Source organism: Lissotriton helveticus, chromosome 9, assembly GCF_964261635.1.
Source record: "Lissotriton helveticus chromosome 9, aLisHel1.1, whole genome shotgun sequence".
NCBI lineage: Eukaryota > Metazoa > Chordata > Amphibia > Caudata > Salamandridae > Lissotriton > Lissotriton helveticus.
This window is the reverse complement of record NC_136070.1, coordinates 77181317-77253405: the sequence shown is the minus strand read 5'-3', so window position 1 is coordinate 77253405 and position 72089 is coordinate 77181317. Positions and strand designations below refer to the sequence as shown.

The 72089-nt window shown below is 43.7% G+C and overlaps 1 protein-coding gene across 1 annotated transcript; it reads left to right on the top strand.

Annotated features, from left to right (window-relative positions):
• The first annotated feature begins 16686 nt into the window (after positions 1 to 16686).
• Positions 16687 to 70993, top strand: LOC144783133 (t-SNARE domain-containing protein 1-like). Its single transcript, XM_078662269.1, has 3 exons — positions 16687 to 17154; positions 17430 to 17552; positions 70920 to 70993. Exons 1-3 carry the CDS (start codon positions 16734 to 16736, stop codon positions 70991 to 70993), a joined length of 618 nt encoding a protein of 205 aa, XP_078518395.1. The 5' UTR covers positions 16687 to 16733.
• Positions 70994 to 72089: the final 1096 nt, after the last annotated feature.

The window sequence follows — 72089 nt, the reverse complement described above, 5'->3', positions numbered from 1 at the left end:
GATCTTTGGACATTCCCCGGGAGCTTGAATATTGTAGCGGCTGTCCTGCCGCTTGAGAGCACCACTCCAGAAGCAGGCGATCACGGAGTCACTATGCAAGTGGCTTCATTTGTGGGGCAACAAGGCAGGATAGCAGCACGTCGCTCTCGCTGGGGCTCATTCGAGCTTTCTGATTATGGAGCATCAAATCACACGGACTTCAGCCCCCATAAAGCAATGCACAGCATCATACAGAGCAGCCAATCATGGGTGTGCAATCTTGCTGAAATTGGAGGTGGGGCCACATGGTGCTCTACGGACTGTATGCCGCAGAGGAAGGGAGATGCCCGAAACCCGTCCGGATTCACAGTCCAATGCAAACTGGCAAGAGCGTGTGTCTGACCTTAATAAAGCTTTGGGGAGAAGCTTCCTTGCTGCCCGAGTGCTTTCTGATCTTTGGACATTCCCCGGGAGCTTGAATATTGTAGCGGCTGTCCTGCCGCTTGAGAGCACCACTCCAGAAGCAGGCGATCACGGAGTCACTATGCAAGTGGCTTCATTTGTGGGGCAACAAGGCAGGATAGCAGCACGTCGCTCTCGCTGGGGCTCATTCGAGCTTTCTAATTATGGAGCATCAAATCACACGGACTTCAGCCCCCATAAAGCAATGCACAGCATCATACAGAGCAGCCAATCATGGGCGTGCAATCTTGCTGAAATTGGAGGTGGGGCCACATGGTGCTCTACGGACTGTATGCCGCAGAGGAAGGGAGATGCCCGAAACGCGTCCGGATTCACAGTCCAATGCAAACTGGCAAGAGCGTGTGTCTGACCTTAATAAAGCTTTGGGGAGAAGCTTCCTTGCTGCCCGAGTGCTTTCTGATCTTTGGACATTCCCCGGGAGCTTGAATATTGTAGCGGCTGTCCTGCCGCTTGAGAGCACCACTCCAGAAGCAGGCAATCACGGAGTCACTATGCAAGTGGCTTCATTTGTGGGGCAACAAGGCAGGATAGCAGCACGTCGCTCTCGCTGGGGCTCATTCAAGCTTTCTAATTCTGGAGCATCAAATCACACGGACTTCAGCCCCCATAAAGCAATGCACAGCATCATACAGAGCAGCCAATCATGGGCGTGCAATCTTGCTGAAATTGGAGGTGGGGACACATGGTGCTCTACGGACTGTATGCCGCAGAGGAAGGGAGATGCCCGAAACGCGTCCGGATTCACAGTCCAATGCAAACTGGCAAGAGCGTGTGTCTGACCTTAATAAAGCTTTGGGGAGAAGCTTCCTTGCTGCCCGAGTGCTTTCTGATCTTTGGACATTCCCCGGGAGCTTGAATATTGTAGCGGCTGTCCTGCCGCTTGAGAGCACCACTCCAGAAGCAGGCGGTCACGGAGTCACTATGCAAGTGGCTTCATTTGTGGGGCAACAAGGCAGGATAGCAGCACGTCGCTCTCGCTGGGGCTCATTCGAGCTTTCTAATTATGGAGCATCAAATCACATGGACTTCAGCCCCCATAAAGCAATGCACAGCATCATACAGAGCAGCCAATCATGGGCGTGCAATCTTGCTGAAATTGGAGGTGGGGCCACATGGTGCTCCATACGGACTGTATGCCGCAGAGGAAGGGAGATGCCCGAAACGCGTCCGGATTCACAGTCCAATGCAAACTGGCAAGAGCGTGTGTCTGACCTTAATAAAGCTTTGGGGAGAAGCTTCCTTGCTGCCCGAGTGCTTTCTGATCTTTGGACATTCCCCGGGAGCTTGAATATTGTAGCGGCTGTCCTGCCGCTTGAGAGCACCACTCCAGAAGCAGGCGATCACGGAGTCACTATGCAAGTGGCTTCATTTGTGGGGCAACAAGGCAGGATAGCAGCACGTCGCTCTCGCTGGGGCTCATTCGAGCTTTCTAATTATGGAGCATCAAATCACACGGACTTCAGCCCCCATAAACCAATGCACAGCATCATACAGAGCAGCCAATCATGGGCGTGCAATCTTGCTGAAATTGGAGGTGGGGCCACATGGTGCTCTACGGACTGTATGCCGCAGAGGAAGGGAGATGCCCGAAACGCGTCCGGATTCACAGTCCAATGCAAACTGGCAAGAGCGTGTGTCTGACCTTAATAAAGCTTTGGGGAGAAGCTTCCTTGCTGCCCGAGTGCTTTCTGATCTTTGGACATTCCCCGGGAGCTTGAATATTGTAGCGGCTGTCCTGCCTCTTGAGAGCACCACTCCAGAAGCAGGCGATCACGGAGTCACTATGCAAGTGGCTTCATTTGTGGGGCAACAAGGCAGGATAGCAGCACGTCGCTCTCGCTGGGGCTCATTCGAGCTTTCTAATTATGGAGCATCAAATCACACGGACTTCAGCCCCCATAAAGCAATGCACAGCATCATACAGAGCAACCAATCATGGGCGTGCAATCTTGCTGAAATTGGAGGTGGGGCCACATGGTGCACTACGGACTGTATGCCGCAGAGGAAGGGAGATGCCCAAAACGCGTCCGGATTCACAGTCCAATGCAAACTGGCAAGAGCGTGTGTCTGACCTTAATAAAGCTTTGGGGAGAAGCTTCCTTGCTGCCCGAGTGCTTTCTGATCTTTGGACATTCCCCGGGAGCTTGAATATTGTAGCGGCTGTCCTGCCGCTTGAGAGCACCACTCCAGAAGCAGGCGATCACGGAGTCACTATGCAAGTGGCTTCATTTGTGGGGCAACAAGGCAGGATAGCAGCACGTCGCTCTCGCTGGGGCTCATTCGAGCTTTCTAATTATGGAGCATCAAATCACACGGACTTCAGCCCCCATAAAGCAATGCACAGCATCATACAGAGCAGCCAATCATGGGCGTGCAATCTTGCTGAAATTGGAGGTGGGGCCACATGGTGCTCTACGGACTGTATGCCGCAGAGGAAGGGAGATGCCCGAAACGCGTCCGGATTCACAGTCCAATGCAAACTGGCAAGAGCGTGTGTCTGACCTTAATAAAGCTTTGGGGAGAAGCTTCCTTGCTGCCCGAGTGCTTTCTGATCTTTGGACATACCCCGGGAGCTTGAATATTGTAGCGGCTGTCCTGCCGCTTGAGAGCACCACTCCAGAAGCAGGCGATCACGGAGTCACTATGCAAGTGGCTTCATTTGTGGGGCAACAAGGCAGGATAGCAGCACGTCGCTCTCGCTGGGGCTCATTCGAGCTTTCTAATTATGGAGCATCAAATCACACGGACTTCAGCCCCCATAAAGCAATGCACAGCATCATACAGAGCAGCCAATCATGGGCGTGCAATCTTGCTGAAATTGGAGGTGGGGCCACATGGTGCTCTACGGACTGTATGCCGCAGAGGAAGGGAGATGCCCGAAACGCGTCCGGATTCACAGTCCAATGCAAACTGGCAAGAGCGTGTGTCTGACCTTAATAAAGCTTTGGGGAGAAGCTTCCTTGCTGCCCGAGTGCTTTCTGATCTTTGGACATTCCCCGGGAGCTTGAATATTGTAGCGGCTGTCCTGCCGCTTGAGAGCACCACTCCAGAAGCAGGCGATCACGGAGTCACTATGCAAGTGGCTTCATTTGTGGGGCAACAAGGCAGGATAGCAGCACGTCGCTCTCGCTGGGGCTCATTCGAGCTTTCTGATTATGGAGCATCAAATCACACGGACTTCAGCCCCCATAAAGCAATGCACAGCATCATACAGAGCAGCCAATCATGGGCGTGCAATCTTGCTGAAATTGGAGGTGGGGCCACATGGTGCTCTACGGACTGTATGCCGCAGAGGAAGGGAGATGCCCGAAACCCGTCCGGATTCACAGTCCAATGCAAACTGGCAAGAGCGTGTGTCTGACCTTAATAAAGCTTTGGGGAGAAGCTTCCTTGCTGCCCGAGTGCTTTCTGATCTTTGGACATTCCCCGGGAGCTTGAATATTGTAGCGGCTGTCCTGCCGCTTGAGAGCACCACTCCAGAAGCAGGCGATCACGGAGTCACTATGCAAGTGGCTTCATTTGTGGGGCAACAAGGCAGGATAGCAGCACGTCGCTCTCGCTGGGGCTCATTCGAGCTTTCTAATTATGGAGCATCAAATCACACGGACTTCAGCCCCCATAAAGCAATGCACAGCATCATACAGAGCAGCCAATCATGGGCGTGCAATCTTGCTGAAATTGGAGGTGGGGCCACATGGTGCTCTACGGACTGTATGCCGCAGAGGAAGGGAGATGCCCGAAACGCGTCCGGATTCACAGTCCAATGCAAACTGGCAAGAGCGTGTGTCTGACCTTAATAAAGCTTTGGGGAGAAGCTTCCTTGCTGCCCGAGTGCTTTCTGATCTTTGGACATTCCCCGGGAGCTTGAATATTGTAGCGGCTGTCCTGCCGCTTGAGAGCACCACTCCAGAAGCAGGCGGTCACGGAGTCACTATGCAAGTGGCTTCATTTGTGGGGCAACAAGGCAGGATAGCAGCACGTCGCTCTCGCTGGGGCTCATTCGAGCTTTCTAATTATGGAGCATCAAATCACATGGACTTCAGCCCCCTTAAAGCAATGCACAGCATCATACAGAGCAGCCAATCATGGGCGTGCAATCTTGCTGAAATTGGAGGTGGGGCCACATGGTGCTCCATACGGACTGTATGCCGCAGAGGAAGGGAGATGCCCGAAACGCGTCCGGATTCACAGTCCAATGCAAACTGGCAAGAGCGTGTGTCTGACCTTAATAAAGCTTTGGGGAGAAGCTTCCTTGCTGCCCGAGTGCTTTCTGATCTTTGGACATTCCCCGGGAGCTTGAATATTGTAGCGGCTGTCCTGCCGCTTGAGAGCACCACTCCAGAAGCAGGCGATCACGGAGTCACTATGCAAGTGGCTTCATTTGTGGGGCAACAAGGCAGGATAGCAGCACGTCGCTCTCGCTGGGGCTCATTCGAGCTTTCTAATTATGGAGCATCAAATCACACGGACTTCAGCCCCCATAAACCAATGCACAGCATCATACAGAGCAGCCAATCATGGGCGTGCAATCTTGCTGAAATTGGAGGTGGGGCCACATGGTGCTCTACGGACTGTATGCCGCAGAGGAAGGGAGATGCCCGAAACGCGTCCGGATTCACAGTCCAATGCAAACTGGCAAGAGCGTGTGTCTGACCTTAATAAAGCTTTGGGGAGAAGCTTCCTTGCTGCCCGAGTGCTTTCTGATCTTTGGACATTCCCCGGGAGCTTGAATATTGTAGCGGCTGTCCTGCCTCTTGAAAGCACCACTCCAGAAGCAGGCGATCACGGAGTCACTATGCAAGTGGCTTCATTTGTGGGGCAACAAGGCAGGATAGCAGCACGTCGCTCTCGCTGGGGCTCATTCGAGCTTTCTAATTATGGAGCATCAAATCACACGGACTTCAGCCCCCATAAAGCAATGCACAGCATCATACAGAGCAGCCAATCATGGGCGTGCAATCTTGCTAAAATTGGAGGTGGGGCCACATGGTGCTCTACGGACTGTATGCCGCAGAGGAAGGGAGATGCCCGAAACGCGTCCGGATTCACAGTCCAATGCAAACTGGCAAGAGCGTGTGTCTGACCTTAATAAAGCTTTGGGGAGAAGCTTCCTTGCTGTCCGAGTGCTTTCTGATCTTTGGACATTCCCCGGGAGCTTGAATATTGTAGCGGCTGTCCTGCCGCTTGAGAGCACCACTCCAGAAGCAGGCGATCACGGAGTCACTATGCAAGTGTCTTCATTTGTGGGGCAACAAGGCAGGATAGCAGCACGTCGCTCTCGCTGGGGCTCATTCGAGCTTTCTAATTATGGAGCATCAAATCACACGGACTTCAGCCCCCATAAAGCAATGCACAGCATCATACAGAGCAGCCAATCATGGGCGTGCAATCTTGCTGAAATTGGAGGTGGGGCCACATGGTGCTCTACGGACTGTATGCCGCAGAGGAAGGGAGATGCCCGAAACGCGGCCGGATTCACAGTCCAATGCAAACTGGCAAGAGCGTGTGTCTGACCTTAATAAAGCTTTGGGGAGAAGCTTCCTTGCTGCCCGAGTGCTTTCTGATCTTTGGACATTCCCCGGGAGCTTGAATATTGTAGCGGCTGTCCTGCCGCTTGAGAGCACCACTCCAGAAGCAGGCAATCACGGAGTCACTATGCAAGTGGCTTCATTTGTGGGGCAACAAGGCAGGATAGCAGCACGTCGCTCTCGCTGGGGCTCATTCAAGCTTTCTAATTCTGGAGCATCAAATCACACGGACTTCAGCCCCCATAAAGCAATGCACAGCATCATACAGAGCAGCCAATCATGGGTGTGCAATCTTGCTGAAATTGGAGGTGGGGCCACATGGTGCTCTACGGACTGTATGCCGCAGAGGAAGGGAGATGCCCGAAACGCGTCCGGATTCACAGTCCAATGCAAACTGGCAAGAGCGTGTGTCTGACCTTAATAAAGCTTTGGGGAGAAGCTTCCTTGCTGCCCGAGTGCTTTCTGATCTTTGGACATTCCCCGGGAGCTTGAATATTGTAGCGGCTGTCCTGCCGCTTGAGAGCACCACTCCAGAAGCAGGCGATCACGGAGTCACTATGCAAGTGGCTTCATTTGTGGGGCAACAAGGCAGGATAGCAGCACGTCGCTCTCGCTGGGGCTCATTCGAGCTTTCTAATTATGGAGCATCAAATCACGCGGACTTCAGCCCCCATAAAGCAATGCACAGCATCATACAGAGCAGCCAATCATGGGCGTGCAATCTTGCTGAAATTGGAGGTGGGGCCACATGGTGCTCTACGGACTGTATGCCGCAGAGGAAGGGAGATGCCCAAAACGCGTCCGGATTCACAGTCCAATGCAAACTGGCAAGAGCGTGTGTCTGACCTTAATAAAGCTTTGGGGAGAAGCTTCCTTGCTGCCCGAGTGCTTTCTGATCTTTGGACATTCCCCGGGAGCTTGAATATTGTAGCGGCTGTCCTGCCGCTTGAGAGCACCACTCCAGAAGCAGGCGATCACGGAGTCACTATGCAAGTGGCTTCATTTGTGGGGCAACAAGGCAGGATAGCAGCACGTCGCTCTCGCTGGGGCTCATTCGAGCTTTCTAATTATGGAGCATCAAATCACACGGACTTCAGCCCCCATAAAGCAATGCACAGCATCATACAGAGCAGCCAATCATGGGCGTGCAATCTTGCTGAAATTGGAGGTGGGGCCACATGGTGCTCTACGGACTGTATGCCGCAGAGGAAGGGAGATGCCCGAAACGCGTCCGGATTCACAGTCCAATGCAAACTGGCAAGAGCGTGTGTCTGACCTTAATAAAGCTTTGGGGAGAAGCTTCCTTGCTGCCCGAGTGCTTTCTGATCTTTGGACATTCCCCGGGAGCTTGAATATTGTAGCGGCTGTCCTGCCGCTTGAGAGCACCACTCCAGAAGCAGGCGATCACGGAGTCACTATGCAAGTGGCTTCATTTGTGGGGCAACAAGGCAGGATAGCAGCACGTCGCTCTCGCTGGGGCTCATTCGAGCTTTCTAATTATGGAGCATCAAATCACACGGACTTCAGCCCCCATAAAGCAATGCACAGCATCATACAGAGCAGCCAATCATGGCCGTGCAATCTTGCTGAAATTGGAGGTGGGGCCACATGGTGCTCTACGGACTGTATGCCGCAGAGGAAGGGAGATGCCCGAAACGCGTCCGGATTCACAGTCCAATGCAAACTGGCAAGAGCGTGTGTCTGACCATAATAAAGCTTTGGGGAGAAGCTTCCTTGCTGCCCGAGTGCTTTCTGATCTTTGGACATTCCCCGGGAGCTTGAATATATATATATATATATATATATATATATATATATATATATATATATATATATATATATATATATATATATATATATATATATATATATATATATATATATATATATATATATATATATATATATATATTGCAACAAGATATCTCCGAGGGGAGAAAATCAATTCACCACAATTTTGCCTTGCGTTTAAGTTGTGCGTACCTCTTCAGGTAATTCACGCCGATGTTTTGTGCAACAGGGTGTCTCCCACGGGAGAAGGATGAGTCGCCACAACCTTGCCTTTGACCATTTATTCGTGCAGGGTGAACAGGACACAGCGTTTTGTCGACATGTTTCGTTTCTGCTGGAAACTTTTTCAAGAAGTTACGCCTGCCACATATTCAGTTCGCTGGTTGACTGCAGGTGATTTTTAACAATTTTAACGTAGCTCAACATAGCTCCGCCCCTTAAGAATCACTTCCGTTTGTAACTGGCATTCTGGTACCTGTAGTATGGTCAGCGTCCGATTTGTAAAATGTTTTTTTCAGTGGGTGGTGGATAATTGTCCTGTTGTGGTGCCAGCCACTTTTAAAACCTCTGCTCCGATGTCATGATGCTGGTTCCCCCTTATATATAATCATATATCAATATAACCAAAGCAGAGTTCGTGCGCTCTCAGGAAAAAGAGTCAGGAAACGCCAATTATAAGGAACACAGGTTTAATCCACACAACGCGTTTCGCCTTGCAGCTTGTTCACGTGTAGACGAGACAGAGACCAAACCATATTAATGAAGTTACACATGAACATCAAAGAAGGACTAGTGCAAACACAATTTAGGGTGGCCATCTTGGAGTGGTGTTGAACATACTAGAATAATATGTTAAAACAACAGAAAGCAAACGAGGAAAAACATCTGAATCCTGTACACATTGATATGCTAGATCAAATTAAAGTTAGTCATCTCATGATCAATAAATTCCCGTAAACTAATACTTGGCAAGTGCCCAAACAATGAGAATGGTAAATAGTCACAAATCAGACTTGATGTGGGAACAGCAAATCACTGGCTAGTGCCAAAGAAACCCCACGGCCATGAAGTGGATAAGATGCCTAATGCACCAGAGCAGCCCTTATGATGTTCAAAAAGACAGTGATGTATGGTGGTGACATACGTGATCTCTAACGGAGGAGTGCAAAGGTTAGGTAAGCCCGTGCAGTGAAAGTTCGTGAGTGGGCCCCTTCCTTTCCTCCTGTGAAAAAAGAGAAAGAGAGAAAAAGAAGAATGAAAATTATGGAAAATACTTAAAACATGTGTAGATACACAAAATGTAAACAAGGGATAACAGTTTCAGCATATAAACAATTACTATATACTTATCGTTACACTTATGGAGAGTCATAATACGCTAAACATATTAGCAAAAAAAACTCAGAAACAAACAGGCATACTAGTCAGTTAGAATATTGCTAACACATAGCATCAGTATGGACAGATCATTCTTTCAGGTGTATTGCTAATTCCTCGTCCATATTGAGACCCCTTGGAGTCTTGGTCTGAAAGTCAATTATATATCTGGACTCCTTTTTCCTTAATGCAAGGGCCCTATCCCCACCTCTGGGTTTCATCGGAACATGTTCCAAAATCAGGTAGCTACAGTCGGCAGTATTAAAATAGTGATACTGCTCAAAATGTCTGGCAACAGGATATTTGGGGTCATGATTGACGATGGCTCTCAAATGTTCCAAGATGCGTTTTTTGGCAGGACAGGTAGTGCTGCCAATGTACCACAGTCCACAAGTGCATATTATCACATAAATTACATAGTTCATGCCACATGTTAGAAATTGAGTGAGTTTCTTGGTCACCCCATTATAGACCACCGTTTCTTTATATTTGCTGTTTTTACAAGCCTTGCAGTGGCCACACGGGTAAAAACCAATAAGCCCATGCTGTGTTTTGGGGGGGCACAGGGTCACATCATTTCTAACCACCAGATCACGTATGTTCTTGTTACGTCTGTATGTGATAATAAGTCTATTGGGCATAGTACTACCCAGAGTGCTGTCGGATTTCAGGATGTCCCAGTTCTTGGTTATGAATGATCTTTTTGATTTTTTGAGAATCAGAGTTGTAGGTAAGAATCATGCGTGTGACATCATTGTCACTCGATGCAGGAATATCAGGTTTGTCCTTGAGAGTTTCATTTCTTTCTACACCTGCAACTCTTTTCAAAGCTTTAGTTAAAACCCACTGTGGATATCCACGCTTAAGAAATCTTTCCACGATGTTAGCACTTTCTTCCTGGAAGGTAAGATCAGTGTTGCAATTGCGTTTGGCCCTCAGCAGCTCACCATAGGGAATGCTCCATTTGAGGGATTCAGGGTGACTACTGAGGGCATGCAATACACTGTTGCCCGCTGTTGCCTTGCGGAATAATGTGGTACAAACGGTATTGTTCTCGATTTTCAGTTTGACATCAAGGTATTCAGTTTCGGTGTCACTAATGTTGCCAGTCAGAGAGATATTATAACTGTTACAATTAAGTTTCTCAATGAAAGCTGCTGCATCGTCTCTGGTACCATTCCACACAATAAATAAATCGTCAATGTAGCGGAGCCACATGACAATTTTAGAGAAATCATCCGAGAGGGTCGTGCTTGCGGTAATGTCCTGTTCCCAATACCCCATGAAGAGGTTGGCAAAACTGGGTGCAAAGCACGAACCCATCGCAGTACCCCTGATCTGCCTATAGAGGGCGCCATTGAAAGAAAAAATATTATTTTGGAGACAAAACAAAATCATTTCAATGATCATTTTCGTATGTTCCCGAAATCTCATGGCACGATTGCATAGGAAATGTTCACACGCTTCAATGCCCTGTTGATGGTCAATAATGGTATAAAGCGATTGAACATCAAGAACAACAAAAAGGTAATTCGGTTTCCAGACAAGATTTTCTATTCTGCACAAGAAGTCTTTAGTGTCTCTAATGTAGCTGGGTAATTGGCTGACAAATTCGCGTAAGAAAAAGTCGGCATATTTAGAGACATGTTCACTTACGCTGCCTATTGAAGACACAATAGGGCGTCCAGGAGGTTTAGTGTCATGTTTGTGTAGCTTCGGTAGAAGATACAAGATCGGAAGTTTGGGATAGTCACATTTGAGGTAGCAGTATTCTTCCCAGGTGAGCAGACCTTTATCTTTCCACATCACCAATTTGTCCCAGATGGAAGTGAGGCTCTGGTTGTACATCAACGGGGTAACTGGTATATAGAAAGTGTTATCACTAAGCTGGCGCATAGCCTCGTTGATATAGTCCTCCCTATCCTGGATAACAATATTCCCTCCCTTATCAGCTGGGCGAATAATTATGGTGTTGTCTTCGTAGAGGGTTTTAAGGAATTTACGTTGGTCAAATGATAAGTTATTTTCAGTCTTGTTCGTTTTACTTACTTGTTTGTGTCTGAGGTCAAGCAGATCATTAATCACACACTCATGAAAAGTATCAATACTGTCATGGGGGAGTATGGGCATGAAGGTAGACTTTATTCTAAAGTCAGTTCTGGCCGCCGCGTTTTGTTCGATTTGCATACTGTTCAGAACTTGGGTTGTACTAATTTGTGTATCAAAGTTCTCATCTGTATTGTCAAGTTCGGCTATGGTAAGCAGAGCATCAACATCCCCAATTTCAAAATTATTCATATGGTTATCATTCCTGGATGTGTTTCTGGCAGTGTGTCCCAGTCTTTTGAGTTTATGCCATTTATTCAGTTTCAGTTTGCGCACAAACTTAAATGTATCTATTCTAGTATCAGTGTAATTAAAGCGTGTAGAGGGACAAAAAGACAGTCCTAAACACAGAGTTCTCTTTTCATTCACACTCAAATCTCTCTTACATAAGTTCACAACTGTTTTGTTTTCCATTTCAGCATCCATTAATATTTCCTGTTTGAGCGCGTTGTGCGGTTTCCCATGGCGCCCTTTGTTTTGTCGGTGTTCCCACCGCTGTTGGAGTCGTTTCTTGCGGTTCCGGCGTTTCCCCTTGTCTTGCCTTGTCCGCGCCCTCTTCCTCGTGGTGTCGGTGATGCATGGTCTCTCACATTTTGTCGATCTTTCTGCATCACCCGGAACTCGTCTAAAAAATTAACTTGTTTTTTAGTTGTAGATTCCTCTCCAGACATGCTTCCTCCCGTGATGTTGGATTCTGTGTCACTTTGCAAGTTACTCTCATTAAGGACGCTACTCGTAGTGTCGTGGGCAGTTTCTTGTGATTGAGTTCTGTACAGATGGTCATATTTTTTGCTGAATGTTAGAATTCTTCCACACTCGTAATCAGCATAGTCTCTATTCATTTTCCGTTGTTTCCTAGCTTTAATTTCTTCTTCGTATTTATTGAGACGTTCCTTCATGGTGTCCTGTATTTTTTTCAGAGCATCTTTGTCTATTAGTTGGATCAATTCCTCTGTAATTTCTTGTATCTGTTTGAGTAATTCATCTCTATCAATCCAGGCGAATTTAATCAGAATTTCCATCATAATCTTGGAACTAGAGGCTGAATGTTCTGACCATGCTTTGAGCATTAATGGGTTGGGGCCTCCAGCATTCTGACTGAGCATCTTGTTGAAATATATATATATATATATACTATTGAATCTCTTCAATCAATCTTTCTTTGTGTATCTTTAATTGATTGACATGATCTTGTATTTGGAAACTAGAAACTTTCAAGTCCAGGATCTGCGATGACGGTGGAGAGGCAACAGCATTCACTGGTGTGGCAGAATCATTCTCTCCTGCAACATGTAGATCTGATGAGCAAGAATTAAACTCTATAAGTGTTTAATTAAACTCTATAAGTGAGAAGAGTCTCTGGTAAAATGTTAATATATTTCCCAGGGCCTGGGCAATCACCATGTGTCCTTTGGTAGACACCACTTGGAAAGGTTCTGCATCAAATGGAGCATCAGATTTTCGATTCCACATCTGGTGTGCAAGCACATGATCACCTCTTCTGGAGACAATGTTTTTCAGAAGTCATCTTTTGTCAGCCTAAGCTTTGATCTTTTGTTTATGAACCAAGTCCTTCTCATGAGTTGCTCTCTCATCTTTCTTTCTCTGATTGGTCCACTGAGGGATCTTGATTGTTATTGCTCTCCTTCAATGTTGCAGGACTTTCACTTGTGGTTGAGTGGGGTGTGAACGATAAGCTCTTAAGGTAGAATTTAATACAGTTTTTAAATCGAGCTTTTCAAAAGTAGTGTGCTGCACTGCTTTCTTTAGCATACCCATAAAACGCTTAACAAGTCAGTTGGCCTGAGGACTCAGAGGTGTGATGTTCTTATGTTTTATATTCATATGCTCTTAGAAATCTTTGAATTGACGACAGAGATGCCATCCAGTCTCTAAATGAATCTTGAATGGTAGTTAAGAGATCCTCAATTAAAGAAAATCACAAGTATTTGTCCACAATCACATCAGGTGATGACCATTGTTAAGTGGACCAAAAAAGTAAATGGCTACTCTCTCTCAAGCATGCTTCGAGAGTTCTGACATGTTTACGGTGTGTTGAGTAACTTTAGTAGAAAGGCAGTTGCACACATGAGAGGTTTTGCTTCCTTTTCAACCTGCTCATCAAGAAGAGGAAATCAGGCTCGGTCTCGGAGAGCTCGTTTTGTGGCAGCGATTCCACGATGTCCTTCATGGACCACTTTAATCATTTCTGCTGCAGACTCTCCGAAATCAAGATTCTTGACCCTCACTACATAACTCCTTCTTGAGTTATGGGCAGTTCATCTTTGATATTTTTGTATTTTTAATATTCATGACCACTGGTGAGAAGTTGAGGGTGTTGGTTCCATGACTGATATGTGATTATATCTTCCAACTTTAGCATATCATTACAATGGGTCACGGCAGTGATAATCTGGGCTAATGAAATGGCAGCTGGTATGTTGGAATTTACACTGAAATTGATATAGGCTTCAGCCTTCTTGGATGGAGTACCATGGCTCGCTGGAAAAGTAGTCAGCAGGGTTCTAATCCTTCCCTGGACAATGCACAATGTTATAATTGTTCTCTTGTAGTCATAGTCCCCATTGTTTGATGTAAGTAGGCATCTTGGGCTTTGGATTTCCAAATATAGTTAGTAAAGCTTGATGATCAGTGAACAGCATAAAAGGATTTTCATACAGGAATACTTGGAAATGTTCCCAAGACCATTCCATGGCCAATTTTTCTTTTTCAGGTTGTGATTAAGCACATTCTGTGTTGGACAAACTCCTACTTGCATATGCCACAATATGCCTTTGAGTAGTAGGGTGTCCGCTGTGCTGTGCAAGGATGGCCATTTACCCGACTAGGCTAGCGTTGACAAAAACCTCTGTATGAAACTTCGGATTGAAATATGCCATTTCTGCAGCATTCTCAATGGCTTTCTTACTTCATGTGACCAATGAAAAGGATTTTTTTTTTACATCATCTCTCTCAATGGAGCAGTTACAGTGGCAACGTCTTGCATATATATCTGGAACAGTAGCTGGCCATGCCAAGAAATGAACGCACCATGAAACATCTTGTGGGGGACAGTGCTTCTACTTTAGCAGGATTCAGTGTCATACTCCTATCAGAAAAGATATGGCCAAATCATTTTAACTTTGTCTTGTGTAACTCACATTTATCTGCATTCAAAGTCAAACCTGCATCTGCAAGTAAAGCACATACTTGTGTGAGATCTTTATCATGCTCTTTTCGTGTAGCTCCGAAAACGAATATGTCATTGCAATAACTGAACGCATTCATGACAGGCTGTATGATTTGTAGAATGACTTCTTGAAAATGTTCTGCAGATGATAACACACCAAAAAGTATTATTTTTATCGAAACAAACCAACATTTGTAGATAAGATTGTAATGTACCTGCAATTTTCAAGTTCCAACTGATAATAACCTTTATTCAAATCAAGGCGAGAGAACACTTTGGCATGATTTCATTGTGTTGTTAAGTCAACAATGTGTGGTCTGGATGTCATTCTCGTTCAATTGCCTTATTTGCCTGACACATGTTAACGCATATATGCACATCTCCTTCAATGTCCGTTCTTTGCACTACCACTATGGGAGAATCTTATGGCATGGCACCAGTAGACCAATAAATGATAAATGATGATAAATGATGAAGTAGCGATTCAGGTACTTTCTCAACAGCATCTTGTAAATAAAAAGAAATGTGTCTATGCCTTTGAGCAACAGGATATACATCCTTATTAACATGCAGCTTTACTTTGATAGTCTTAAACTTTCCTAATCCATGAAATAATGAAGGGAATTGACTTACTATTTCATTGTGTGCATTGATGTTGTAGTGTACAGAAATCATTTCCTTATCAGCAGCTATGCTGAACCTGAGTAGACAGGCACTTGAAGCTGTACCTTGAAGCATATGGATGGGTCTTTGCACATTTATTTTCTTGTGGCTCATCGTCACTATAAATTAACCTTGTCTTTTTAAGGGCGTCAATGTAGCCCTTGTATACACTTTGGTTTTCAATAGCGTAAGTTGCAGTAATGGATACAATTCATTATATTTATCCTCTGACATAATGTATATCGAAGCACCACTGTCGATGGTGAAAGGTACTGAGCAACCATTTACTTTCAGTGTAATCTATGATAAGGTTTGAATGACTTTGGTGCTTGGGCATGTCAACTTTTCTTTGACTGACATATTTCTTCACATGCGGTCAGTCCAGCGTGTACAAGCTTTTCTGAGATAAACATCAACAGGGCACAATCACCTTCTTCACTTTCACTTGACACATATCTAGACAAACTGTTTGATGATGATTTAGATGGCAATCAACTTCGTTCAATGTCAATTTGTCTTAACTGATGTCGCCGCTTGACCCTGTGGGTGCACATCGAACGTTACTTCTGGAACAATCCGTTGGCCATTTTGCCTTTGCGCCGTGATGCACTTGCTTTTCCCTTCACTTTGCAAACCATCACAAAATAGTTCTCCTTCCCACAACCTTTACATATCTTTCCAATGGTAGGACATTTGCCTTTGTGTTGAAATGAAAATCCACATCTAAAACACAACGTCTTTTTACCTGTAGACATCACCTTGTGTCCTTTAGACTTTGGTTTACTTTTCACACTCATGACTGATTCATTCTGGGCACCTCCGGCCTCCACGTCAGCAGCTTGTCTATCAGCACACTCTTCAGCTCTAGCGCCATTTACACTCACTCCAGACTAAGAGTTTCTCTCAGCATTCGTCATCTGAATGAATCTGACGAGCATCCATCATTAACTCTTAGACATATAGCTTCTTCGTCATTAAATACATTAAACTTACAGTGTTTTATGAGTGTGTCGAGTCTTTCCACAAATTCATCAATGGTTCACTAACTTTCTGTTGTCTGACAGGAAAATGTATCTTTCAGAATCTACATTCTCCATTACATTGAATTTAAGATTCAAAGGGGCCCGATGTAGGTAAAACACATTTACCGATTTTTAAATACCGAATCGTACCGAATCGGTATTTCCAAATCGGTAAATGATATGTAGATAAAAAAAATCGGAATTTTACCGAATCGGTACAATTCGGTATCGTGAGTCGATACGCACCGATTCGGCAAGTACCGATTCGGTATAGACAGAATCTGCCAATACCGAATCGGTAACTACCGAATCGGAAATAGCAATACACCCCATGGGCCAAAGGACCAATAGGAACGCGGCATTAATACCGAATCGGTAGTTTCCGAATCGGTAAAATCCGATTCGGCAATTACCGATTCGGTAAATGACGATTCGTCGATCAAGGAAACTGAAACTATTGACATCAGCCAATGAGGTGGAAGCACCCTCCCCCACAGGGTGTGGCAAGCCAGGTGCAACTCATCAGAACTTTCTGGAGAGGCAGCCTGAGCTGAGCAGCCACAGTGAGCAGCAGTATCCAGATCCCTGTGAAACATGGCAAGCAGCTCTGAGAGCCAGAAGGCTGAGCGCAAGCGGAAGAGCAAATTCAGCACCATGGAGCTGCAAGTGTTGGTGGAGGAGGTGGTGAGGGTACACAGGCAGCTGTATGGAAGGCTGTCCCTCACTGTTCCAGAGAGCACTAAGAGGAAGCTGTGGATAGAAATTGGGGAAAGAGTAAACGCTGTTGGTGTCACCCACAGGAGCCTGGACGACCTCAAAAAGAGGTTCTACGACATCCGCGGCGTCACAAAGAGGAAACTGGCCGAGCTGCACAAGCAGGCTGGACTAACTGGTGGAGGCAAGAACCGGGCGCCACCCCTCACTGACCTGGAGGAACTTGTGGCCACTACCATTGAGAGCGCGAGTGTTGTGGGAATTGGGGACCTGGATAGCTCATCCCGAGCTACAGCTACAGGTAAGAAGCATGCGCAACTTGACACACCATACGGGACACCTCCCCTTTAGACCCAATGCACAGCCAAACCCCAGCCCAGTACTGCTAGCAACAGACATGAGCAATGCATCATGCTAAATGTAGTCAGCAAAAGTACCCAAAAAATGCCACTGCAGAAGCATATTAAAAATAACTTTAATACTGCATCAAAGTATTTGTAATGAGATGTGCAATGCTTTAATGGTAGTGACTGTAATACATTAGCACTGAGTTGACAAATGCCTCTTTATACCTAGGGGCACCATCAGGCGGGGGAGCAGCAGCTACTCAAGCACCAGCTCCAGCACCATCAGCCAGTGCGGTGGCAGTGCCAAGCACCAGTGTACATACACAGGAGGAGGACAACAGCAGTGCCCTGGGCAATGAGGAAGACACTGGACATTCCCTCACATTTCCACACTCCCCCCGACTGTCTCTGTTTCAGACGCCCCCATTGCAGTTCTCCCCGGAGAACTCACCACCACAGAGCCACCCTGCACCTGCCACATCTCCTGCCAGGAGGATAATTGTTGCTCCATTAAACATCATGGAGGGAGCAGCGGGTCAGGCTCCAGCACAAAACCCTGTAACACCTGTGTCACCCCAGCACACACAGCAGGGCAGCAGAAATCCCCGGAGGCCACGTGCATCCAGCAGTCCACTTCCAGCACAGGAGGGCCGCGTGTTCCTAGGGCTGGAGGGCAGTATGGTCAGAATCCAGAGAATGCAGGCAAAATCAATCTTGGCCTGCCATCGCCAGTTGCGGCAGCACAACCTGCAGATGGGGGAGATGGCACAGGGATTCAAAGCATTTGTTGATAGCAACAAGGACATTGCAACAGGTATTGGGCGAATGACCACTGCCATCACCCAGCTCTGCAATAAAATGGATGAACATGAACACTGTCGCCGCAGGGATGCCCGCATGCAGAATAGGTCTATGAACCGCCTTGCTGCTGCAACCGCCCAGCTATGCCAACGTGGGGCAAACATGGAGGCCAGCCTCACCCAGAACATGTCAGAGGTGACTAGGGGCATGGGCCGCATTACCACCGCCATGGAGACACTACTGATATCTAACACAGTTGTCAATCCCGCCCTGGGCCTGGGCGAGGCTGGGGACAGCAGCAGCCGCAGCAGCCCGGCCAGCGCAGTGTCTGAGCCGCTGAGGCTGCTGGTCATACAGAAGGGGGTGAGCCACATCCTAGTGGGGCTGCTAAGCGCAGCAAGAAATAAGACTGCCAGGGCGGGTGAGGCAACCCGCACAATTGACATTTAACCACATCTTGTTTACCTTTTGTTTTGTTGCACATCAGTGCAGTAACGTTGTTGCAACATTATTAAATTTCCTTTTGGAAAACATACATTGACCTGTTTGTGCATCTGTACTCACTCAGAAATAGTTGTCTGTTATCTCCTGACGCCTGTATCTGCCGTCACTTGGTGCAGAGACTCCAGCAGGTTGTGGTAGTGGCACAGCATTGTCATCGTCAGGGTCCTCGAAGTCGGACAACTCAACCTCAGTGCCTTTCCTGACTGCAAGGTTGTGCAACATTGCACAGACAGCAATAATCTTGCAGCAGGTGATGGGGGTATATTGCCTTGCACCTCCGCTCTTGTGCAGACATCTGAACCTGCTCTTCCAGATGCCAAAGGTCCTTTCCACTACATTCCTCGTGCTTTTGTGGGCACGGTTGTACCTCCTTTGGCTGGGTGTTGAGGTGTTGAGGTAGGGGGTGAGAATGAACGAGCGGAGGGCATATGCACTGTCGCCTAGAAGGAAAAGGGGTGACATTACTCACATGCACACATGTACTTCACACTGCTATTTAGGTTATGGGGGTCTGACACTGTGTCTTACCTAGGAGGTATCCTTCACCAAATTCCCCTGCCATCAGCCGTGCATAAATTCCGCTATTCTGGAAGATATAGGAGTCGTGGGTACTCCCCGGAAACTTCGCAACCAGGTCAGTGATGACACACTTGGCATTGCAAATGACCTGGACATTTATGGTGTGCCGTGACTTCCGATTGCGGTATACGTATTCCGTGTCAGCAGGGGGGCAAATCGGAATGTGTGTGCCGTCTATGCAGCCAATGATGTGGGGGAATCCTGACATCTGGTAGAAGTCTGCTTTAGTCTGTACCAGTTCTGCATGGGTTGCAGGGAAGGAAATGTACTGGTCCATCCTCTGGATCATGGCGTCAAGGAACTTGTGGAAGAACCTTGACAGGCTGCTCTGGGTCACCCCTCCTGCCACAGCAACTACACTTTGATAGCTGCCAGACGCCAGCAGGTGTAGGCAGCATAGCACCTGCACATGCACAGGGATTGCGTGTGCCCTTGGGGTGGGGTGCTGCAACAGGGGTTGGAGGTCCCTAATGAGGTCTCTGATGGTCTCTGGGTCCAGCCTGTACCTCTGTAGGATCTCTGCATCTGTCAGCATGAACAGGGTGATCCGCTGTCTATACACCTGCTCCTGTCTCAGCCATTCCCTCTCTCCTTCCTGCTGTAGCCGTAGCCGTCTTGCTATGACATAGAAAGCTGCCATGTTGCAAGTAGAACTGCATTTTGGGTCCTTTTTTATAGGTTGCACCTGGTTACCACCTGATTCCAATCCATGGTAATTTCCGACTCTGAAATACCGAATTTGAGGCAAATTCGGTATTTCAGTGCTTACCTACATCTCATTCTTCAGCTTTTCACAACGAATCGGATTATCACCGATTCGGTAATTATACCGAATCGGTACGTTCACGATTCTGTAAAATCACCGAGTCGGTAGAATTCCGAATCGGAAAAAAGTAGGAATCTGAAAAGTCTCCGATTCGGTATTCTACCGATTCGGAGATTTTTCAGATTCCTACTTCTTTCCGATTCGGAGTTCTACCGACTCGGTGACTTTCCGATTCGGTAAAATCACCGATTTTGCCGGATTTCGGCCTCCTACATCCCGATGTCTCAATTCCGATCGGTAACGGCCGAAAATACCGATTTTCGGCCGTTACCGACCGACCTACATCGGGCCCAAAGTTTCTTTAATCTGACGGTATGTGATTTCTTCGTCAGTTCACAGCATCTTTCTTATGAATTCTTTTACACCATCACCAACAAGAGTTTTGAGTTATTTGATCATTATTTTGTTATCAGTTTCTTCAAGTGCATCAATAAAATCTTCAAATGTCTCTGTCCACACAGTCCATCTATCGTCAATAGTTTGCTTTTTGGCGGTATCAAAGGTGGGGATTGTTTCAAAAAGCCAGTAGTATTTTGACTCTTTATGGGAGTGGCGGTTAGAGATTCCTCAGAGGTTGTCGGTTGTCCTCTAGAACCTTCACCATCTGAACCATTTCTGAGGCCCTGCAATGGATCGGCCTCCGACTTGTACTGGACAGTCCGTGGTATGGCGACCTCCTTCTTAGTCTCCATCGGATAGAAGATTTGCATTTTGATAATCCTTATTTGAGCCTCTTTGGAAGACATGTGCATTGTTTGCCAGTTGTAATTGTGTACATATTTATTGCCTATGGTATGCCTATTGCCTTGTGGCAAAGCTTGTGTTCAATACAGTGGCCCTGCACTGGTTATTTTGATAAGTCAGTTACAAAGAATATAGGCCGGATTGCTTCACTTAGAAAGGATAACCATAGGCCTGATATTTTATTATGAAAGGTTATGACAAAGGCAGTAGGTCTAATTTTTTTAATAGTGTGAAGGTTCCGAAAGTGGTCCAAAGTCATGGTGCAGGTTCATAGGGATCCCCACAGCGGCCTTTTTCCTCCAGTGAGAATCACGATCAGGACACATTTCTTGCTTGGTCTTTGTGGTCCCCTCTGGCATATGGGGTCATCGTCTCTCCACTGCACAAGGCTTCGACCTGATTGGCACTGTAGATTTCCTCATTGTGGCCCCTCCTGGCACACATGATTGCCTGCTCACCACCGCACAAGGTCTACAGCCCTCTCAGCATGCAATCCTTTCACGGTGGCCCCTCCTGGCTTACCGGGTCACCAACTTTCCACCGTACATGGGCAACAGCTTACTCCTTATGGCGATCTCTTCACAATGGCCCCTCTTGGCATACAGGGTCGCCATCTCATGCACATGGGTAATGACCCGTTTGGCACAGTGAAGATCACATCTTACCTCACGGCAGCCCTCTACTGGCATACGAGGATCTCCGACTTTCCTTGTACATGGGTGAGAACCTGATTGGTGCAGCAGCCATCTCCTCAGACCTCACTAAGGGAATACACTCAACAAGACTCCCCACTGGACTTCGCTCCCCCCAATGCTCTCCTTTTCCTCATATGGCACACTACTCTTGGCAAGCAAGCAGGCGCTGGTTCTCTAGACCCCAAGGGCAAGTGGTCTTGGTTTCCTCTGTTATATCCCCTCACCCAGCTGAAAGACTAGCAGACCTGGTCACAAAGTGTTGTAGGCTTCTCTTCCTCACACAGCCTCACCAGCTGCTTGACAGCTGACAATTTTTGGGGTCTCAAGCGACCCTTTTTATACTCCATTTCCAGACACCAAATGTGATTTAGAGTTTGAGTCTTTGAAGTTTATGTTAAGGGTCTGCTTTATTTTGAAGTGCGTATTCTTCTGCCCTCTCTTCCCCCAGAAAGCAGTCTCACAGCAGGAGCGACTCCAAACCTCATAACCCCACAACACTGGCCAGGTGAGTGACAAGGAGGTCACACCTTGATGTCAGCTACAGTGACATGTGTATCAAAACGTTACCACAGTGCCCCAAGCCATTCTCTTCATGATTCTCTTATCAGGGCCATCTCCTTCCTGAGATGTGCCAAGGCCTCTTCCTCGTGACCTCTCACTGAATCAAAGACCACCTTTTGAAGTATAATGGGAAAGCTGACTCTGCAGCGTGTCTCACCCAGCTTACAGTAATTTAGCAATACACAAATTCTGCTAAATCCTCCTGTCTAAACATTCAGCAATGGCTCTCCCAAAATGGAACCCAAAGTCAGCCATGCACTGTACCATTCACAGGCACACATACACCCAGTACTTGCATATAGAATGTATGCACTGCTGTACATCCTTCATGTATGGTACTGATCGCATGCACACATATACTCAGCACATGCATATAACATACACACACAGCACAGTACTACATTACCCCTGTATTGTACCACTCACAGGCACACATATATACAGCATGTGCAGTGGCGGCTCCTCGAGGGAGTGCTGCTGGGCGAGGCGGGGGAGGAGTAGGGTGGGGGGTAGGAAACTCCGGAATGCGGCCGAACGGCGTTGTGTATATAAAAAAATAAATAAAACAAATTACATGGCGCGCTGCATCGCCGATTTGGCATTGCAGTGCGCACAATGTAATTCATTTTATTTATTCATTTATCCACACATCTCCGTTTGACCTCATTCCGGAGTTTCCTACCCCCACCCTGCCCCTCCCCTGCCCCGCCACCCCACAGTACTCCCTCGAGGAACCGCCACTGAGCACATGAACACCACACATGCACTGTGCAGCACTACACACGAAACCGATGTAGGCCCAGGGTGAGTTAAGCACACAGCAATAGAACTTTAAATGAGTGAGCCTGTAGGTCTCTCTCCAGTGACACAGGTAAATAGGACTGTTCACTCCTACTGATACTACACGGTATGCTGCCACCACTGTACTCATGCTGCTTAAATCCTGTTAAAGGCAGTGGCCTTTCCCCACTATGAGGGTAGCGCTTTGGGCACCCCTCCTGATCCAAGAAGACCACAGATGATTGTCACTGTGATAATCCTTATTAGGCCCTTTTAGGAGGGGTAGTATTTTTTTGGCAACAGTCATTTTGTACAAATGTGTCCCTTCCTGATAGTCTGCCTGATAGTTGCTTTGTAGGGAAGATTAAGCTCCAAGTTATAGGAACAAGTTTTTGTCATGGCAACAAAACAGTGACGAAGGCTTTAGGCATGACTGGTTCATGAAGAAACATTAAGTTAGATGTTATAGGTCTGATCTATTTATTTTGTGAAGTTAGATTAAAGGCAGTAGGCCTTACATATTTATTATGAAAAGTTACGTTGAAGCCAGTACACCTCTTGGGTAAATTCATCTTATACTGTGTTAATTTGCCAAATTTAATTTGTACCATATTTGTAATGTTATGAGTGTATGTCTGATAGCTGCCTTGTGAGAACGTTTATGCTCAATTCTACAGGTTTGAGTTTGATATGGTGACAAGCTACTGCCTAAATATATTGGCCTAATAGGATCATTAGGAAACATGTTGCCAGATGCAGCAGGTCTAATCTCTTTATTAAGAAATGTTGTAATGAAAGTGGGAGGTCTCAGTCTTGAATGTGAAAAGCAAATGTTAAAACCAGTATGCCTCTTAGAGTGGATTGTTATTATATTTGTCAAAACCAGTACACACATATTTTGTTACTTAAACAATCTCACAGATTATGTGGGGGTTAAGGGGGTTGGTGTTGATTACCCTCTCTAACCCTGAAAATGTTCGACCATCAGGGCATGACAGAAGATTTGCACTGTGAGAATCCTTATAAGGCCCACTTAGGAGGGGGTTATATGTTGTTTGGCCAACTGTAATTGTATACATATTTGTAATTTGTTCCATGCATGCCCAGTGTTTGTCTTGTAGCAAAGCTTATGCTCAATACCGAATGCCTGCGTTGGTTATGGTGACAAGCCAATTATGAATCCTACAGACTTGTGTGGTTAATTAGACATTTTAAGTTAAGTTAGATGTTTTATGGTTATTCTGTTTATCGTGACAAAGGCAGTAGGGCTTACATATTGATAGCAAAAACATATGAAAAAGAGGATAGGTATTTAAAGATAGATTCTTGTTACCCTGTGTTAAATCTGTAGACAGTTAGATGAAGTCTGACACATAGTGTCGGTAGTAGGTAGTAGGTAGTAGGTAAATGATTTGGTACCCAATCTGCCAAGCCCTATGGGTAGAAGAATTGCATTTGAAAATCCATGCGATGATTCACAGTTGTATATCGTTTTACGAACAGCAATTATCTAACTGTTTTTTAAATGCTCAGCATAGTCTTTAGCCCTGTGTATGTCTGACATGAGAGCTTTATCTATCGCCTAGCCACTTGATAAAAGAAAAATCATATACATACATGCATGCATTAACATAAATAGAGGGCCGTTGGCTCAGTGGCTCAGTCCTCTTCAGCCATTGGTCTGTTTGAGTGTCATTCACATTCTTTCTCCGCCAATGACAGCACAAAGCATGGAGCAGTGGGTTAGCCCATTTTAACTATTGGCTCTTTTGCCCTATGAGTGACTACACTTTGCATGATCACATGTGCACATCCACCTGAAATTGTGTTTCCCCAGTGCCAGGGCTTGTGTACCAAGCACTTTAGTTTAGTAGTTTCCCCTTTTATATGTCCCCCTTTTTAGGTCTCGCGACCTATCAATGCTCGCATGCGCATTGAGCGGAGCGAGAATTCAAGTGCTCAAAATCCTCGTCAAACTGTAGTGTAGTTCCTATTATCCCAATAGGCTCTGCGCATTGGAATAATATCTTCAATAGTATAGACCTAGGACAGAGGTTAACTAGGTCTTCTACTGACGATATTAGACTTAAAGTTTTGTGTTTGCCAGCTAGCTCAGAGTTCACTAGAAACTTTCTCGAATAGGCAAGGAGGATTTTAACCTCCCTGGATAGACAAGAAGGGATTTAGTTTCTGACAACCATAGAACATGACAACTTTGCTCTCCCCTAATCAAGAGTGTATCTCTAGAGTCGTGTGAAAACAAAAGACAACTTATTTCACTCAGTCAGTTCAGTGCATTCTTAGTTTCACCAGATTGTAGAGAAAAGGAAGAGACGGGCGTGTTCAATAAAAGAAGGTATTTATTGATCAGTCTCTTTTCTCGTACAAGAGAAATGGATCGCTACTATTGCAATACTTATAGTTAAGTAAAGTGCATACAGTAAAGACAGAATTATAAAATAATACTGTAAAAGCATTGATATGGTTTCTGAGCCATATGATACTTTAAAATGGATAAAATATATACATACATATATACATTGACTAATCGTACTCAACTGGTGCTTCTAAGTACGCCTACCCCAGTGTACCTGACCTAAGCCTAATACGTGGGCGGGAGTAGATAAGTAGCAGTTTAAGTTAAGTTTGTTTTGCCAAGGGACTGACTCAAGAATTCTCTGCAAGGGGTTATTCAGTTCTGTACCTGAGATCTAGAATGGTGGAGGGCTGGTATCTCTTATCCCAGGGGTTGATATTCCAGCTGCCTGCGAGGGCTGCTTGGAAACGCCGGAGCTGGATTTCTCGGCAGGAGAAAGGCAGCGTCTCTCTCTCAGCGCGTCAGGAAGGCGGGGCAGCGCCTGTGGGCTTCGCTCTCTGCTGGGCTCCTCGGCAAGTCTCGCTGCTCCAATCTCGTCACCACCGCGTGTGTTTGCTTAAGGCAATGTCGGTAATATTTATACCTGAAAGGTGCCGAGATTGACGTAAGGATGGACATATATACGTCAATAAGGATGTCATACGAACGGGTTCGTTCGCACATTCTTTTACTGAAGTTCTCGGTGAAATCAAAACAATGGCTACGGGAATTTCCCAGGTCGCTGTAGGTTTGATTTGTTCTGAGAACTCTGTATGCCTTATCAGGGGCTGGAGGAATAGTGCTTGCCTAATTAGATGGCATGCGTTATGACCTAATCAGATAACGCGCTTCTTTGCCGTGGTGTGGCTTAATCAGATAACGGTTTTTGCACCGTTGGATGGCTGCTAGTGAATTATTAACCAAACCAGGGTCAGGAATAGGGGGATCGATACAGTACCTATAGAAATACATCACACCCACTCCACGTAGACTATGTCCATATTTACAAATCTAGGCATAGTGAAACTAGTAGCGTTTGTGTATACCGTACCACCCCAAAATACATTCATGTGCATTCTGAAATTTGGAATTATGAAATATACGAAACACAATCACATGTACTATATGCACAAGCAGTATAATAATGCTAAACATATAACGCATATTTCAAACTCAGCATGAATAAATTGTGAAAACTACACATGAAATGGCTCTTTTATACAGAAGAAACGTGCGAGACCATTTCATCACAATCATAAAGTTTTGTATGAAAAATGCTAGAGGGTAGCTAATGTCTCTTGACTACCTAAAATAGAAATTCAGTTCTCTAAGAATAATGTCTACTTTAAGCAGAAGATAAGTGTCCCAAAAAATTGTAAATATTTTGGAATTGAGGGAGGTGAGAGGAAAAAAAATATTGTTCCATTTCATTGCTCTACTTTTAAAGTTGAAGGCCAAATTCAAGTTTGCAGGGAACTCCGTGTGCTAGCTTGCTCAAAGTCATTCCTTCTGCTCTGGTGAAAACATCATATCATTTAGACTGTCGAAAAAACTGTCAACAGCTTCTTGCGAAAGTTCCACTAAGTCTGAAAAAGTTGTTACCATGCATTCATGAGCATGATTGCCTCCATTGATGTTTTGATCAGCATAGCTGACTGAAGGTCGTACCTGATCGATGCTGCTTTCATCTCGTACTTCACTACCCCTCAATCGTAGTGGTGAAGTCTCCACGAATGCCGTCATCAGGATAGGTAGCCGCTGGGGGCAGCACAATGCATGAGCCGTTACCGGACCCAACAAGGTTTCTGCGTCCAATGGCACATCCGATTGTAGTGTCAAACAGGTGTCCAACACGCATTCTTCGCCGCATAGCAAGCACCTTAATACAGGCATAACACAACGTTGCCACATTGGTCAAAATGAAAGAAACCAAGTCATGTTCAAGTCCCGTAGCCGTGCTAGTCAAAGGACTCTAGTTATGCGGTCCCGGTAGCCAATGGCTAGGATCGTTTCTTCCCTTGTCGCAGGTGTTTTGTCTGTGACATGGTTTGCCATAGCGAAATAACAGGATCAAAAATAGGACGCCTGCCACCAGTCCCAAAAGGAGAGGAAGTCCGCCAAAGATGGAATGGACAAAGTCTGGAAAAATACCCAGGATGGCTTTGAATGGGGTTAAAGCTCCCGAAAACACTGTCTTAAATACATTTGAGACACCACTGGTATCAGAAATATTTAAGATTTCGTTCAGTATTTCTGCGAAATGTATGGGGGAATTTGTTGATAACAATGAATGAATCTCTGCCGTTGTCCTTGCAACTTGGAGATCATACGTTTCTTTTGATGACGTTAGCCTGGTCGGCGTCTGTAGGAGCACTGTCTTCATTCTGCTTAAAGTATCAATTCGAATAGAAGCAATTTTCAAATTGGGCCATAACCTTGCCTCCCTGTCTGGAGAATCGTTCGGGAACAATACTCGTTCACAGCACATGACCTTCCTAGTCACGGTTATGAGATAAGGTTTTCCGGGCAGCAAACTACAACATCTGCGATCTACTATTACAATGTAACTCCCGTTCGAGAGTCTCCTAAAGAATGGTTCTATTTGTGTTGCAGGTGTGCCTAGCTGGTAACATGAAAGGTTATTAGAAGTCCCTTCACAGGCTCCATGCAAGCTAATACCCTGACACAGAAGTGTACCGCTTAGTGATCTTGCACAATTATTGCCACTAAGAAACACTTTCTGGCCTTTATTACTGACACATTCGTGTGTATAGGGCAAGTTCCATGTTGACTTAATGTACCCTTTACCCAACCTTTCATACTGGCCTGCCTGTATATATTTTTGGCAGTATTGAAACCTGAAAGTAGATATCGGAATATTTATTATCCCATGTATTATCCATTCAATGACAGGTCGTTCTGACATTGTTAATGGTAATCTTTCTAGTTTTTCAATGCTCAGGATTGTATAATCAGCACCCTTCTGTGCCATACTGATTTGTTTATCAGTAAGGTTAAAGATATTAAATAATGACGTTGTGTTGATTAAACGCCAAGGCACATAGCCTGAACGCAGATTTTGTAACGTCCAGCCAAGCTGTACAATAGAACGCAATTGGTACTGACCGTGTTGTAACATCAGTAAGTCTTGCAATATTATATCGATTGCTGAAGACACAATGCTGTCCAGAGAATATATTCTGGAGGACAGAGTCATTAACCCATTGTCCACCACAGAAAGTGATTTTTCCAAATTAATACGGTCAATTTCCCGTATTTTTTCTGCTGTCTCAATTTGAGCTTCTTTCCAGGCTTCGTTATAAGCTGCATATATAGAGGCCGCTATGAAACGTTTTTGACGCTGTTTGCGTGGTCCCATAATGAAATCACGCAAGTCAGCACCTTCTGTAAGTAAAGTTAGGTGTTGCTTAATTTCTGCCAGTGTGGACATTTGTAGCCATTGAAGGCAGAGCTTGCCCACGCTGTAGGTGGTTACTATCCCTGGATGTTGTCTTTGGGAATATCTAGGGTCTGGCCTGGTCAATGTGAACCCCTGTATTTTGTTCAGGAATCTGTCTTGACAGTTATTTGTATCTGTGGGCCAGATCAACCATTGTTTCCATTCAGGATGTGTTCTGTTTTGGTTTAATATATGGTTTACGTCTATCTCAACATCTATAGAGCTATTATCGTTCACTGTTGGCTTTGGAATAGACGGTTTGTTTAAATCTTTGATTTTGGCTAAGCCAAGACAGGTAGTTTGTTGAATAGTGTCATTCAAAAATATAATTTGTTCTGGGATCATGCAGGCTCTAAACAATGATTCTATACCTTGTACTTGTCAATCTCTTGTACCCCAAACAGTTTTTGCTTCAATATTATTGTTCCAGAAATCAAAACCAAATGTATTCATTTGCTCAAAAAATGAATCTGAATATATCAATTTTGTGTTTGTAAGCATGGTCTTCATACCTGTCTTATTTGACAATTTGAAATAAAATGTTTCTGCTTGACTTGTGTTAAAACCTGAAAAGTATGAATATTTATCATAAAATGTTTTCGAGCTACCTTTTGGAGGAGTAGCACAATGTTCCCATTGGTTATAATTTAAAACATTTCTAGGTTGTGCAGATTTATGTAGATAATGGTTACCATAGTGGTTGTAACAGAACATCTGATCATAATTAGACGAACCCTGCAAATAATCATGTTCTGTAAATTTAGCAGACATCATAAGATCAGACATCATATCATTAATACTTTCAAAGTCCCAATCATCAGCAAATGTGCTTGGTTTTACAAAGTCGCTCAATGAGATCTTGAATTGGTGTAGATACTTCAGTATTTCAACCGGACCATAGATTTCATAATCAGTATTGTCCCATGCTACCCCGCCGGGTATAGGGTTGGCTGTAAGGTTGACTGAAGAAAGTTCTCTTTTCTCGATGTGTGAAGATGTGTGTGGTTTAAGGACCAAGTTCATTTTCTGGCTTGCTGTGTCCATTTTAGCATATTTTCCTTCGATGAAATGTCCCAAGCATAGTACCATGATGAGCCAAAGTATGAGGATAAATGCACCTAAGGCCACCCAAAATTCAATCCATGGAGAAATCAGATAGGTTTCTTTCAGCTGTTGAAAAAGTTCCTTAGCTTTATCTTTAAAAGTTTTTGTTGATGGCTGTTTCTTAGATTCACTCAGATCTTCAGATGAATCATCGAAGTTGATGAAGTAGCCGGATGCTGTTCTGTCAATTGTTCCAATTGCTTCTGGATTACTTTTTGTTCTAGAAGTTTCCTTTGTTTCATCAGCATACTCATATGTTACTTCATTGTAGGTTGGTGTGTCTCGACTAAATGTTTTTATTTGGGTTTTTAGAGGTTCAAGTTCCATTGCTTTGTTGCATATTCCTTGTTGATGTTCTGTGGGCATTTCGAATGTGATTAGCCTCTTAGTTTGAACCTCTGGATTTGTAGCAAACATCGGTGTTCTACTACTTCTTGGGAGTCCACTTGGCCTACTGTTTGTTATCGGCCACATGACTGTGGTTTTACCAGGTCGATGGATACAACTCTGTTCTCCTTTTTACCAGCAAGGGGCGGTAGTACTACTGATCTTGTCCCGTTGACAGACAAGACAGGAACTGCTTTCCTGTAAGAAGGCCCAAATTCCTTCTTTACCGCGATCTTCTCTCTGACTAGATCCCCGACTTTTGGAATCCAGACAGGTCTTGCTGGGACAGGTGGTTTCTCTTCAGTGGTTGTTGGCTGTTGTTTCAACTTTATGTTGCTCAGGTCTTTTCTTGTTTCATTTAAGTCCTGCAAAATAGCCAAACGATCTTTGATATCAAAGCTTTTGTCTTTAACCACTGAAGTCTGACTGTCAAGATCTTGGATCATCATTCTAGTCCCAAACAATAGTTTGTACGGACTGAATCCCCTCAGAGAATCTCTTGGCAGGTTATTTAGACTACGTTGGACACTTATTAGATGTTTGACCCACCCAGCTCCCGAACCTAATACCTTTGCTGTTATAGATTGCTCTATGCCTTGGTTTTTTCTTTACACCATCCCGTATCCCTCAGGAAGGAAGTGAGAAGAGTCCCGCTATGCAATGCTCATTTGGCCATACCTCCCCATAAGCTTGAGGGTTAAAGGGGAAAATATTGGTCCAAACGTAGCATGCTCCTAGCGTATATGCCATTATAGACTCGCAAATCTTTTTATAACAGTCCAGACGTCAGCCGAGCGCTGGGGTCTACATTATAAGTGAAAGTTAGTCTTTTTGTGTTAATCTGACGCTTTTTTTTTCCTTTTTGTTGGTTTTATAGACTATTGTCTAGCCCTTCTGGAGTGAAACGCCATGGTAATACACCGTTTCTCTCGCCGCTGCGATCTCTGTTGCAGTCTGGGCAGTTTTTTACAAAAATGTGGTGATGCAGGCTCATGCCTGGCCACCAGTACACTGATTGTAATTCTTCCAGAGAATCTTTAAGCTTGAGGTGACTAAGACCCTCACCCATATGTGCGTCCGCTATTAACAAGCTTCTCCTGTCCGTGTTTGGAATTACTCTATCCCCCACTCCAGGGATTCGAGCAAAAGGAACGGAGTTTGCATCGATTATGTATGTATAGTTGAGTGGTTAATTGATCGGTAGCGCTGAGCAGTCGCCCTTTGATGACGTTTTCACCGCCAGCACTGTTTCACCGTCAATGTTTTTTACTGTACGCTTTTTTGTAGCTACGGAAGCCGGTTTAGTTGCTACCGCTGTGGCTGTCTTAGCCAATGAATTCCCTGCAGCGTGAACGCCATCACGCTGATGACTCAGTGAATGTATCACGTGAGTCTTTGGTAGTTCTTTCTTTAAAAGAACTACATGTTCCCAAAGCGATTTTTGCTTTATTGTTGCACCTGTGTCATCTTTGTAACCGTTTACAACCCATTTCTGCAAATCGTTGTTGTATGATTTGACGCAGTAATACGAATCGGACACTATAAGTGTCGGGAATTCGCGAACGGCATTATCTAGCGCCATTTTCAATGCTATTATTTCAGTCTGTTGTTCTGAATTAGTTTCTACTGAGTGTGTTTTTATTAATAGAGGTCTCAGTTTTCCTCCGCGCCATACTTCTTTTGTAATTTCACATGTGGGGTTGTACGCTTGTTCTCCCCACCCAGGTGGTTGAGCATGACCGTCTGTTTAAATTACACAGGCGTACTGTCGTAAGGGCAGAATGTCAATTGGCAGAGGGTATTCTCTCTCATATTCTAGATATTTTAATTCTTTCAATTCTGGATCAAAATAGTATTTTACTTTGTCCGTAGCAATTGAATTTACCCATTGTATCCATTCTGGATTCAATGCTGTAGTCGGTAAATTACATAGGGTTGTTAATGCCTCAAAGGCTGATTCTGCTGTTCTGACTGTGATACGTCTACCGTCAGCTTTGTATTTTTCTTCTGCTATAGCCGTTTGAACTGCATGAACAAATTTTTCTTTAATACTGAACTTCTTTTCAGCTTCTGTGTACAAGTGTGATTTGTATTCAATTGGTACCTTTTCTCCCTCATTAGAGGTCAGGTATGTGAATCCGCATCTTCCTGGGGTGACTCGAATCACAAGGTTGCGTGTGTTATCACGTGTTTGTAATTTTGTTTTAATTAACATGTCTGTTTGTAAAGATCTCAAAATTTCTGTGTGTTTTTGAGTCCAATTGATTCTTTTAAAATCTGGTTTTATTAGATTATAAAGGGGTTTGACCCTTTCTGCGTAATTTATAATGTAAGTTCTTCCGAAATTCAGGAAGCCTAGAATTGATTGTAGGTTTTTTAGTGTTCTAGGTGCTTGGATTACAGCACATTTCTCTAGGAAATTGTCAGCCAGGCTTTTGCCTTCACTTGATAGTTCATATCCTAAAAACAGGACTGTTAGATGGGCAATTCTTGACTTTTTAAAGTTGAATTTGTAACCCTCTGCTGCGAACCCAAGTATTATGGTGTTCACTCGCTTCAAGTGAGTATCCAAGTCATCATCGGTTAGATAGATGTCGTCGACATAAGATAATGCCTCGTCATCATAGGTTTGTAGTAACTCTGTTACTCTCGCTGAGAATAACCCTGGGCAGTTCTTGAACCCCTGGGATAAACGACAGAATTTTTTTTGCGCGCCATTTATTGAGAACGCGGTCAAATATCTGCTTTCTGGTGCTATATTCTGACAAAAGAATCCATTAGAGATGTCTAACGTTGTTTTGTACTTTTTGCGCACTATGTTATTCATTAGTGCAGCACTATGCGAGTTTTGTACTGCAAAGGTTTTGCAACATGAGTTAAGGTGTCTGTAGTCCAAAACAAGACGATATGAATTGTCTGGTTTGGAGACAGGAAACAAAGGATTATTCATTTGTGAGGTGCAAGTTTCAATCACCCCCTGGTATTCAAGTTGATCTAGGATCTCTTTTACCTGTTTTTTAGCTTCTTGCTTAATCGGGTACTGCCTCTGTGCAGTAGGTTGGGATTTTAACTGGATTTTGTGAGGAGGAGAGTCCTCATCCCATCCCGCATGATTTCTATATAAAGCAGGAGCTTGAGCTACTGCCCACTTTCTTGCAAGTGTATATTTTTTATGAATTGGAATATGATTTGAGAAGGCAGGCATAATTATTTCTTCGCCATGTGGGCACTCCCTGACAAACTCGGGTGGCCAGTCTCGTTCAGCTAGAAGGATGTCATAGCCCTCGGAGAGATTATCCCAAAATAGACCCCTTATTTTTCTAGTCTTATCCCCCTCTATACGTAATGTTATTTCATATATTTTATGAGGTTTGCTAACTCTGGTATCGGCAGTTTCCACCTGAATGTATTCATTCGTGTCCACTGTCTCCAGATGATTCATAAGGACTTTGCGAGCTATGCTCACTTCTGCTGCGCTGTCTAGCATTGTCTGAGCCCATTCTCCGTTTTTCAGCTGTGTCCTCAGTATTCTCGGCATTGTTGATTACTTTAATACTGGCTGCCTTCTTTTTTGGAAATTGTAATTTTTTATTCAGATGAGCAGGTTCCTTGTCTTTGGACTTGACGTGCTCTTCCCTGTGTTCTGATCGTCCTCTTCTTTCCGATTTCTGCGAGGAAGTCTGAAAAGATTGAGAGGGACGTGTATCAATATCTTGATATCTATCAGGTTTTTTTATATTATCCCTATTTCTAAGGTTGTATTTTTTCACAGAGGGCTCCCTTTGGGGAGACTTGCCTCCTTGGTCAGGAGATCTTTCTCTCCGCCGAGGAGACCTTCCTCTGGACTGGAATCTTTTTTCTTTAGGATTGGATTGTTTATTTCCATCCCAGCTCTTTTTTTGAGTGTTTAAATTATTTTTAATAAATACCTTTTCAGGACTTTCAACTAGTTGGGGTTTCACTGGTATTCCACCCAAACTATCTCTTCCTAGTTCTTCATAGGATTTTTCTATAATTCTGGCAATTTCAGATGGTTGGTCTGCTATATTTGTCTCTTTTAACCTCTGGCGGATCGCCACATTTGCTGCCTCTCCCTTTATGTTCGCTAGTAATATTGCCGAGACCTGCTTGAAGTCTTTCAGTAATTTCATACCGAGAGTTAAAGCAGGTTCTGGACCGTATTCATCTTGAATTTGTTTTAGCACATCTGGTATTACTGACATGGATGGTACACCATGTGTTTTTGTGTAAATGGAAGCAAAGACTGTTCCCCAAGTGTCACAGTCCTCCACGTGTGGTGCGATTCCCATTGGAAGACAGATAGTCAGAATCCTGTGTTTCTCAACAGAGGTGGTATCTGGGAACACCGCCTCTATTTGAGTGATTTTTTGTGCTAGCCAGAAAGGTATTTGTTCCCGTTTTGCGGGTACTTTACCTAGACAGGACTGTATGTTCTGTGGTGTAATTTTATTTGTGTTCCCCTGATGAGGGGTCAGCTGTGGAATTTTAATTGCTGGTTGGACTGTTGAAGTCCGCATTACATATTGGACTAATTGTCTATGTATTTTTATTAATTGTTTTAGCTGTGCTAAAAGGTCTGCTGCAGGCATTTCTTCAATGTCTGGATGTGGTGTGTATCCGGCTAGGACCGGCCACGTTGCTCCTGGTCTACCTAGTGGACCGAGCCTGGTGATGTGATTATTATGTTTTAGGGTGCCATTAAACAAGAGCAGGTGCTCTTGGAATTTGAGTGGTATTTCCACCTCCTCAAAAGGAATGTACTCATTAGGAGGTTCCTCTGTTTTGTAATAGTGGAAGACCTTTGTTACAGCGTTTGCTGCTGGAAAATTTATCCATGAATAGAATACCTCTGTCTGCCGACATTCGGGTGCCTCAATTACGAATATGACTGTACCACCTCTCGATGTCAGTCCATTTTCTATAAGTTTTAAAGTTATAGATTTTCTTATGTTGACCGGGATCAGTATTATATCTGGGTCATTTCCCTGCATAGTAGTATCAGCTGCTACGAGTTCAGCTGCTATTCTAGCTGTCTCTCTTTCTTCTTCACTGTCTGTCATTTTACCGACAGGAAGGTTCTTCTGTTTGTTTACAGATCAGGTTTCCACGGAAACAAAGATTGGATGCACAATATTTTGGAACAGTGTATCCTTCAACGTTGAATAAACCAATAACCATACATAGGAGTCTCCTCCTGCGAAGTTTGGCGGATATGACCTTTCACCCACTCCAGACGTCTTTGGAGTATTATGGGAAAAAAGGGGCTCTGTGTGAAAAAGCACGACTGAGTTACTCTAATGTCTTGCGTTAGTTTTATCGCCTATCCAAACGTTTGGGCGCCATGTTGTGTAGTTCCTATTATCCCAATAGGCTCTGCGCATTGGAATAATATCTTCAATAGTATAGACCTAGGACAGAGGTTAACTAGGTCTTCTACTGACGATATTAGACTTAAAGTTTTGTGTTTGCCAGCTAGCTCAGAGTTCACTAGAAACGTTCTCGAATAGGCAAGGAGGATTTTAACCTCCCTGGATAGACAAGAAGGGATTTAGTTTCTGACAACCATAGAACATGACAACTTTGCTCTCCCCTAATCAAGAGTGTATCTCTAGAGTCGTGTGAAAACAAAAGACAACTTATTTCACTCAGTCAGTTCAGTGCATTCTTAGTTTCACCAGATTGTAGAGAAAAGGAAGAGACGGGCGTGTTCAATAAAAGATGGTATTTATTGATCAGTCTCTTTTCTCGTACAAGAGAAATGGATCGCTACTATTGCAATACTTATAGTTAAGTAAAGTGCATACAGTAAAGACAGAATTATAAAATAATACTGTAAAAGCATTGATATGGTTTCTGAGCCATATGATACTTTAAAATGGATAAAATATATACATACATATATACATTGACTAATCGTACTCAACTGGTGCTTCTAAGTACGCCTACCCCAGTGTACCTGACCTAAGCCTAATACGTGGGCGGGAGTAGATAAGTAGCAGTTTAAGTTAAGTTTGTTTTGCCAAGGGACTGACTCAAGAATTCTCTGCAAGGGGTTATTCAGTTCTGTACCTGAGATCTAGAATGGTGGAGGGCTGGTATCTCTTATCCCAGGTCTTGATATTCCAGCTGCCTGCGAGGGCTGCTTGGAAACGCCGGAGCTGGATTTCTCGGCAGGAGAAAGGCAGCGTCTCTCTCTCAGCGCGTCAGGAAGGCGGGGCAGCGCCTGTGGGCTTCGCTCTCTGCTGGGCTCCTCGGCAAGTCTCGCTGCTCCAATCTCGTCACCACCGCGTGTGTTTGCTTAAGGCAATGTCGGTAATATTTATACCTGAAAGGTGCCGAGATTGACGTAAGGATGGACATATATACGTCAATAAGGATGTCATACGAACGGGTTCGTTTGCACATTCTTTTACTGAAGTTCTCGGTGAAATCAAAACAATGGCTACGGGAATTTCCCAGGTCGCTGTAGGTTTGATTTGTTTTGAGAACTCCGTATGCCTTATCAGGGGCTGGAGGAATAGTGCTTGCCTAATTAGATGGCATGCGTTATGACCTAATCAGATAACGCGCTTCTGTGCCGCGGTTTTTGCACCGTTGGATGGCTGCTAGTGAATTATTAACCAAACCAGGGTCAGGAATAGGGGGATCGATACAGTACCTATAGAAATACTTCACAAAACCAAGGGCTTCTTGGTGCGGTTTTCTTTGAGTTCACGTGAATCACGTGAGCAAACAAGCACGCGCATCAGCCTCCCTCCCTCCCTCCTAATTGCATTTTTTCACGGCCGCACAGCACATCAAAGGGCTTCTCCCAGCGTGTGCTGTGCGGCTTCTCCTCCCCTAATTATTCATGGCTGGCCGGTCACATGTAGCTGAAATTCAAGCGTCTCCTTTAAAGTTATTTTGAATTCCTTTGCAACACTTCGTTTTAAACAGGGAGATTTATGGCAGATGCTGGAATTCCAAGTTTCTTTTCCAACCTCCGCCTACCGTTCCTTCCTTTCTTTACAGCGAATCTTGCGATAAGTGCTGTACACGGGATCCTGTACTTGTTTTACTATATAGGTTGCTATGTGGTTCTCTACTTTCCAAACAAAACGGTATTATCTATGTAATTTTAATGCTCAGTACAATGTCATTGTCATCTACATGGGCATAGTAAATCAGTGCTGGGAGATTGGCACGCCGCCTGCGTGTTTAATAGTATTGAACAACACGCTTTATAGTTTCAATATCTGAAATATGCAGCCAAGATTTTTCTTTGTAACTCCCAGTTTCCGTACCAGCATGTCAAACTAGCAATTTACTTGCATTCACTTTCTGAAACTGATAAAATCGTATGGAAATACAGTTTGCAAGAAGTCTTTATCTGAACTCCCCAAAACATTCCATACATGTTGATAACGTGTAAGCGCGGGGATGTGGTTTTCACGAGGTCCAATGTTCACTGAACTCCCAACGTGTATCAAAGCCTAATCTAGCAGGAAGTGCGACACCGCGGCATTCCTCACTGATGACTCACTCAAGCGGAATGTAAAATCTCGGTCATACGGTAATCTATCCGGGGAATTGACCTTTATAGTAAACAAAATGCACAATTTGGCAAATTCTGAAGTCACTCAGTGGTGCTCACCATGCAGGCTTTTATTACCCAGGCAAACTATTCAACAGAAAAAGGAGATTCCCCAAAAAGACACGTAACACCTGAAGGGCCAGCAGACCTCACCAAAGCTATTCAGGGTGCACAACTGCACCCAGCTCTACATGTCATTCAGAGGAAATCACCAAAAGAGGCTTCGCACGGGGCACCGGTATTTACAAACAATCCGCTCGAAATGTTCAGGCTGTCTCACATTTCACTCAAATCAAGTTATCTCAAACTCTACCCATCGTGTTAAAAGGAATGTTCTGGTGGATGTTTATTTACAGCTTACAACTTCAATGTGTGAACTACAACAGCGCCTTTCCTAGCATGCAAGTGAAAGTGAAGCTCCGATGGCCCTCAGTTTTGTTTCAGCGCTGTGTATTTATGTGAACTCCATGTACAATTTCACGCAGCTGGGATTTACTCTGCAGCCCTTTCACTGAAAAGATTTACTTGACAATGCAGGCAGGTTCACCGCGCATTAAAACCCCATCATTACCCTAAACCAAGGTAATCTGTTGTCTGCAATGTAAACCAATGCCACAAACAGCCAAGTCTATTTTAACAGGCCGGGGACGAGCTTTAACTGCTATTGCCCACTGGTACCTAAGGTTTTAGTTTATTCTATTACTAACAGCAGCAAATGTATGAAAAGGCAACTTGATAAATACAACTCTATGAGGAATAACTTTCTGGAATTACAGAGTGGAATCACTTAGTATCTACAATCCAGAACTTTATGTATATATTGCATCAACGTCTTGCTTCATTCTGGTTCAATATCTTGATTTACATGGGTTGTTATGAAAACGGGATTCTGCTTTAATTATTTTCAAAAGATGGTACGTATGTCTATGTACTTATGTGGTTCTTAAGTCAAATTTTATAAGGTAACATTTGGAATGCCCGATTGCTTCCACCACATCCACATCCACCACCACCAACATCATGTCTACCACCACCACGTCCACCACCACCACACCTACCTCCACCACCACCACGTCCACCACCACCACCACCCTCATGTCCACTACCACCACCACCACATCTACCACCACTTCCACCACCACTACATCCACCACCACCTATATCCACCACCACCACCATGTCCACCACCACTATGTCCAGCACCACCACGTCCACCACCACCACGTCCACCACCACCACCACCACCACACCCACCTCTTCCACCACCACGTCCACCCACACCCTACCACACCACCACTTCCACCACTACCACCACCATGTCCACCACCACTACCACGTCCACCACCACCATGTCCATCACATCCACCACCACGTCCACCACATCCACCGCCACCACGTCCACCACATCCACCACCACCATGTCTACCACATCCACCACCATGTTCACCACCACAGCCACCACCACCACGAGGCCACTACCACGTCCGCCACCACCACCACGTCTTCATCTACCACCAAGTCCACCACCAAGTCCACCACCAAGTCCACCACCAAGTCCACCACCAAGTCCACCACCACGTCTACCACCACGCCCACCACCACGCCCACCACCACGCCCATCACCACGCCCACCACCACGCCCACCACTACCACATCCACCACCACATCCACCACCACCACCACTACCACACCCATCACCACCTCCACCACCACGTCCACCACATCCACCACCACTACCTCCACCACCACCATGTCCACCACCACTACGTTCTCCACCACCACCACATCCACCACCACCACCACCACACCCACGTCCACCACCACCACGTCCACCAAAACGAACACAAAAATAAAAAATGTGTCATTTACAATACCAGTAGCTCAAACTTTTCTAATGCGAGACCTATTGGCAACGCCAGTGCTTGTTTCTTTCCTTATCTCTTGTTATTACATTTTATTTATTTATTTTTCCACCTGGCAGCTTCCTTGACAGTGCTAGCTTACAGCTCATTTCATCTGCAGTGCATTGTAGCCTGCGTGGCCACGTCTTCTAAATAAGGTGGCCAAATTGAAGGATATCAAGGATGTATGTCACTACAACCACACTTTTACAACGCATACCTTTACAATGCATTTTTTACAACACAACATCCATTACAACACATTCCATTACAACGCATGCCATCACAACAAAAATTAAAAACTACATTTACAACGCATTCCATTACAACGCATAATACCTTTACAACGCATACCATTACAACGCATAACATTACATTGCATGTTTGGTAAGTATTGGATAGTGTAGGGGTAAAATTTACTATTCTAACTCCAGGGGGTGCAACAGTAGGGTAAGTGTTGGATAGTGTAGGGGTACAAATTACTATTCTAACTCCAGGGGATGCAACAGTAGGGTAAGTGTTGGATGGTAATGTTATGCGTTGTAATGGTATGCGTGTAATGACTGCGTTGTAAAGACATGGGTTGTAGTGGTGTGCGTTGTAGTGTCATGCGCTGTAATGGTTGCGTTGTAATGGCATGCGTTGTAATGGATGTTGCGTTGTAAAAGTTTTGTTGTAATGGTAGTGCATTGTAAAAGTTGCATTGTAAAGGTTGTTTCCCGGATATCAACCGTAATATATCATTTTTTAGCATTTCAGGAGGACCACCACATTTAGAAGCAACATGTAAGACATTTTGGACTGGTGCAGGAATTTATCTCTATTCACAATACCATTCTGAGATGGTCGCTCAACACTATCAATGCTATGTTTTTTCTTCTTCTTAACTGTAAGCACGTGCCCACCACGTTAAAGTGGCAGCGTTTTTCTTCTTTAAATTTTTCTTGCATATGCTTGTTGAAAGTGTGTGTGTGTGTGTGTGTGTTTTATTGTTCATGTGTGAACGAATGAATGTAGGAATGAGTCAGTGGATGGATGACTGGATACATTAAAGCAAAGATGAGTGATGCAGTGTATATATGATGGGGTTTTCAGTACCTAAACTTACCAGTAACTGTAGAAGCACTTTCAGTTAGCAGCCAAACCTATTGGTTTTGCCAATGCTTGTTATGTATATTTTCTATTTAGTTTCATCTTTGCAGGTGGCTAGTTTGCTGCCAATAAAAAAGTTAAGTTCTTCTACAATTAAGCCGGCTGTTGGCTACATAACTAGTTTATGGCAAAACGTGAGGGCATGTGTTACTACATGACAACTCCAATTACCATCACACACAGGAGCTTGATCACATGGGGTATTAAGCCAAGGACTGGTTGTACTTGTGCAGAAGCGTGTCTGTAGCAAAATATATAGTTTTCCAAGGTCCACAGTGCAATTGGAAAGCAGAGAAGAAGGTGTATTAAGGCCATGAAATACACTTGAAATTACTTTTGGGCTTGCAGACTGTGTCCACAGTATGGACGTTGGAATTCAGCTGTGACTTCTCATGGTCTGATGGTGCAACCTACAGGTGCTAAAGTTTCCCTGTAGAAATGGCTTTTTCTGAAGTAGTACACAGGCAGTATGTTGTGAAAATATAAGTGCTTTCAAAATGGCCCACTACACTCCCAAGTATAGTTTCTAATAAGCTGAAACACATATGAGGTGCTGCAATGAAACAAACTGAAAGGACATGTATTGCCACGTGAAAAGCTACAATAACCTAAAAGCTTTAGGACTTCGGTATACTAACTATGAAAATAAAGACTTAACGTAATTGTGAAGTATAAAATGAGCAACAAAATATAAAATTACAAGGTCCAAAATGTATTCGGTGCACAGAAAGCGAAGAATGACTGAAAATCCACTATTAAATGCACCTGCAAGTTAAGCCCTGGTCGAAGGAGTGCGGCCACATTATGTGTTTCAGACACTTGGAGACCAGCCACATAGAAAAAAAATGAATAGTTACACAGCCACTGCCTACATCCTAATATTTGTCTTTTCTCTTTTTAGGTCGAGCATTCGAGACCTCTTGTATACTTTAGTATACCTCTTGCTTATTAGGTCGAGCATTCAAGACCTCTTGTATACTTGCTTACTTGAATGTGGACACGAGTCGGACGCGCGCTTTTTCAGTGTCAGATTTGTCCTTGTGAGCGGGCTTTTGCTGCTGGCTGTTTGCTGTGAATGTGTGCGAGCGCTTTCGATTTTCGGCGCCCCGGGGGAGGAGGAGGCCGGTGGAGAGGAGGAAGGAGCGGCGCAGATCCCCTCCTCGGAGACCCGGTGTAGGTATCGGCTACCCTCCACGCTCGCTCTCAGAAGGCATTGAAGCTGAGCAAACCTCCTCGTAAGCAGCACCGATTTCGCCGGCTGCCCTAAGTCTTCCGCTTGTTTATCCTCTTGCTAGTCCCAACTCCCACTGAGACACAGGCCGTCTCTGTTTGCTTTGCTGGGGAGAGCTGGCTCCATTACACTCTGGCCGCTCTGACCAGACACCGGCCGCCCGCTGTCTTCACTAAGGGCCTCCCACGGTCCTCGCACTCCGTTTCCTCACTATTCTCAGCAGCGCTGACTGCATACAGTCATTTCGCCAACTCTCCGCCCCTCGCAGCAGGCCCTTTTCCTCCACGGGTCGCGCAGGAGGGTGCTGGCACCACTCTGATCGGCCGCGGGCTGCAGGCTTTCTTCTTTCTGGGCACTTTCACCTTTTTGCCGCCCTAGTGGGCTGCTGACTAGACACTGTCCCTTCTCTCTTCCCCTGCCGCCGCAGCTTCTCATAGTTTATACGCTGCACGGGGGAGGGCGGGTAGGAGCTGCCGCGTTAAGTAGCAGAATACACAATTTGTTTAACTTTTTTATAATTGCATTGCTTTTAAAAATGTGTAAACTCGCGCAGTGGCGTCACTAGGGGGGTGCGGGGGGTGCGGACCGCACCAGGTGACACCGTCACATGGGGTGACACCGTGAGCCTCTGCTTTAAATAATCATATTGCTTTGCTACATATCAGGAGGCGAGGAACCCATTGTTCCTCGCCTCCTGATATGTAGCAAAGCAATACGATTATTTAAAGCAGAGGCTCATGGTGTCACCCCATGTGACGGTGTCACCCAACCCATTACCCGGCCGCAGGCCAAGATTATAATTAGGCTGCTGTACGACGTCAGCGTCCAGACGTCAATGACGTTCATCTTCCAAACGTCACTCACGCAAGGAGCGCCGGCATGCTTTTGCGTGATCCACTGAACCCAGCCCCGCCAGATGGTTTAGCTCCCGGGGCTCGGGGTTTTACCTCCTGATTGTGCCCCCACACCATGGCTCACTCACAGGCGGGGGCCTCCGAGACCGGCCAGGGCCCGTGGGACCTCGTGTGCTGACTGAGGTAAGGAGCGGAGCGCGCCTGTTTCCTGTACAAAGGGCAAATCCTCACTCTTAGACTTGTATTTGTATTTTGTATTTTGTAATGTCAATTTATAACGCGCTAGCAATCGCTCCAAGGAGCATCTCGGCGCCAATAGAGAGGCAACTAGATGTGAAGGTTGCCTTACTGCTTAAGGAGACCCGGACCGGGATCACACTAGTGCTCTGGCCATTGAGTCTGGAAGATTGTAAATCCAGGTTTTCAATTGCTTGCGAAAATCAGATTCCTTGTCCAGTGCTCTTAATGGGAGGGGTAGGGCATTCCATGCCTTAGCACCCAGTACCGCTAGGGATTTGCCCCCGCGGGTTTGGAGTCTAAAACTAGGAATGGTCAAAAGATTGGCATTTGAGGACCTTAATGCGCGTTTTGGACAGTATTTTACAAAATTTTTCCTTAGGTAAATAGGGCCTGAATTATGCACAGCGCGAAAGCTGATTGTCAATACTTTGTGGAGGACCCTTTTAGTTATAGGCAGCCAGTGTAATGCATTGAGGGCTTTGGTTGCTGAGGATTTTCTCGGCCATTTCAGAACCAGCCTTGCAGCCGCGTGCTGGACCATCTGGAGTTTATGGGTAACCATCTTATTGGTACCAGCATACAGGCAATTGCAATAGTCAATGCGAGAAGTAACTAATGCAATCGTAACAGATTTCCTTGCTTCGAGGGGCAGCAAGTCGAAGAACTTTCTGAGCATTTTTATTACCCCGAAGCAAGTGCCTGCCACTTTTGACGCCTGATGTTTAAAGGATAGATCGGCGTCAAACTGTACCCCAAGGTTGCGAGCCGATGAGGTAGTGTGGGGTGGTATTTCCGCCTTCTCAGGCCACCACAGTCTGGGGATGAAATCATTATTTGGGCCTATGGGCATGATCTCGGTCTTGCCTGTATTACATTTTAAGTGGTTTTTCCGCATCCACTCGAAAGTGGCCGTTAAACAGCACTTAAGTTTTTCTTCCCAGGCCTGGTTACCTTTGTCCATGACCAGTATCAGCTGAGTATCGTCGGCATATGCTATTACCTCTATGCCGTAAGACGATATCAGCTGTATCAGGGGTGCAGTGTAAACATTGAACAATGTCGGACTCAGACTAGAACCCTGAGGTACTCCCGTAGACAGTGACTTCTCACTGGAATGGAATTCCCCCAAGGTCACCACTTGTCTCCTGTCACTAAGAAAGTTTTTTATCCACTCTAAGGCAATACCTTTAATGCCAGATGTTGTTAGCCGGTCTATTAAGATGGCATGTGAGACCGTGTCGAAGGCCGCCGACAGGTCTAATAGTATCAGGACGGCCTTCTTGCCTTGGTCTAAAGCTGAGCGGATGGTTTCCGTAGTGAACAGGAGAGCCGATTCGGTGGAATGCTGAGTCCTAAAACCAGATTGATTAGGGTGCCATACCTCGTTATCTTCCAAGAAAAGTGTCAGCTGTTTATTCACTGTGGACTCAGTGATTTTACACAATGATGGAAGTAATGAAATTGGATGTAGATTGGAGAGTGTAGAGGGGTCAGGGAGTTGTTTTTTTTGTAATGGCTTACAGCTGCCAGTTTCCACTCAGGGGGGACATAGGCGGTGGACAAAGAGTTGTTAACAATAGCATTTATGTCCGAGTTGACAACATCAACAATGAGATGTAGGAGTCCTATAGGACATGGATCAAATGGTGATCCTGATTTGGTTGCCAGGATGGCCCTTTTTGTCTCCTCCAAGCTGATTGTACGGAAAGCTGGAAGCTTACAGCTGAAAGCTGAAAGCTGTAAGCTTCCTGCCTAGCATTATCATCCTCATGAATTTGGTCAAAGATAGGAGCCTCAAAATCTTTCGTCAGACCCCTAACCTTTTCCTCAAAAAAGTCTGCGATGGAGTCACAAAGCATTTGTGAGGGAGGGATATCCTGCATTAAACATTTGGGTTTACTAAAATCTTTTACAATATTAAAAATCGCCTTCTGTTTACAGTTGGCTGTTGCTGTGGCTGACGTAAAGTATTTTGTTTTAGCCTGTTTGATTAGAGCATGATATGCTTTCTTTGTCTTTTTATATTTGCTGCGTTCTGTGCTAAGGTAGTTTTTCCGCCAACTACGTTCAGCCCGTCTTAGTTCCCTCTGTTTGTTTTTGAGCTCTAGGTCAAACCAGGGGGCCGATCTCTTCTTATTCCCGGATTTGACCTTGCGCCTTCCCTGTCTACTGGACAGCCAATTCCCAGACTCGTGCTCCTGTACACATGCACGATATAAGTAGCTTAATTTACAGTAGAAACCCAAAATAGATTTAAACTGCAACTCGGTACAATACCATAACTGCAGGAATTCACGCAAATAGTACAAAGTAAGCCTCGCTCTTGTCATTTCTCATTCTGTTTTTATATCTCCAGATTCAAGGTGGCGGAAGCAGTTGTCTCTTCTCATGGCAACCTAATTTTCTGCTCTTGAGTACCCGACCTTTTGTTTTTCAGAGGTTAACGTTGTCCCGTTTGTTTGAATTTATGTGAGGTGCATTTCCGAGGCAGCTTTGCTATCTACGTTAAGAGGTGACTGGGGTGACTACTTTTTTTAATTAAAGAAGCGTTTATAAAGTGTGAGTTAAAGTTAAAAGTGGCTTTTTATTACGAGCTTGAATTCTCTAGAGTTTTCACAGTGATTGTGAAACAAGCAATTTATGCATCCTAAAAATCATGGAATATGTGGTTGTTAGCAGGGGTTAGGGAAATGTGCGCGGTTTGCTGTTGCATAATTACACAGAATTACTGCAGATTTGCACCAAATTACACCTAATTGCACAAAATATGAATCCACCATTTCATGCTATATTTAAGAGGAGGCCGGCTTTCACAATATTAAGCAAGATCAGTGAGACTTTCCAGTGTGTTCCACATCTTCTAAATACAAACGCTTTCCCGTGAGTTGCACACCCTCCAAATGCAAACATTCTGAGATGGATTTAGCATAAGAACCTTCATACTAATCTGTGCAACTGTATTCTTTAACTATCAAACCCACTATCTTAATAAGAGCTGTTGCATCTGGAACCCATTTCTTGGTTGGTAATTAGGCCGCCTATATAGGAACCTGTCAGCACCCATGCATAGTGGCCAAAATGTTGGGGCTTGTAGATGTAAATTGTGTTCTCAAGAATAAACCGAATGCTGGAAAAGTAAATCCTTAAAATAAATGCTTATGGTACAGTTACAAGTTAGTTAAGTAACGGCTGTTGTAAGGTGTGTGTTTCAGCGCCAAGATAATGATGCAAAGTGTTTTGAGGCCACTCTCTCTTTCAAGTTGTGAGAAAATAGTCCTAACAGGCAGTTATTTAAGCCGTGTTTGTGTGTACTGGCGTGGCTCCTTAATTAATGGCTTAGTGGCAGTATCCTAACATTGGAGCTGGAGGTGTTGGCCTCTCTCTGGTGCTGTCAGCCTGTTTTGCTGCAAACACAGAATGTTTTTTTTGTGCTGTATTTTGCACCTCTCAGTCTGAGCCAGGCTTCCCTTTTAACAGCCTGGCTTTGTGGTGATTCAATTGACCCTGCTGTTTTTCCTATCCAGAACTGTCTTCTGTTACTTTTATGTCCATGTACCCCCTTGTCTTTTGAGTCTGACATGCCACTATGTCGCTCTGGGAAGCATCCGACATCAGACATTTTTTTTTTTAACCCAGACATGTGTGTACAGTATGGAGAGTCAGAGTGTATTTAGCAGAGAGTGGGGGAAGGGCAAGGATGGTGACTTTGTGGGCTTGTTTTCTGCTCTGAAAGAGTCCTTGGTGTGCTGAGGATTGTGTCAGTGCGCGCTTGGGCCCGACTGAAATAAATCAGTATGACAGGGCACATTTAAGTTCCAGTGCTCGCCAGGTATCCTCAGCAGAACCAAGGCCAGCATGATTGAGAAAGACAAAATTAAACGTTCTGTTAACCCTATGATTTTTATTCTGTGGAGAAGCGTAGCTCAATGGTTAGAGCGGCAGACCCTGATGTAGAAGTCTGGCCCGGGACCAGGGTTCAATTCCCGCCTCGGCGGCTCCTGGACTCAATTTCCTCGGACCTGATAATTCTCGCCTCGGTGCCTAGTTCAGCAGCGCTTGGATGCCTGGCTTCACCTTGGGGGTGCCCAGGAGTGGACATTTCACAGGAAAGCCAGGATGGGATCCACAGCGGTACGAATACAGCGCTACGAGACCTCTGGGTAGAAGTGCGCTATATAAAAATACAAACACATTTACACATAACACATATTTAGCTAACGTGGCAGTGAACGCTGACGTGGCCATCATGGCGACCAACGCTTTTAATGCTTCGACCTTCAAGTATGTGTTCAACCCGCGATTCTGCTTGGTGATTTATCCAGAAAAGATTTCATTTGTAGCCACAGGATGTGTAGATTTTGCTTTTGTTCTCATATTGTCATTCTAATGGCCCTGGCAAGCTGTCGCATTTTGCTCATCTTGCACAAACATAAAAAGAAAATGGATGCTGTCAGGACCCTGGATCAGGGCAACAGTGCAGAGATAAAAGCAACAAAAACCGTCATTGTTTTGGTCTCATTCTACGTTAGTCTTTAAGGCATTGATAACACGATATGGCTGTACCAGACTGTAGTTAATAAGATCAATGCTGTTGTGTCGGATATTCGTGTCTTCTTTACCACGTGTTATGGTGCTTTATTTCCTTTCAGTAGTGACAGTACAGCAAACTAGAAAGTGGGGATGTCAAAACATCACAGATTGACGAACATACAGTTGCTTTTGGTGTGTTGTCAGAGAAAGCCGAACCTTTTTCAGCAGGACTCTACACATTAGTGTTGTTCTTAAGAAATACCATGACAGCCTGGAGCTGTAGTTCTTATGCTTTTATGTTATGTAGACATCTGGGCCCATACTCGATCAGGTGCACTGGCTCAGCGCGCAGCCGAGTAGCTGCATTTTTGCGTCTAAGGCATCTAAAGTTCATACATGCAACTCAGAAACATTCCAGATTGAGAGAACGGATACTGTAAGGAGAACTAAACACATGGGCCCGTGGCCGCTTCAAACCTGTAAGAATGATTCCGGTCCTTACTTGGGCGCTGTGACATTCATTTCACTATCAATGTATGTCAGATGGCACACATTAACTATTCAGGCCTCTTGGCGTTACAGAGTAAATGGAACCATTTACAATAAGGCGATCATTTTAGTTTGCTTAGTGGGCAGTGGGTTGAGACACAGAAAAATGCCTGGCAATGGTTGTATCAACACAGAGTTAGTGGTTATTAAAAGTGGCTTCAGGAAAGGCCTGAACCAGAGAATAATTCAATGCGGTGGAAACCAGTGAACTAAGTATAACGCCCAGACGCAGAGTGAACCAAACTGCAGTCAAGTGAGTTTATGCAAATACAGGCACAAATGCTCGCAAAATACAGGGGATAACGCTGGACACGCAGATGTGCGCCCAGAAACTCGCGCAGGGTACCCCTAGGTAAACAGTGGAAAGGGTGCAGACTGGAAGGAAAACCCGCTGATGGTACATGAGGTCCATGCGGTAAGTGGTGAGGGGTGACACCATGAGTTACCCGCACCGGGTGACACCAACCCTAGTGACGCCACTGAACTCGCGTGCTTGTGGCTTTCACATCCCGCGCTAGCAGCACTCGGCTTTCACATGGTCAGCGACTAGCTGCCGCCTCCCCCCCCAGACCGGCACCCAACACCCAGAAACGTGGACACGAGACGTCTTTACTTTTTGGAAGGCGGGCGCTAGTCGCCCGGCCGTATTTATTAAAGTATGAAATTAAAAAAGGTTTTTTAATTGCGTGATCAACAATTTATACAAAAATCAGCAGGACATTAGATACAAAATTATTGTCAACAAGTTTGAGAGCCTGACCTTAACAAAACTCTAATACATGTTGTTTCCTAACCGAGTCTAAACATCCTCATCTTGATTTTTGTACATTTCTGGCCATATGGCTAGGTCACTACCGGTGTCAGGTCCTACAAGCTGCGCCTCCCCATGAGACGTGCGCATGCGCAGTGTTACCCCGGGAATTGCCCGGTCTACGCCCTGAACTCCATTTACCCACTGAACTGGCCCTTACTCTGCGCCAGCCGGTGACGTCATGAGTATACGCGCGCGGGGTGGCTACCAGCCTAAGGAAAGCGTGAACTACTCCTACCCGCGCTCCTTTGCAGCATGAATTACCTTGCCCCTGGAGTTCTAGGAGTGGCCCGCAGGCCCCTCGCCCTGGGCGGGAACCTCCATAGGATGATGCCCGCCCCCTCAGACCTCAAATATGTGCTCACCGATAATGACCTTACCGCATGCCCCATACCTAATAAATACGACGACCTATGGGGAAAAATTCTAAAGGACAGCTACACTGGCTAATAAATAATAGTATCACAGTACAGCTACAAAGGGAAAAAAGGCCTAAAGACACTTGGCATCACAGAAAAATTACTTCACACACAGTTTGCTAAAAGGGAAAAATTCCTAAACAAAAGCATCATCACAATATACTGACAGAACCATTTCTACTACCATGTAAGACATGTGAACAGTACCTTCAAAAAACTTACCATTATACCAGACATAATGCATGCCACAAGACTTTTGTTCCAAGGGATGGTGGGTGGGAAAACAAAGAAGCCCCGAGCGCGGGGCACACCGTAATGCGGGGGAGCGTCCAGGGACAAGGGGGTCTCCTGGGCGCTCCCCGCCTCTTTATTCCCGAGGGGCCAGGCGGGGGGGGCACGCCCCCCCGGCCCGCCCCTCCTGTAGCCTGCCCCCCCTGACCCGGACCTTCTACCTTGTATCCGGGTCAGGGAGGCCGCCGGCCAATCGGTGGTGGGTCGCGCCCCCAGGGCCCGCCCCCACCACCGAGAGACAACACTGGAGAAAGGGGGGGCGACGGTCGCCGCGCCGCCATGCGTGCGGGGGGGCCGAGGGCCCCCCCTTTTCATTTGACATGTTAGTTTCCTGGGGGGAGTTTTAGACCTCGTTTGTTTGCGAAGACACAGTTGTACGAACTCGCTTTATAATAACTTTAGAAAGAAAGCATCGAGTGCGGTGGCAGGTCTACCCCGTGCCCACCGGTGTGTTTAAGTTCTTATGCTGCTCTGGCAAAAAGGTGAAGCAAAACCAGGGCGCTATTTGTTAGGGGTGTGGGAAGTTTTTACTCTTCATCCTGTGAAGCTTCCTTAAAAATGACGCAACCTTTCTTCGGCTGGTAAGTGATAAATTGCTGAAAATAATCTAAAATAGCAGGGTTTGAGGAATAAAAAGAAACCGAAGCACGCATTTACTGGGCGAGTATTTTTGTAAAATGCATTTTGTTGCAAAATAATTCCTCTGCGAGCAAGGTTACGCAAGCTTCACACAACGTTGTAACTTTCACGATGTGCAAAGTTTGTACACTGTGGGCGCAACTTAAGTATAGCCAGCCCCTGGATTGTGGTGAAGCTAAGGTAAAGTACAGGGCTGCAGGCTTGGTGATCTGAAGTCAAGGCAAATATCTGCTTGAGCTCAAGCGCCGAGAGCACCCTCAGTGAGCACGTGGCTGGTGAAAGGGAGAAACTAGCAATGTGTGGCAGGCAGTTGGTGTAGAAATGTGGGTCTGCCTGTAGGTCTAGAGTCTAGAAAGACCATGTGCTTATTCAAAAACGGAGTGTTGAATTGACCGTATGCCAGACCCTGAAACGGACCCCATGTTTAGGCAGTAACTAAGCTACGCCTTTAACAAATGTGCTTCAGGTGCCTGTGAAATCAGTATAGTATACATCATATTGTTACGGTGCATGCGAATAGCACTCAGTTGCCACTTCATCTGATGCAGGCCATAACGTGCACGTTGGAAGTCTGTGTGTTACTTCACTTGTTTTTTTCATATTTTCAATTAAATGCAACGGCTGCCATGGACACAGTCCTAAGCTAGCCGAGCACATTGATGTCTCCGCTTTGCGGGTTTCCTTGGGTGAGTGAGAGAGATAGAGCTTTGTCAGCCGTGGAGTTTGCACCCTTCCCCAGCACGTGCACTCTGCTTTTACTATATGCTAAATGTGACCTCTGAAACATGTCGGAGCACTTATCAAATGCATATTGGTCGATTAGGTGCCGACAGCAGCACTATCTAACACGACACCCCTCTCCCCAGCACTCAGTGGCACACGACAAGACGGCCAGAATGACTACCTGGCTACCAAGGCACGGAGCAGCACTTGCTACCACCCTCTGCTACAATGCACAGACCGCAATAAATTGAACAATGTGACAAAACCGACCGACCCATCATGCTGTCCAAAGCTCATAACCAATTAGTAGCTCAAAAACTAAACTAAACAAGCATTTGCAATGCCATAGGTCTCGCATTATTAAAGTTTGAGCTATTGGTGTTGCATTATTATTAGCAATGCCAATAGCTCAAACTTTATTAATTATAGTAGTGCTACTTTGAGCAGCTCTAGTTTATCTACGTCAAAAAAATAAAGAGGTGAGGGATATTTGTAAACGGTGGATTTATTGCTGTAATCTATCAGAACTTGGCATGGGTTACCTACTAGCCTTTTAGAACATTTATATTACTTTTGCATTCCACAAAGCCGTCACATAACTTCGTTTACTACCCCATATTTGAAAGGGGTGGGCCTGCAATGTTCACCAAGACCTCTTCAGTTTTTCATAAATGTATTTATGGACATCAGCGTCCATTTGAATACTTTTTTCCTCCTGCTGTGCCTTCAAGCTTGTTCAAAAGTGTGTTTTGGTAATGAGCGCTATAATTGTTTTTGGTGATGAGTGGAATTTTATGTATAGATTTGTGACTTTAGTGTGTGTGTTTCCTCCTGTTTGGTCGCTTGTTATAGTTTTATTAGACTTGCAATGTGAACTTTTTACAGCTGTTTTGATGCCTGTACTACGATTTCCTCTGATATGTGATGGGCAGGGGCCTGGTGCAGATCTGCCTATTCATCCTCCTTGCATAGCTTTTTGCACTCGGATTGTTCCAACAGTTGCCCCTGGCTGTTATTTCTGAAATGACTGCCACAGACTGTATGCCAACTGCAGTGTACCAACTGCTGAGATTTCACCACAGCCCAAGTGAAGCGATATGAGCACATTTCTTTATTCAGCTCAGTCAGTGTCCTTGTGGAGCGCAGTTTCATATGCTATAACTTTTTTTTGCTGTTTTTATATCTCTAGTCCTAACTTCTATGCACACATGCAGATTGTACTATGGGGAAATATTTGTTGCCTGCAGGTTTATACGTCTGAAAGGCAAGGGGGGCTTCAGGAAGAGTCTGTTTGCCATGTATCCTCCATGCCTTGTAAAGGGTGTTGCCTATTGAGAAATATCATCGCTTGTTAGTCAGCACATTATCACCACAGCATCACTCAGCACAACCACAGCATCACTCAGCACAACCGCAGCTTCACTCAGCACAACCACAGCATCACTCAGCGCAACCACAGCATCACTCAGCGCAACCACAGCATCACTCAGCGCAACCACAACATCACTCAGCACCACAACAGCACCACTCAGCACCACCACAGCACCACCACAGCACCACAACCCAGCACTACCACAGCTCAACCCAGCACCACCACAGCACAACTCAGCACCACCACATTATCACTCAGCACCACCACATTATCACTCAGCACCACCACATTATCACTCAGCACCACCACAGCATCACTCAGCACCACCACTGCATCACTCAGCGCAACCACAGCACCACTCAGCGCAACCACAGCACCACTCAGCGCAACCACAGCATCACTCAGCGCAACCACAGCATCACTCAGCGCAACCACAGCATCGCTCAGCACCACCAAAGCATCACTGGTTCAAATATGTTCTCTCAATGTTTCAAGCTTTATTACAAATGTCACAAAAAGATGTTAATATTTCACTTCTGTTCTTGGATTTTCGTCACAATAAAATACACTGAACATAATCTTCACAAAAGTTATTTACAAAAGTTTAAGCTATTGCCATTATAAATTACAATTACTTTTATTTAAGTATTAATTATTTAAAAAAATTAAAAGCCATTGTTATTTGTAATATCAATACATCTAAGTCACGTAAATACAAAAGCATCCACAGCACCACTCAGCGCAACCACAGCACCACTCAGCGCAACCACAGCATCACTCAGCGCAACCACAGCATCGCTCAGCACCACCAAAGCATCACTGGTTCAAATATGTTCTCTCAATGTTTCAAGCTTTATTACAAATGTCACAAAAAGATGTTAATATTTCACTTCTGTTCTTGGATTTTCGTCACAATAAAATACACTGAACATAATCTTCACAAAAGTTATTTACAAAAGTTTAAGCCATTGCCATTATAAATTACAATGACTTTTATTTAAGTATTAATTATTAAAAAAAATTAAAAGCCATTGTTATTTGTAATATCAATACATCTAAGTCACGTAAATACAAAACATGTTGCATTACAAATGCTATAGGTGTCACATTTGCGAAAGTTATAACTATTAGCATTGTAAATGACAAAGCTATTAATTTAGCTATTTTCAAAAACAACACATAAATAAAAAAATTGTCATTTAGAAGACCAATAGCTCAAACTTTCCTAATGCGAGACCTATTGCATTGCAAATGCTTGTTTAGAATTGTATTCAATACATCTCTTAGAACTTTCCTGACTTCGGACCTTATACACACAATCCTAGGTGATGTGCTTCCAAAAGAGTGCTTTTTATATCCACGGACACTGGAACTATGCGATCGTGCAGCTGCTGCAATTTTCGCAATAATATAGATTTGCCGCATTTGCCACATAATCCATCTGCTGTATTATGTGCAGATTTTAACCAAACAAAATTGTTCTTTCTGGCTCAAATCGTTCAAAAGTTACTAAAAGCACAGCAACACGTATTGCCACACAGTTTAAGCCTCTTGTCTGGTCACCTTTCTGTTGCTTATTGCTATATTTGTGTGTTAAACTGGTACTAATGAGGTGCAACCAATGCCCAGGCTGTGTCAAAAGTGGTAAAATGACAATATAATTAGGTTTTACAATCATACAATGTGCAGCATTAAGCCACATAATTTGCCTTTTCCTGCCACATAACCTACTCAACCCTGCGATATAAATTGGCCCTTCCCTGCCCCATAATTCCATTGGCCCTACTTATATCCTGTTAATGTCATCCTTTGTGCCAGTGAGGTGGAAGTGGACGGGACCTTTTGGGGTCGACATTCCCAAGATTTTTTTGTTTAATAGAAACATGACCTGTTCTTTTTTTCAGATTAAAAAACAATAGTTCCCGAGCAGCCGCAGGCTGAGGGTAAACAGGGATGTCCTCCTGTGTAGCTGACAGAAGGGAGGAGGTATGCACATATAATTAAATAAATAAAGCAGCAGCAGCAAGGACACTCATTCACCCTCTACTCTCTTAGGTGCCTGCTTTCTGGGAAATATGTGGACATATGGACGTACTGAAAGGGATGTCTTGCAGCTAGAAGTGTTTCTTCTGTGGCTGCTGGTAGCTATAATTAAAACTGTGAACACCAAGGGGCATATTATCAAGCCTGTGCGATAAAATTATCGCCGCTTTATCGGCCGAAAACGGCCGATAAAGCGGCGATAATGGGCTTGATAATATGCTCTATGGAATTCCAATCGAAGCTCATGTTAGATGTGAAGACATAGATGTCTTCACATCTAACATGAGCTTCGATTGGAATTCCATAGAGCATATTATCAAGCCCATTATCGCCGCTTTATCGGCCGTTTTCGGCCGATAAAGCGGCGATAATTTTATCGCACAGGCTTGATAATATGCCCCCAAATCATTACCATTTAAAAGAATACACAGAGAACTTTGGGTACTCACTGAAAACAGCCTTGAGTGTGCCAGCCAGTCCTACCTCCTCCTTGCTGTGAAAAGTTAACATCAAATTCCAACTCGTCTTCATGTCTAACAGGCACATGCATCAAGACAATCTTTTTCAAGTCCTTAATTGCGATTATTAAGGAAACGCAATTAAGGACTCTCAAAAGCCTATGCATGAAGTAATCGTGAAGTAATCGTGCATATTAAAATAGCCATTCCTAAACATTTCTTTTTTGCGACTCACAAATTGTGAGTCGCAATTAAGGAATCTCTTCCGATTCATTCCTATGGGCCTAGAGGCCCATAGGAATGAATGGGAGATTGCATGCACAATTTGCGAGTAACAAATTTCAAGGGTGCAAGGGTATCCAAAGGACACCCTGTTGCACCCCTGAAATTGCTCTGTGCACACATGTTGCACACACACATGCCCCATGGGCATGTGTGTGTGTAACCTACAACTTTGAAAAAAGCACTTTAGTGCATTTTTCAAAGTTTTTGCAAATTACAATCAAGTTCAACTTCATGGTAATTTGTGCTCCTAATAGTGAAATCACTATTTTGAAGTGGTTCTTGCATTGCATTTAAGGAATCGCAAATTGCGATTCCTTAAATGCAATCACAATTTGAGAAATCGCAATTATTTGCAAATTCTCAAATTGCGAGTGCCTTGAACCTTAATGCATCGCAATTGCCCTTGTTGCGGGCGCAAACGGATGATTTTTGCGGATCGCACCGTTTGCAACCGCAGAAATGGTTGATGCATGTGCGTGTAAGTTCTTTGGACTTCTTAAATACCCCCTGTTGTTACCCTACTAATAAAAGTACATTCTTCAGTTGTAGGGATGTCTAATTATTGTATTCTTTGCATCGTGGTAAGTCTTTTCAGTGATATCACACCGCATCTCTCAGTCTTTTGACCATAGGATCAGTTTCTCGGTGTCCCCTTTCAGGGCCAGTGACCCCTAGGAGTTGAATTCCCTCTTTGACAGCAGTCCATAGTCTCTTGTTACTTCAGTGCACTTAATGCAATCCGTTTATAGCCGAAGGTGGTATGAAGTCTTTTTTCTTACGATGGGATCCGGTCTCCCTGTAAACACAGAAGGGCTACTGAGAGCACTTCCATGGACGTCAATTCACCGAAATGCCAGGGGTCGCGGAAGTGACATCACATGCCCTTTGACCTCCACTTTCACTCACACACACATACTTACACATACACACAAGTTCACACATATACATTCTCTCACACATAAACACACTCTCACCTGCAAGTACACACACAACATACATTCAAAAGCATTTTTTTTTTAAGTTACGTCAGCAGTCATTGAAGGGCATATTCCAGCTCATTGTACTCCATTTCAATTACTATTAGTGAATAATATTATTTATTCACTATTAGTGTAATAAAAAATTGACAGAAAATAAAGAAAGTGGAACCCTTGTGTTCATGGCACTGAATTTGCCACCTCTGAGGCCTGGGGTCACAAAGGCATTGCTAGGGGTAGGAAAGGGCAAGCCAGGCGTTACAGCTGCGACCCCTGGCAACTCCTAAATGACGTCAATTAGTAGGTCTGATCAGATCCTGTGCTCCACCCACCCCAGCATTCCTTTTTCTGACTCCTCCCATCCACTTCCATGTCCCACTTGCTTTGGTCATGTAAGAGCCATGATATCTCTGGCCCTTTGATTCCCTCTCTCTGTTGCTCTCTATTTAGAGGGAGAGGGAATCAGGAGAAAATGGAAGGGGTAAATGGAGAGAAGAGCTACCCAGCTAGAAACAGGAGAGAAAGGATGAACTGATGAATGGGTGAGTGTCAGAGGGAACGAGAATAATGTGTGTGTGAGACAGAGAGAGAAAGGAAAGGAAGTGGAGGGGGAATGACAAAGGGAGAGTGAAGGGAACAGGCACGGAAAGCAAAAGTTTCTTCAGGATGCATAGTTTGCAGGTCATAGATTCTAACCTCAGACAGAAAAATTAGTTGGTAAATGCACCAGCTACTAAGATCTACATGTATCCTGCATAGGATGATCAGGTTTGAAGACTAAAAAACTGGTGCAGACAGGGAAAAAGGAATTCATGTTGGCTCTGATAAAGGTCAATGAAGGACTTCACTGAATACATACACGTAGGAAGCTGACTCTATATATGATATATCAAAATGTGCTATTCTAGAGGGTAGTGTGTCAAGCAGCCTTAGGCATATCAGAGAGAAGTGTAGGACTTCTGACTGATTGTAACGATTGTCTCGTATTTGAGCCATAAGTATATTATATACTTTTTTAGATTGTAACCCCTAGGGAGGTACTTACATGGTTTTATGTAAATAAAAATATTTTTTATAGCAAACTACTTTTTTGTACATGCATTTATGTAATATATTGTGAAACCCCTGACATTGTGATTGGTAATTGTTGGTGTTCTATGATAGAGTTTGCAGGAAACTGCTGGGATATAGGGCCATATGTATCAAGCTAATTAGCATTCGCAAAGACCGAAATTCTGCGAATTTCGGCCTTTGCGAATGCTAATTAGATAAATGGTATGTATCAAACATGTTTGATGCAAAATAAGGAATTGCAAAATTTGCTATTCCTTATTTTGCGATTGCACTTAAGGAATCGCAAATTTTGCGATTCCTTAAATGCAATGTATCAAACAAAAAATATTCAAAAATTGCCATTAAGGATTCGCAAATTACCACCAACTTCTAGTTGGTGGTAAGTTGCGAATTCTTTTCAAAAAGCTTTTTTACAAAAAAACAAAGGTGCCATATGACGCCCATACATGCCCTTAGGGCATGTATGTGCGCCATTTGCCCCCAAATGTCTTTTTCAGGGGTGCAGCAGGGTGTTCTTGAGACACCCCTGCACCCTTGAAAAAAATCCTAATTTGCGATTAGCAAATTGCTAATCGCAAATTGCACTTTCATTCCTATGGGCCTCCTGACCCATGGAAATGAATGGGTAATTTGCGATTAGCAATTTGCTAATCGCAAATTAGGAATGCTAAGGAATCGCTATCGAAAAGCGATTTTGTACATACATACCGTTTTGCGAATTCCAAATAGCGATTCCTTAAAATTCGCTATTTGGAATTCGCTAAACGGAAGTATGATACATATGGCCCTTTGTGATTTCTCAACATATCAGCAGTAGTGATATACAAGCAATTAAGTGCTATTGGGTGCTTGGCAAACAGGGTCAGGTCTCTTTTCTACATATGGACATCTACAAATATACACAATAGTAAAAACAATTATGCACACGACTCAATGAAGAGATCCACACCAATTTATAAAAAATAACAGGTATCTTTATATATATTTAGGCACCAAACCAGTTCCATCAGATAAGTATGTTTTTCAATAGAAATACTTTTTCATTTAGAAAGTGAAAACAGTGCAATTTTCAGAAGCTGCAATGCTATCCTATGGGAGGACGAACAAGTACGGCATTCAGGTGCAGTAGAGCGACTTACGGGACCAATCCCCAGGAGTTAAGGTGAGTGGTCGGCAAGGTCCTAGGCAGTATTACCCTATGAGGGTCGGTCTCTGCATAAAGAGGCTGCAGGCTTTGACTGAGAGGCCAGTCAGGATGAACCAACAAGGGGGATCAGGCCTAACAATGCTCGGGGAAGTAGGGACACCTTGGGTCCTCTACTCTACGGCTCAGGAGCGACAAGTACAGAGGTGTCTTTAAGCATCGAGTTTCCCTTACAGAGAGCGGTAACAGTAGAAGGGGGCCTGCGTGCAGAGGCTGCAGGTGGTATTGGTGAGTCCACAAGAGGCAAATCCACAGTGGACTGGGTCTCTGGAGGGATGGGGGAACCACGCTGGCACAGTTAGCTCACTCAAACTTGAGTTTGGAGCGACGGGTGCAGTGGTGCCCTTAGTGCTCAGACTTTTGTAGTTTTGAAGTCCTCTCAGGTCTCTTTGGGTGTCTACAGGATGCAGGGAAATAGGTCAGCTGCTTCACGGGAGATTTGGGGTCCGGGGTGAAGTGCTGGCAGGTCTCCAGGGCTTTGGAGACTCAGCAGCTGCAGGACAGGTCATCATTTGGTGCAATTGTCACAGGGATGAGTGCCATGTGGTATTTTCACTTTTGTCTGCACCAAAACATGCAGCCTGCAGTGGCAGTCTTGCATGTGTTTGGTGAGGGGTCTCTTATGGTAGCACAAGTCATGCTGCAGCCCTTAGAGACCCTTCTTTAGTACATCATGCCCTCGTGCAACAAAAACCCAGTTTCATAGAATACACACATATATATATATTCACTGAAAAAACCATAGGTTTCACACCAGTTATAGTTAGGTGGAAATTGTACTCGCATAAAACCATTGAAATTCCCACGTTATAGTTAGTTGTACTCACTATAACTTGCGCGTGCAATCCACTGCTGATGACGTCACATATTATCTTACTCATGACATGGTCAGTGACATCACTCATGACATCACTGATGACATCTCAAATGACATCACTGATGACAACATCCTTGTGACAAAGTGGCAGACCTCCTATCAGCATAAAATAACCTTTGACACACACATTCAAAAATAGAAACTAACATTTTCTTAAAAAAGGAGAAACCAATACCAATTACAACAACTTATTAGGTAATTCCAACATCTACATACACATCCACTCATTCACCAACAGTTCTATATAGTCACTCATGCATGTACTTACTCATCATATGTACTCATACACCTATACATCCTGTTACACACTAATACTCATCCATATAGTTACTCACACACAAATTCACACATGCAAATAAACTATCAAAAAACCATTTACTTGATTATACTGCTATATACACACCACTACACATACTTCTACAGAAACGGAAACATATTTACTCTCTTAAACAATCAATTATAAAAACACATACTCACTAACCCACCCATACACACAATCATCCACCCATACAGTCTTGCACACATGCTGTCTTCAAAATACATACAAATAGTGAGTCACTCATTCATGCATCTGTGCTCTAAGTAATATCCCCTACCGAACCATACAGACACTGATACTGATACTCAAAAAAACAACTAATAACCCATATACACACTCATGTAGCTACTCACCAACCCATGCAGCCACTTATACACAAAGTGAGACACAGATACAGATATTTAAATATTTAAACATTACTCGCTAATATATGTATTCACTAAGATACATTTAATAAGTCAGTTAACCAATCAATTTTACACACAAAAAACATCCATTTAGACATTTATTTACCCATTTATTCTTCCATCAACCTTTAGATATACATATATAAAAAATATTTATTTTTCAGAAAGATACACATTCACTGGATGACGTCATCAGTGATGTCATTTGAGATGTCATCAGTGATGTCATGAGTGATGTCACTGACCATGTCATGAGTGATGTAATATGTGACGTCATCAGCAGTGCATTGCATGCGCAAGTTATAGTGAGTCCAACTAACTATAACGTGGGAATTTCAATGGTTTTATGCAAGTAAAATTTCCACCTAACTATAACTGGTGTGAAACCTATGGTTTTTTCAGTGAATTTAATAGGTTTTTTAAATGCTAATTCCTAACTATAACTGGTGTGAAACCTATGGTTTTTTCAGTGAATATATATATATATATATATATATATATATATATATATATATATATATATATATATATATATATATATAAAATTTCTATGGCAAAATGAAACCCCTCATTTTGTTCCTTTTCAAATTAAATGTATTAAGTGTTACCACTTTATTCCAATCAAGATGACTTCAGGTGTGCCATACTTTTGTCATAAGTAAGACTGTTAGCGTTCTAGTTGTTCTTTAGAACACTCTGGGACATTCTGTCATTGGGCTATAGTTGTGCTACATCCGGCTGATATTTGGGCTACATTTGTTTTTTTTTGTCTCTGGTGGCCATCTTTGGGCTACATTGGGCTACATTTGGGCTCTAACATATATATAGCCCAATGTAGCCCAAAATGTATTTTTTCAAAGTTAATTTTCGTAAAAACCACTGGAGCATATATCTTGAGACATAGCAAAGGCACATTGGGGTACCAGTCCCTACAATTTTGCCAAGTTTGGTGGAAATCCATTCAGCCGTTCGGGCTAAAAGTGAGTCCAACCGCCCAATGGAAATTAACATGGGGAAAACACGTTTTGGGACCCCCCTTTTATCTCGGCCCCCGCTTGACGGATCCACCCGAAACTTTCAGGGAAGGAGCGGAGCGCAGCGAGGCAAAGTTAAGGAAATTACATGCAGATCCCTCATTCGGCGCCAAAGTTATTCCCACTAGAATGTTGCGGATTTCCTATGGAAAACGATCCTAACTATAACTACCTACTGGCGACCGCCAGTAGGTAATATATATATATATATATATATATATATATATATATGCACTCCATCCAGCCCCCGCAGAATCATCCACAAACTCATCCACGGAAGAAGGCACAGACTCGAGGTAGTCAGGATTCGGCATCTGTTTATTCTCGTGGGTCACCCTCAATCCCAGAGCTAAAAGAGAGACGCGTTTCGGCTTGCTAGAAGCCTTTATCAATCTGGTTGGCGCCATTACAAAAACATATTATATAGCTCTTCCCAATTACGACATTAGTAAACATAGAAAACATACTGAAAAATGCTACAACAATGTGGTCCCTATGCAGCATACAGATCCATGTTACCTACAGCTGGGTATCAGCGATGGTTAAGGTGCAGCATATTTAAACATATAAATTGCACAGTGCATGTAACTAGTTAACGTGAAATCTCTTCATATATTTAGAATATATATTTATATCTTACAAAAGAAAAAACACACTATTTAGTGTTGTGAAACAGGCCCACCAACAGTGCTTCATTTAGATTCCTTTATTCAGAGGCAAGATTAAAGGCATTACACGTCTCCACTCGTACGAGTCTTAATTATATGCACATGTTTTTGGCGAGTTCGTTAGCTTCTTAAAATGTAACTCAAAACATTAAATATATATATATATATATTCCTTAGCACCCAAATTATATCAGGCGTGGCTGTCCCTTTAGGGTCTAGTTGGACCCAGTATTTTATACTCAGTTAGTAGATGAAAAGCCCACACAACATAGTATATTTTGTTCTTTTTAGCCCCAGCTCTTTCTTCACCAACAGTATCCTCTATTGCACTTAGGATCAAAAGTGCTGTCCCTTTATATGCACATTGCTCACTGATGTTTGGAATGTTGGACATGAGTTTGCCCCAACATTTGGAAAGTTGCCGGTGCCATTTTTGTAGTGAGGCTCTGCCAACTCTAGAAGAAGCTGTTGCCAGAGTCCAACAAACACACTATACGCTACAAGAGGGGCAGCCATGTCGTGCCTCCAGAGTAATGCATAGATGGGTCAAGTGAATGAATGAATGAAACAGCATTTATGGAGCACAGCCTACTCCAAGGAGAGACCCAGCTCTAGTAGTAGTTTCTCTCCAACATAGGGGACTGGATGGAATTACCTCATTTTGTGGACAGCCAAGTTTTTAATTTCTTTCTGAAAATGTCAAGGGTGGCCTGAAGTGCCAGCGAGGGTTGATAACAGGCTTTAGCACAGAGATTCTAGAATGATCTCCCCCGATTCTAGTCCAGTGGATTTTTGGAATGGTGACCATAAGTCGGTCGTAATGTCCTGGGGGGAGGGAGGGGCACAGATAGAAAGCCTCCTCCTACGGTATACTGTGCCCTGTCCATGCAGTGCTTTATGCGCCAGGACCAGTGTTTTAAATTGAATCCTGTTTTTCACAAGTAGCCAGTGAATTGCATAAAGCTGCTTCAGACCAAAAACAAAATGTTCGGGTCTGACTGCCATAGTTATGATTCGGAAAGGTTTGGCGTCATTCGATACATTAAATGGATTCAATCTCTTCTGTGTTCAAGTGGAAGGGACTGGAGGTGTGCTAGGAGAGGGGCAGGGCCCGAGGAAGAAGTACAGGTCTCTCCAGTCCCCAGAGTTCCTGTGTGATTATCTCATTAGACTTTTTTTGCTTTCATTCTGATACTTGTCCTGTTTAGCCTTTCCTAAATTCTGTACTACAAGAACCAGAATTAAAATGAAAAAGCTGGAATTGATCATTTGTTTGTTCATGCTTGGATTTAGAAACCTTGAGAGCTCTGAGGTAGACGCAGAGAGGGAGGGGCCCAGTAGTGCCACATTTGTCAGCAGGAGCATGTATCACTACACAGACTAACAACATCTTGTAAACATTATGTGTACTCCTGTAGGACCATCACACGGGTAGGCAGAGGGGTATTATGCCCAAATCCCTTTACTTTTTTCAGGGCCCATGCTTCTGCTGTATATTGCTTTATAGATTCCAAAGCAATACTACTTATTAATGTACCATGTGAGCACTGAGGTCCTTTACTCTCCCACAATCCTCCTGTGTTTGTCCTTGAAATCAATGTTTTATGTAGCAATTGGGCTTTGAGATATCTGTTACCTAAATTTACTTAAAAACATCGGAAAAGCAGCAACTGCATGTTAGTTACTGGAATCTGAGAAATACTGAGGCCAGTGATTAAAAGTCTCAATCTTCTTGATAGGTACAATTCATAACTTCATGCTTTCCCTCCCTAGTTTGTATTATTTTATTTAGAAGGTTTTATAGAGCGCGAACCAGACCCTTGCGGGTATCAGAGCGCTTTACAGGCAATGAGGAAAAATTATAAATCCAGGTACACAACAAGTCGAAACCAATATAAGTGTAAATACTGTGCAAGCATACATCAAACAAATGAAGTAGATCAAATATAAATAACACAATGTGCAAAATAAGATAAAGAGAGGGGTGTGGGCCGAGAGAGCATCAGTGCAAGAGGGTTGTCAGTTTGCACCTATAAAAGTCATGGTATCTATAGGTGATGATCATGTGAATTTTTTCATGAGAATTGACTTTACATCCTTTTTGAAGAATGAAGTAGATGTAATAAGTCTGGTTTCTGGGGGTAGTGCGTTCCAGATCCTAGGAGCCATCCCTGAGAAGGAGCGTTTATACGTTGTAGACTTATTAAATCTGTGTGGCTTCAGTAATAAGTTTTCTGCACTCCTTGTGGATCTCTTACCCCCGAGATAGTTAATTTCTGAGAAAGATAACTAGGTGCCTTGTGGTGAACGGCTTTGTGAGTCATGCAGGCTATTTTTAGGTGAATTCTGGCTTCCCATGGTAGCCAATTCAAGGCTTTTAAGTCCGGGGAGATGTGGGCCCTTTTTTTTGAGCCCGTGATGAGTCTAGCTGCAGCATTGATGGTGGCTCTGAGTGGTGCTGTAGTAGCTTTGGGGAGTCCGCAAAGAGAGACACTACCGTACTCGATCCTGGGAATCACTAGAGCTTGCACTGCCATCTTGAAGTCGTTTTTTGGTAGGAAGGGTTTAAGCTTCCGTAGAATATTAATCTGGAAGTCTGCTCCCTTTGTTGCATTGGCAATATGTTTATGCATGTTGAGTTTCTAATCAAGGGTTATACCCAGTCATTTTGCTGAGTCAATGATTGTTGGTTGAACGTTGAATGCCGTGGGGTGTTTGAACCAATCCTGAAGGAGGGGTATTTTGGAGGGTGGAGCAATAAGTAGGAATTCCGTTTTGAGTGTGTTAAGCTTGAGATGGTTCTCAGCTAGCCATGATTGGGTGTTCAGCACCGTTTTGTTAAGTAGTTTGATGTCATCTGGAGTATGAATCTTCAGGTAAAGTTGTGTATCGTCTGCGTACATGTGAAATTGGACGTTGGATGCTTGCAACAAGACAGTAAGAGGTTCCATAAATAGATTGAAAAGTGTAGGGGATAATGCGGACCCTTGTGGTACTCCCAGAGTTACTGGTACGGGTTTGGATAAGGAGTTATTGACCTTGAATTTTTGGGTCCGGTTTTGAAGAAAGGAGGTAAACCAAGTAAGTACTGAGTCTGAGAGGCCCATTCTGCGATTCAGGAGGTCAATCAGGTTTTCGTGTTTGACCGTATCGAAGGCTGAGGAGAGGTCTAATAAGATGAGTAGGCATGATCCATTCCGATCGAGTATTTGTAAGGCGTCGTCAATAATGTGCGACATGGCTGATTCGGTGCTATGCCCTGCTCTAAAGCCAGATTGGTGATTGTCAAGGAGGTCGAAGTGGTCAATGTGTTTAGTCAGTTGTTGGAACTCACATTATTCCAAGAGTTTGGCTAGATTAGAGCTATTAGGAATAGGGCGATAGTTTTTAAGGTCCATCGAGTCGGCTGTGGGGGGTTTTAGGATGGGTGACACTTGACCAATTTTGAGGATGTCAGGGATGCTGCCTTGATGCAGAGAACTGTTAATGATCCTAGTCCAGAGTGGTAGGATCAGAGGTGCACACATTCACGAGCGACAACGTGTTCTATTTGCTCGTCTGTATCTGTGACCCTTTTGATGCTCTACTTCGTGGTACTACAAATGTATAGTGAAATATGCAGCTAAACTATACACCGAAGATCTAACAAATAATGCAGGAAAGAAATCAAAATTATGTGGCTTATTACGCGTAGAAATGGAATTTGTGTCAGAATTTTGTGGCATTGTCATCTAGAAAGTTTGGCATTTTAAAGTTTGCATAATTTGATTCTGTGTAATTACGTGAAATTTTGGGAAAATTCTGCGAAATTACATAATTCACGAAATGCAATTCTGTCATTTAGTGCTATATTTTTCAGAAAAATGCGTCCTTCCATCAATTTTTGGCGTGAAGATGCATTTCTACAAAAAATCAGTAGCTCTGGACAGCCTCTCACTTTCTGGTTGTTCTCTTTGTTCCTATGCTCCCGTGCTAATATTTTCTAGTGAATGGAGTACAATTGTGCAACACGGTGTAATGAGTGGACTTTTGTGTAACAAGCATAATAGGAAATTCCCACTATTATGGCAGCATAGTTTAGTTTTCTCCGGGCCTAATTTTAACCCACAATGATTCCAATAAGGATCCCACCAATATCAAAGACGATATAAGTTTCTTAAGGAAAAATGATCTACATTTTACAGATCCTCCTTAAAAAAAAAGTCATTCTGGAAGGTAATTACAATGCCGCACACAACACGAAACAAGCCCACAGGTGAGCACTTACTGTAATATAAGGTTTAATGCTTGAGTGTTTAAATCTAGATTTTCTGGGTAAATCCTAAAACTTCTCTCCTATAGTGTATTTACTTTAAAAGACATTTGTAAGTAATAATTTCTAGTAAGAAACAGCAATGTAGAACAACAGTGTATAGTACATATGTATCAGATTTGTTAGGGAAATGTCTCACTCAGAGGTACATTAAGATTGAATATGTCACAAGTTAAAAAAGATGCACATTGCTTGGGAGTCTTCTAAACCCTGCGTGCCCCCTCATAATAATTGCAACTTTGAGAGCATGTCTGTGACATAAATATGAATCTGAATGAATACTGAAAGTAAGAATTTTGACAAAGATAAATAAATCATTCTTTCCACTCTCCTTCAATTACAGTTAAATATTTGAGTAATTTGTTACCTGCTGCCAAGGCAAGCACTTCCACCAGCCAACCATAAGGGAATATTGACACAATCCAGGAAAAATGGCAACCTCTTTTATGACGGAGAACTGCAACTAAGAGCTGTAAATGACCAACTAACTTATACAAAGTGTCTGTAACTGTTTCTCCGTGTGCACTGTTTTTTTTTTTAATTAAGAGGTCTTTTTGAAATAGATTTTGAGCTAGGAGCACTTCATTGTTGAAATCTGCAAATGAAGCAGCCAATGGTAGCTAATGTGGAAGGTGTGCCAAATCCATTTTTCAGCTAAAAGACTGCAGCTGATGAAGTGCGAAATTCTTTCTAAATAATGCAAGGGAACCCCTTTTTTCTCAGCCCTAGCTTGATAGATCAACCCGAAACTTTGCAGCAAGGAATTGAGGTAGATGAACTTTTCGTTGGAAAGTTTTGTGAAGATTCGTCAATTGGAGCCAAAGTTATCAGCAAAACAAAACATGCTTTTGCTATGAAAACACTGTTCTAACTATGTGTAGCTATATTTAGGTCAGGGTTTTTGATGAATCGTCATGACATTTTCTAAATAAAAAGTTAATCCTCCTCAGCTTTCTGGGAAGTTTCATTGTGATCCGTCAAGTTGTGGGGGAGGGGATATTCTCCGGGCGAGAACATTTTCCCATAGGAATATTAAGAAGCTATTTAGAAAAAAATGCCTGACCAGAATTACACACAATATGGCAGAAAGCTAGATCTTTACTCAGAAAGCGTGATTTTTATGATTTGGTGCACATCTGTTCACCGGGTTTCGAGAAATGAATGTTCAAATGTTAGTGATATCTAAAAAGTTGGTACTTTGGTATTCCTGCGGTACCGCAAATTAAAAAAATAAACCACTCTGATTGTGCTGCAAGAGTTTTTATTTCCAGTCCGCAACTTCTGTACCACAAGAATGAAATAATTATGTTTTACCTCTGGAAGACTTAGGGTCTGCATTAAGTAGAGTGACGGTGGAAATCGTTCATTTTTTAGAGGAAGTGCTATAACTGGAGGATAATCCACTGGGGTAATTTTCTTCTCCCTACGATCAAAGTTCAAAGTTGGACTCAGCTTTAGTATTTACACAAGAAATCAGAGGATTCTATATTACCACCCAGGGCAGAACTAGGTCCCTAAAGGTGGACTATCAGAAAACCAAGATAGTGCATGTGAGGCTCTATCCATCCCCTTCTCACATATCCGAAAGCTCCTGACAGCCTCTCTCCATCCCTTGCTCGCTCACTTTGCCGACTTCCTCATTGCCACTTTCGCTGCCACCCTCCTCTGTCCACTCTCTCCCAATCATCTATCGCCTCCTCTCCATCTTTTATCCCTCCATTACTGTTATTACTCCCCCCTTCCTTTCTTTCCTTCCTTCCTCTCCTCCTCTACTTTTCTAGCTCATGTTTTTCTGCTATTTGCATTATCTCTGGATGCCTCTCATCTCCCTGTTGTTGTGTTTTTGTATTTCTTCTCATGTTTTGCTGTTTCCCACCACAGCAGCCCTCTTATTTTTTGTCTATCCTTTCCTCTCTTTGCCACAGGGTGGCTTAAATATTCATGCATACTGAAAGACGGTTAACCCTTGATTTACTGGGTGTTCAAAGCTAGATAAATGCAATGGGTGTGTAAGAATAACCATCATGCCCCATTGGCATTTACCTATCTGCTTCCAGTAACAAGATCACGCAGTAGTTGTGTAGTCGAGAAGGGAACAAAGCCCCCAAGCAGAAGTGAGAGCTGCTAGCATAGCCTGTGCTGCAAGAATTACCTCCAGGGTGAGAATATATTGGCAGATCCAATGCAGTTTTACTGCGTCGATTCGGGGGCAGGCAGCCGCCCTGTGGCGGGATGTAGGATGCATTACTTCCATAGGGCTGCAGGTGAGGTAGAAGCTAAAGGGGTGGGCAGCTGCCCTGTGGCGGGATGTAGAATGTGTTACCTCCACAGGGCTGCAGGTAAGGTAGAAGCTTAAGGGTTAGACAGCTGCCGGGAAACATCCATAACAACGTGGGCATTACCCCGCACTGCTATTACAACGCTGCTATCCCAACGCAAGTCCCTACAACGACTTGCGCTGGAGGGCGCTGTAGGATAGGGAATAGTTTCATTTTCTATCCAACACCTTCCCTACTGTCAACGTGGGCTGGAGTTGGAATAGAAAATTAAACTATTCCACTATCCAGCGCCCCCCAACGCAAGTCGTTGTAAAAACTGCGTTGTAATGGCATGCGGGGTAAAAGCCCGCGTTGTAATGCCGTACAACCCAGCTGCCCTGTGGCAGGTTGTAGGATGTGTTACTTCCATAGAGCTGCAGGTGAGGTAGAAACTTAAAGGGTAGGCAGCTACCCTGTGGCGGGATGTAGTATACGTTACTTCCACAGGTGAGGTAGAAGCTCAAGGAGTGTTCTGAACAACATTGTTATCATCACCACGGGTCTTCCAACAACTGGTGCACTAGGCATCTTGCTCTTTGAACGGCAGCACATCTTTCCTACTTCTGTAACTTGTGCAACCCGGCGCTGAACCTACGCGGCTGCGGCTGCCACAACAGCTTCAAAGAATGTGGTGGGACTGTTCCTGAGGGTCAATGGCAGTAATTCGTAATTGGATCAGTCCATTACCCCCACCCTTCCCCAATAACATTTACCTGACTGCATGAGCTCTGCTTCGTCAGGTGCAATGCTGGATACGTAGAGCACATGGGGTCGGGAGGAATACACACCCAATCTGTACCATAAGGACTTGAGGGGACAGCCCAGCCTTTCTCTAGGGATGACATTACTGAGAGTCCAACAAAAGCTCTCAGTGAGCACCAGCTTGTACGGTCATGTCACGTGACACACATACATGCAATGAATTAAAGGCTGCCACTTTAGTAAATGGAAGGTGATAACTCTGCGTCTGATCATGGAAGTTTACTGACTTCACTCCCGTGGCCAGAGGGTTGCGATCCAGGCACTGAAGTGAGGGAGGATGGACACAGGGTTGCCTTTAGATGACAGCCATGTGAAGTGATCCCATACTTCACTGAGCCCTTGTTTCAGATACTTCTGAATGGAGTCATTCCTAGTGAAATAGAACATAAATATGATCATTTAAACAAGTAAAGACATTGAAATCGATTTGTTTCATTTAATGGCTTAATGCTGAATAGATTGTCTTTGCTAAATTATTCTGTACTATAAACAAAAACAGCCATCCCTGTATTAAATACGGTTGCATTACATAATAGAACATAGTATACTGTAGTAATAATAATACCATAAAGAAATATATCATCTTGTCAACATCTACATTTATTTCCCAGTTCAGGGTGATAGCATTTTTATAACATGATTAGTTGATTTAATAGCTTCCATTAAGGAAAATCACGAATGGTTGAATATTATTATTGAATTAAACTACATGTCAAGTAGTGTCGCCTCCGAAGAATATACACTGAATCTATAATATGACTCAATATAAGCAAGCCTTATAACAACATAGATATGTTTCCCAATCCAAAATAGCGGCCATTTAGAGCAGATCATTTCAGAAATGCATCGCCGTAAAACAAAAGGATATATGTTTAAAATAAAGAAATTCACATAGCAAGAGCAAGAGGATTTAGAAACCTCAACAATTGTTTGTTATTTCTCTTCTTTTCGTAACAACTCTAACATATAAGGTATACCAACATGAGCAATTGCTCCACACTACGATGGCGCTTGATTAGAACAAAAGACCATAGCGTAGGGTCATCCGGAACTAAACCGAATACCCCCGGAAGTAACTAACAAGGGCAGACGCCGAGATTGGAAATCTCTTTAAAAAGGGAGAGAGACGACAACTCTCGACCATGCAGTAGATACGTAAAGGGCATCCAAACGGCTGTATGAAAGAGGTAAGTGAACTAAGGGATTCGAATAATTAAAAAACAGGGCAACCGTTCGTATAGGCATAAGCAATTGTGAGAAATCTGTAAATAGATAAACGCATTGGGGATTGGGATACACAATGCTAAACGATTAGGCGAGTAGATAAATGATTAGATAAATATGTCGGCAATCCATAAAGGCGAGCTCAGTTGTGAGAATTTTTACATTTGAGTTATGTAAATACCATTTGAATATTTAGCAGTAGGCCGTGGCCACATCTACTTCAAACACTTTTGAGTGCGAGTATAACTACAAATAAAGGAACTAGATTGATACTCCCCATTATTGTGCATGTTATGGTATAATTCCCGGTTCAGATAAGCAGAATAAGAGAATTTATAAACCATACAACCGACATCATGCTACACAATGTGGAAAGAACAAGACCGGTTTATTTATGTATCGACTGCACTGATTGCAGTTTGAGGAAGGTCCATGCAGTAAGTAAAGCCGTTAAAGGCTAACTAAGCACTTACTACGAGACTTTGATCGCCCCTATGTATAATATATCAAGAACAAATATAATCATAAATAATAAAACAGAATCTAGGTTACGACATAATTGCCGTTTTTGAATTAAGCTGAATGTAAGAAATCATAAATCAAATAATAAGATTCAATTTAAATAACAAACTTCAACTTGTCATTTAATTACAGCTGAGGTTAAGAAATTATCAATATTGAAATCGATCATCCTGAGAGATGAAATAGAGACTGACATGCCAATTTGATAAATAAATAGGTAAGCAAGAAATGTTCAAATGTGTTTATAAACACTCAGGAAACTTTCACAAAATGCCTAACCAACCGGGTATACATTTCAGATCCAGACTAAGAAAAATAAGAGTAAGGCATCATCACACATCTGAGTGGGAAAGAAACAATATAAAAATCTGCAGAAAACCAAAGGTAACTTCAGAAATGGAGAATCAATTAAGTCGATAATCTAAAACCTAGAATAGGAACAGGTATAAGAAAAACAGTGTTCTTTTCTGTCCTATAGAGTGTAATAATCGTACAGAAACAATATTTAATGGAAGAAGTGATTTCTCAAGTTCAGAAAAACCTCGCATATAATCAGAAGAAGAACTAAGAATCTAAAGTCTTATAACAGGTGCCTATAAACAAATAATTAGGTGTGACCTAAAAAAGCCATTGTTATAACAATAATTATTGGAGCTAAACATATAAATTTGTCTCCAGGTTAAATAACAAGAAAGTCAATAGAACATGGTACAGCAACAAAGAACAAGATAGATTAAAGACATAAGACAAAAGGTTAAAAAAAATTGAAGGAGATTATAAAGCATGAAAGCAATCTTCTGTCTGGTGAAGGGATATATGAACCAGTATAGTTATACAGGTCCTACTTGTGCACACTTTGTTTTCATTATCCAATCACAAGGGTGTCTCCTCTATTACTAAAAGCATTTATGAGTGTCAACCATAAGTACCTATAGTCGTCACCATCACACCATTTTCTGGGTAATAAATTGTATGTAAATAGCACAATTGAATAGGCACCACACTGTTTTGCTATAAAAGAAAGTAATTGTGTACCTTGTATTGTTGAAGTTCGAATGTTAAAAAATGTTAAATTATTTCTTTTAAAGATTTACATGACGGAGTCCTGAGGAAGGCGCAAGCCGAAATGCGCGTAATGCAATCCGCCAATATAAAGTGTTACATTTTGCTACTTTTGGAGGAAACAAAATCAACATATATCTGAACAAATGTAATTTTATAGATGCAAAAGTTTTAGGTAACCTATGTATCCTATAATCTGCATTCAACTATAACCAGTCAAGTTCAAGCACTTAAAAAAGA

Excerpts from the sequence above, each read along its gene's own strand:
- LOC144783133 (XM_078662269.1), top strand. The coding sequence starts at position 16,734 with ATGGCAAGCAGCTCTGAGAGCCAGAAGGCTGAGCGCAAGCGGAAGAGC. Across the intron at positions 17,155-17,429 it reads ATCCCGAGCTACAGCTACAG|GGGCACCATCAGGCGGGGGA; the intron begins GTAAGAAGCATG and ends CTTTATACCTAG. Across the intron at positions 17,553-70,919 it reads GGACAACAGCAGTGCCCTGG|CTGAGGTTAAGAAATTATCA; the intron begins GCAATGAGGAAG and ends ATTTAATTACAG.